Source organism: Arachis ipaensis, chromosome B9 (assembly GCF_059453495.1).
Source record: "Arachis ipaensis isolate K30076 ecotype BB chromosome B9, ASM5945349v1, whole genome shotgun sequence".
In the NCBI taxonomy this organism is placed as follows: Eukaryota; Viridiplantae; Streptophyta; class Magnoliopsida; order Fabales; family Fabaceae; genus Arachis; species Arachis ipaensis.
In genome coordinates this window covers 124,117,009-124,189,097 of record NC_142444.1, presented here as the reverse complement: position 1 = coordinate 124,189,097, position 72,089 = coordinate 124,117,009, and the positions used below count along the sequence as shown (strand labels likewise).

Below are 72,089 nucleotides of genomic sequence, written 5' to 3'. Positions count from 1 at the left end.
CAGGTTGGCTTATCCAAGCTTGATTTCTATGCTCTGCAAGGACGCTGGAGTAAGGATGGGAATAACTGAGTATATCTCAATTGAGCGACCAATCACCAAAGCATCAATGGAAAAACAACAAGCACAGGATGACCCCATCAAGAAGAAAACACAGGAATTTCTCCCAGAAATCCCTCAATCTGAATACTGGGAGTATCTTGAAACATCAGTTACCAAGATGCAAGAAGCTATGGAACAAATAATGAAAGAACAGAAGGAACAAAGTAGCATTCTTTGCTATTTGATTAAAGAACAGGAGGAGCAAGGGCGCGACTTAAGGGAATTGAAGCGCCAAAAATTATCTCTTGAAGGACCAAGCACCCCGCAGATTAGAGGAACATCCACTCCCCAGAACAAAGGTTGTTAAATTCCAATCTTAGCCTTAACTCTGTGATAACTGTTCTTATTCTAGTTTTACCTTAGGAGTCATATAGTAGTAATTAGTATCTATATTTTTGATTTTATCTCCAATTAAGCTATAATTTAATTTTCTCATCATCATCAAACATGAATAAAATAGAATAATTTCTTTAGAATAAGAGGCAATAATTTTCGAGTTTTTAATAAGAACATTCTAATTATTTACATGTGGTGGCAATGCTTTCTGTCTTCTGAATAAATGCTTCAACAGTGCATATGTCTTTTGAATTTGATGTTTAAGACTGTTAAATATGTTGGCTCTTGAAAGAATGATGAACATGAGACATGTTATTAATAATCTAAAAAATCATAAGAATGATTCTTGAAGCAAGAAAAAGCGGCAAAGAACAAAGCTTGCAAAAAAAATAAATAAATAGCGAAAAAAAAATAGAAAGAAAAAGAAAAAGCAAGAGCAAAAAGCCAATAACCCTTAAAACCAAAAGGCAAGGGTAAATAAAAAGGATCCCAAGGCTTTGAGCATCAGTGGATAGGAGGGCCTAAAGGAATAAAATTCCGGCCTAAGCGGCTAAACTAAGCTGTCCCTAACCATGTGCTTGTGGCGTGAAGGTGTCAAGTGAAAACTTGAGACTGAGCGGTTAAAGTCAAGGTCCAAAGCAAAAAGAAGAGTGTGCTTAAGAACCCTGGACACCTCTAATTGGGGACTTTAGCAAAGCTGAGTCACAATCTGAAAAGGTTCACCCAATTATGTGTCTGTGGCATTTATGTATCCGGTGGTAATACTGGAAAACAAAGTGCTTAGGGCCACGGCCAAGACTCATAAAGTAGCTGTGTTCAAGAATCAACATACTAAACTAGGAGAATCAATATCACTATCTGAATTTTGAGTTCCTATAGATGCCAATCACTCTGAGCTTCAATGGATAAAGTGAGATGCCAAAACTGTTCAGAAGCAAAAAGCTACTAGTCCCGCTCATCTAATTAGAATCTGAGCTTCACTCAAAAACTCTGAGATATTATTGCTTCTTAAATTATTTGTATTCTATTTTATTTATCTAGTTGCTTGAGGACAAGCAACAGTTTAAGTTTGGTGTTGTGATGAGCGGATATTTTATACGCTTTTTGGGGTTAATTTCATATAGTTTTTAGTGTGTTTTAGTTAGTTTTTAGTTTATTTTCAATAGCTTTTAGGCAAAATTCATACTTCTGGACTTTACTATGAGTTTGTGTGTTTTTTTGTGATTTCAGGTATTTTCTGGCTGAAATCGAGGGAGCTGAGCAAAAATCTGATTCAGGCTGAAAAAGGACTGCTGATGCTGTTGGATTCTGATCTCCCTGCACTCAAAGTAGATTTTCTGGAGCTACAGAACTCCAAATGGCGCGCTTCCAATTGAATTGGAAAGTAGACATCCAGGGCTTTCCAGAAATATATAATAGTCCATACTTTTCTCAAGGATAGATGACGTAAACTGGCGTTCAACGCCAGTTCCATGCTGCTGTCTGGCGTCCAGCGCCAGAAACAAGTTAGGAGTTGGAGTTCAACGCCAGAATTGGATCCAAAGCTGGCGTTGAACGCCCAAAACAGCCCTATGCACGTGATTAGCTTAAGTCTCAGCCCCAACACACACCAAGTGGGCCCCAGAAGTGGATTTCTGCACCATTTATCATAGTTTGTTCATTTTCTGTAAATCTAGGTTACTAGTTTAGTATTTAAACAACTTTTAGAGGTTTATTTTCGCATCTCATGACATTTTAGATCTGAACTTTGTACCTTTTGACGGCATGAGTCTCTAAAATCCATTGTTGGGGGGTGAGGAGCTCTGCTGTGTCTCAATGAACTAATGCAAGTAATTCTGTTTTCCATTCAAACATGCGTGTTCCTATCTAAGATATCCATTCGCACTTCAATGTGAATATGATGAACGTGACAATCATCATCATTCCCCCACGAACGTGTGCCTGACAACCACTTCCGTTCCACTATAGAATGAATGAATATCTCTTGGATCTCTTAATCAGAATCCTCGTGGTATAAGCTAGATTGATGGTAGCATTCAAGAGAATCTGGAAAGTCTAAACCTTGTCTGTGGTATTCCGAGTAGGATTCAGGGATTGAATGACTGTGATGAGCTTCAAACTTGAGAGTGCTGGGCGTAGTGACAGACGCAAAAGGATAGTAAATCCTATTCCGGTACGATTGAGAACCTGCAGATGATTAGCCATGCGGTGACAGCGCATTTGGACCCTTATCACTGGAAGGATGGATGGTAGCCATTGACAACGGTGATCCACCAACACACAATTTGCCATAGGAGGACGTGCGTGCGTGAATCAGAAAACAGAGGAAAGCAGAATTCCAGAAGACAAAGCATCTCCAAAACTCCAACATATTCTCCACCAGTGCATACAAGTATAATTTGTGTTCTGCCCCTTTTATTCCTTGCAATCAAAATTGATAAGTGAATTATTTTATTGTTTTCCTGACTAAGAGTTACAAGATAACCATAGATTGCTTCAAGCCAACAATCTCCGAGGGATCGACCCTTACTCACGTAAGGTATTACTTGGACGACCCAGTGCACTTGCTGGTTAGTGGTACGAGTCTTAAAAAGTGTGATTTACAATTCGTGCACCATCCATCCTGGATATCATGCACGATGACTCCTGGCGGGAGAAATACTTTACCCCGCAGGAGAAGGCTGACCAGCTACTCCCTGCTACTGATCCCATTAGATTTGCAAACTGATACTGCGAGCTGAAGTATCCAGTGTTTGCAACCTCCAGGAACCTGTACCTGGAGAGGACTTTGAAGATTCCAGAAGAACTCTAGCAATACACCTCTGATCAGATCAAACAAAGAGGCTGGTTCTTCCTGGAGAGAAACCTGACTGAGGTCAATGCATCTTGGGTAAGGGAATTTTACTGCAATTACTTCAAAACTTCCCTAGATGCAGTGAACCTAAGAGGGAAGCAGATACTGGTCACTGAAGAGGCCATAGAGGATGTTCTGAAGCTTCTTTCTAAATCCGATCAGCTGGATGGTTATCAAAAAGCTGAGGAAGATATGCGCTTCATGAAGTTTGATTGGGATGCAGTCAAGGCCAGGATAGCCCTTGACCCGACCGTTCCATGGATCATGGGTCAGAACACCACCATGCCAAAGGGAATCAAGCGAATTTACTTAAATGATGAGGCTTGGCTATGGCATCAGATACTTAGCAACTTTGTTATGCCGAGTACCCATGAGACTGAGATACCTGCCGCTATGATCACCCTCCTATGGTGTGTGTTGGAGGGTAAGGACCTGTACCTGCCACGCTTCATTCGGTACTACATGGCCAGAGTCCACGTCCAAGGCACTCTCCCCTTTCCTTATCTGATTACACAGCTAGGTCGTCGAGCTGACGTGCCTTGGGAGGATGCTGATGAGAAGCCACCTGCTGCAAAATGCAAGAAGATTATCCCTCACAGCAGGAACTTTCTGGCTTTGGACTACAGACCTCCATTCCTCACTGCTACTGCTGAGACAGCCACTTGATGCACGAAAACTTGTCTCTCAACAATTTTCCTTCGGCAAGTATACTGAATTGTCGTCAAGTAAAAACTCACAATAGAGTGAGGTCGAATCCCACAGGGATTGATTGGTCAAGCAACTTTAATTGGAAGAATGTTCTAGTTGAGCGAAGCAGAATTTGATTTGAGATTTACAGAAAATTAAATGGCGGGAAAGTAAATAGCAGAAAATGTAAATTGCTGGAAATAAAGAGCTGAATGTAAATGGCAGAAAGTAAATTGCAGAATCTTAAATGGGAATGGGGAAGATGCTCAAAAAAGTAAATTGCAGAAATTAAAGAGAATGGGTAAGATCAGAAATGGGGAATTCATTGGGCTTAGGAGATGTTGCATTCTCCGAATCAAGTTCATTTTCATCTCTTCCTCAATCAATGCGTTCATTGATCTCCTTGGCAATCTTAAGTGATCAAATTACAATTTCTTGTAATTAAATCTCTCAAATCTTGATCAATAGCCAATTCCTTGGTCAATTGCTCATGAGAAGAGATGAAGTATGGTCACTGATTATACCACATGCATTCCCAAATCAAGTGTTGGTAGAATTATAGTCACCATATCCTTCCAACCCCAATTTGGTCCAACATGAGAAAGCATTTCTAGCATGATCTCTTCATTCCTCTTCCAAGGTTCAGAAGAGATCCAAGTATGAATAGCTTCTTTTCCAAGATAACTATCCAATTGGATGAAGATTGAAAGCTTTCTAGTAAAATCAAGAGAAAAGATAGAAGAAGAATAATAAAAACTAATATTGATCCATCAAATTACAACAGAGCTCCCTAACCCAATGAAAGGGGTTTAGTTATTCATAGCTCTGGAAATGGAAAGCAAAGATGGAAGATACATCATGAAAGTAAAACTAGAAGTGCAGAGAAAGTAAATTATATAGGGAGTAGTTCTCCAATTTCCAACTCCCCCAAAAAGCTCCCCTCTAATTCAAAACTACCCCTATATATACTACTCTTCTGATCTTCTAGTTGGTTCTTCAAGTCTTGGATATGGGCCTTTGGATCTTGAGTTTGAAGCAGTTATCCTCTTCAGTGGGCTTAGCTTTACTTGCAAAGAGAAAGTGTGAAGTAGGTAGGGTATTTAGCTCAAGACGTTAGTGGCGTTAACGTTACGTGAGAGTGTGGATTCGAGAACGTTAGTGACAATCACCTTTTTCACTAACGTTCCTAACCCAGGGATGGTCCACGTTAACTTCAACGTTAGTGGCACCAACTTGACCACTAACGTTGCCTCTTGGTCCTTCACACACGTTACTGGGACTCACCTTTTCCAATAACGTTGAGAGTCCTTCCTTCCCCTACGTTAGAGTCCACGTTAACTTAGTTAACGTGGCTCTTAACGTAGGATTGCCAATCCTTCGAGAACGTTAGTGACACTTACCTTTGTCACTAACGTTCCAAGATGCCCCTACTTTCCACGTTAGAGTCCACGTTAACTAGGTTAACATGGCTTCTAACGTGGTGTTGATAGCCATCTCCAATGTTAGTGACAAAGGTGAGTGTCACTAACGTTGGCTCATAATCTCCTTTATCCACGTTAGCTTCCACGTTAACTAAGTTAACGTGGGAGCTAACGTTGCTCATAGTGGCTTGTGGTGGTACATCCCAACGTTAGTGACAAAGGTAAGTGTCACTAACGTTGGCGATCACTTGCTTTCTCCACGTTAGCTTCCACGTTAACTAAGTTAACGTGGCAACTAACGTGGCTCATTGTGGCTTGGCCAACGTTAGTGATAAAGGTGAGTGTCACTAACGTTGGCTTCTCTTTTGCTTCCCAACGTTAGAGTCCACGTTAACTGAGTTAACGTGGCTCTTAACGTGGCCACTTATGAGCTTGGTCCAACGTTAGTGACAAAGGTGAGTGTCACTAACGTTGGCCTTAATTCCTTCTTCCACGATAGAGTTCATGTTAACTTAGTTTACGTGACTCTTAACGTGGGCTATGATGGCTTTCGAGGACGTTATTGGTGATTATTTTTCTCATTAACGTTGCAAGCTAGCTCCCATTCCACGTTAGTGGTCACATTAGTTAGACTAACGTGGCTGCTAATGTGGTTCTTCCTTGCTTTCTTTGTCCTGAAATCAAACAATAAAGTGCATCAAAGTTCTAATCTAAGTCATGAGACATGCATCATCCAATTTGTCATATAATTCATGCAAAATTCTCATGAAATCATGTAAAGTGCACTATGTTTGCTTGAATCAAGATGTAAGTGAAATTTTATCCAAAACTTGCTTATTTCCTAAGAAAATGCATGAAACTACCGTAAAATAGTAAAAAAAAGGTCAGTGAAACTGGCCAAAATGCCCTAGCATCACAACACCAAACTTAAAGCTTGCTTGTCCCTAAGCAAGTACTGGAACAAGAGAATGATGAATGGAATGCCAAGAGGAATGAGTCATTATTGTGGAAGTCATGTCCTTGGTTTTATGGTGGTTTCATGCATAGCAACTTAGGTTCATTCCTTCACTGGCTTTCAGACCTTTATCATATCCTAGAATACTCACTTGATTTCATCCCATGAGACTTTTATTCATTGATCCTTTTTGTTATTTCAGGGCTTGTTTGTGTTTTTAGACTAGGTGCTCTGTGAGGGGGCAACTCTTTAAGATAAGCTTTCAGCCAGTACTCCCGAACCAGTTGGTTCAAGGTGCTAGGTGTTAAGACACCCCTAAGGACTTACTCCCTCAAGTCTCTTTCCCCCATACATACACACCACAGGCACATGGTTTGTTATTTTCCTTCTTGAGACCTTGGTGTCCAGCACCTCTTTGGGTTACTAAGCGTTCTGTAGCAAAGGTTACTCTTGATAGTGGACTTTCAGCTGATAATCCCGGGTTAGTTAACCCAAGTTACCAAGTGATAAGGCACCCCTAAGAGCTTATTCATCCAAGTAAATCCCTTACACAGGAACACCACAGACACTTCCCTTAAGATTCAAACCCTTGGTGCCTAGCCTTATTTCTTACTCTTTTTCTTTTATTCTTAACTTTCATTTTTCTTTCCCTTTTCTTTTATTGGGATCTTGTTACTTGGCTAGTCTCATGGGGTGTGTTTCAAGCATATGATTCAGGACAGATAGTTGCCTTCCCACCTTATTGGTGAACTAACTTAGCTAATCTATTATCACACCACAAAATTAGGAACTTACTTCCACAACTTGAATTTCCCTCTGGTCTTTGATAACACACATTCTCTTTTTATTTGATTAAAAAGGAGACAAGCAACACAATAAGCAAGATGGAGATGCAGCAAGTATCGTGGACAGCACACATATGACAAAAGCACAACAAATATTAAACTCTAATGATTTAAACTAATGAGTAACTATTAATCAAGGTCCTTCAGACTTCCAATTTTAAGCATTTCAAGTATCTGGAATTAAGTAACAACACAACCTTCTGGTGATGGTTTCTAGCTGTCCCCTTGTTGTCTTCATCCATAGTTTTTGCTCCTTCACTTCCTTGGATGATGGTGCACCATTTCCTCAGAAGGTTCCTGCAAAGTTATTGGAAGTTGCTTGTTCCCAAAGCACTTGAGAAATAGTTAGCTCGCTTGTATGCTTGTGAATTTCTGAACTTAACTTGGTGTGTGAACACCAAACTTAGTTCCTTGCCTAGTACAACAGATTGCATACTTGCAGAGAGCCTCATAGGTTGTTATTAACACAAACAACTATTAACTAAAGACTAAACTACTGCTAACTGGTTCCCTTGATTGGTTGGAGCTAGCAGTTGGCTATTGGAGTGTAGTGTGATTCTAACTAATATCTTTGGCAGAACACCAAACTTAGAATTACACTTTCACTCTTGTGTTTGTTTTGGTGTCGAACACCAAACTTAGCTCCTCGCAATACAGGGGAAACAACTTGTGATCTTTATTGAAATGACAATGAAAAAGAAACTACCTCAGGTTGGGTTGCCTCCCAACAAAGCACTCTTTTAGCGTCGCTAGCTCAACGATTCCTCCATTACTTGAGATGATACTTCACTTTGGGATTTTCCCCCATGTTGCCCATATAGTGTTTGAGCCTTTGTCTGTTCACAGTGAAAGTCCTCTCCGAACTCTCATCCATGATTTCTATGTGTCCATATGGCGAGACTTTTGTGACAAAAAAGGGTCCTGACCACCTTGATTTGAGTTTTCCTGGGAACAGTCTCAATTTGGAGTTATAGAGGAGTACTTGCTGCCCCTTTGCGAAACTCCTGGGTGCCAGATAGAAGTCATGTATTCTCTTCGCCTTTTCTTTATAAATCTTGGCATTTTCATAAGCTTCATATCTGAATTCCTCCATCTCTTGCAGCTGCAGAATCCTCTTTGCACCAGCAGCAATACTGTCAAAATTTAGTATCTTGAGAGCCCAGAGGGCTTTGTGTTCCAGCTCCAGTGGTAAATGACAAGCCTTTCCATACACCAGTTGGTATGGGGACATCCCGAGTGGTGTTTTGAATGCTGTTCTGTATGCCCAAAGAGCATCATCTAGCTTCTTCGACCAATCCTTTCTTAATGCTCCTACAGTCTTTTCCAAAATCCTTTTTAGCTCTCTGTTAGATATCTCAGTCTGCCCACTTGTTTGGGGATGGTAAGGCGTGGCAACCTTGTGTTTCACTCCGTATCGTAGGAGAAGAGCTTCTAGTGGTCTGTTACAAAAGTGGCTCCCTCCATCACTGATGAGTGCTCGTGGGACTCCAAACCGGCTAAAGATATTCTTCCTAAGGAAGTTCATGACCACCTTGTTATCATTTATTGGGGTTGCAATAGCCTCCACCCACTTGAAAATGTAGTCCACTGCCACTAAAATGTACTTGTTTGAATATGAGGTTGGGAATGGTCCCATGAAATCGATTCCCCATACATCAAACAGTTCCAGTTCTAAGATGAAATTTTGTGGCATCTCATTTCTTCTGGGCAAGTTTCCAGCTCTTTGGCATTCATTGCAGTTCTTTACTAGTTCCTTGGCATCCTTGAAAAGGGTGGGCCAAAAGAATCCGCTTTGTAACACCTTGGCTGCAGTTCTGTCCCCTCCAAAATGGCCTCCATAGCATGAGCCGTGGCAATTTCACAGGACCTCTCATCCTTCTTCTTCTGAAATACATCTTCTCAGGATTCTATCTGAACACTTCTTGAAGAGATATGGCTCATCCCAGACAAAATATTTTGCATCATTTATGAGCTTTCTTTTTTGATGTTTGTTGATCTCTGGAAGTAGAGCCCCAGTTGCCTTAAACTTGGCAATGTCTGCAAACCATGGTGCTTTGTGAACTGTCATCAACTGCTCATCAGGAAAGAGCTCATTTATACTTGTATCATGTGTTCCACCTTTATCATGAGGGATTCTAGATAGGTGATCTGCTACCTTGTTCTCCACTCCTTTCTTGTCTCTAATTTCAATGTTGAATTTTTGCAATAATAAGATCCACCTTATTAGTCTTGGTTTTGATTCTTGCTTGGCAAACAAATATTTAAGTGATGTGTGATCTGTGAAAACAATCACTTTAGCACCAATGAGGTATGATCTAAACTTGTCAAATGCAAAAACTGTTGCTAGCAACTCCTTTTCAGTAGTGGTATAATTTCTTTGAGTGTCATTGAGGACTTTGCTAGCATAGTAGATCACATGGACTAAGTTATCTTTCCACTGCCCTAACACGGCCCCAACTGCAAAATCAGATGCATCACACATCAATTCAAAAGGTAAGTTCCAATCAGGTAGGGAAATGATAGGGGCAGAGGACAGCCTCTGTTTCAAATTTTCGAATGCTAGCATGCATTTTTCATCGAAGACAAACAGTGTATCAGATACAAGGAGATTGCTTAAGGGCTTGGCTATCTTTGAAAAATCTTTAATAAACCTCCTGTAAAAGCCAGCATGCCCTAAAAAACTCCTAATTGCCTTGACATCACTGGGTGGGGGAAGTTTTTCAATAAGTTCCACCTTAGCTCTGTCAACCTCAATGCCTTGGTTAGAAACTTTATGGCCAAGGACTATTCCTTCAGTTACCATAAAGTGACATTTCTCCCAGTTCAGGACCAGATTGGTCTCTTGGCACCTTTTCAATACCAAGGCTAGGTGATTTAAGCAACTAGGAAAGGAATCTCCGAATACCGAAAAATCATCCATAATGACTTCAATGAATTTCTCTATCATATCCGAGAAGATAGATAGCATGCAGCGTTGGAAAGTTGCAGGCGCATTACATAGCCCAAATGGCATGCGCCTGTAAGCAAACACTCCATATGGGCAAGTAAATGAGGTTTTCTCTTGGTCTCTAGGATCAACCACTATTTGGTTATATCCTGAATAACCGTCGAGAAAACAATAGTGTGAGTGTCCTGCGAGTCTTTCCAACATCTGATCCATGAATGGAAGAGGAAAATGATCTTTTCGTGTAGTTTCATTTAGTTTTCTGTAGTCTATGCACATCCGCCATCCTGTGACGGTCCTGGTGGGGATTAGTTCGTTCCTCTCATTGGGAACTACAGTGATTCCTCCCTCTTTCGGAACAACATGCACGGGGCTGACCCAGGGGCTGTCTGAGATCGGGTAGATTACCCCTCCCTGCCACAACTTCATAACTTCCTTCTGTACCACTTCCTTCATGATTGGGTTCAGCCTCCTTTGGGATTGAATGGATGGTTTGGCATCATCTTCCAACAGTATTTTATGCATGCATATGGCCGAACTGATCCCTTTTAGGTCAGCGAGGGTCCATCCAATGGCATCTTTATGCCTTCGCAACACTTGGAGCAGTTCATTCTCTTGATCTTGGCTGAGGGATGAGTTTATGATCACTGGGTAGCTTTCATTCTCGCCTAAGTATGCATATTTGAGAGTGGGTGGCAGTGCTTTGAGTTCAAGTTTGGGTGCTTCTAACTTTTCATTCTCTTCCTTTGGTGCACCTTGTATATGAATCTCTGTTGTTGCAACCTCTTCACTAGACATTGACTCCTCCTCTGTTAACCTTTCAGGTTCTTCTTCTTCAAAGCTCTCCTGCACTACATCTTCCAGTGAGTCCAACCTCATACATTCTCCCAATTGTTCTGGTGGGTAACTCATGGCCTTGAACACATTGAATGTCATCTTTTCATTGTGTAATCTTAAGGTGAGGTCACCTTTTTGGATATCAATGACAGCTCCAGCAGTAGCTAAGAACGGTCTTCCCAGGATGATGGAGGCCTTGGCTTCCTCCTGCATGTCCAACACCACAAAGTCTGCTAGGAAAATGAAATCCCCCACCTTCACCAGCAAATCTTCCACTACACCATAAGGGAAATTGAACGATCGGTCTGTCAGTTGTAGGGCCATTTTTATTGGCTTAGTCTCCTCAATTTTTATTTTTCTCATCATAGCTACTGACATCAGATTTATGCTGGCTCCCAAGTCACATAGAGCCTTTTTCACTGTGATTTCTCCTATAATACAAGGGATCTGAAAACTCCCAGGATCCTTCAATTTCTGGGGTAGTTTATGCTGAATGATAGCACTACATTCTTCAGTTAGTATCACAGTTTCGTTGCTCTTCCAACTTCTCTTCTTAGTCATCAATTCCTTCAAGAACTTGGCATAGAGTGGCATTTGCTCTATTGCTTCAGCAAAGGGTATGTTAATCTGTAATTTTTTGAAGATTTCTAAAAATCTGGAGAACTGGCTGTCATCCCCCTTCTTCTTCAGTTGTTGAGGATATGGGACTTTGGGAACATATGGCTTCAGCTCTCCTTCCTTTTGATGTGAGTTGGAGGTGGGGACTTGAACTTCATCTTGTTCTTCCTTCTTTCCAACTGAATCTTTCTCTTGTGGTTGCTTGGGAGTCTCCTTCAATTCCTTTCCACTTCTGAGGGTGATAGCCTGACACTCCTCCCTTTGGTTTGAGTCTGCATCGCTGCGAGGGTTGTGGCTGGAAATTTGCTTGAATAGGTAGCCAATTTGTGTCTCAAGTTTCTTGATGGCAGCATCTTGATTCTGCATATTAGACTGCACTTCTTCTCGGAATGCCTTACTGTCTTGAATCTCTTTGCATATGCCCTCAAGTAGAGTCTCAATTCTGGAGAGTCTATCTTCATATGATGGTGAATTGAGAGTGGATGGGTGAGTTGGGTTATTTTGGTTTTGGTATGAATGTTGAGAGGTGTTATTAGGGTGGTGTTGATATGATCTCTGTGTGGAATGTTGGTGAGCTGCATTGTTGTTGGGGTTGTGACGTCTCTGATCTTGGCTTTGATCTTGTTGATTTCTCCACCCAAAGTTTGGGTGATTCCTCCAACCAGGGTTGTATGTTTTGGAGTAAGGATCATGGGTCTGCCTGGGTGAGTTTCCAATGTAGTTGGCTTGTTCTTGCTCATCCTCTGCCTCTGCATTCACTCCCTCTTGGGTTGCTGATGAGGTGGTGATTGCTGCTACTTGGTTCCTCTCCATCTTCTTGGTAAGGTCAGCCAGCTGCTTGGTAATAAGCTTGTTTTGGGCCAGCAGTGTATCCACATTGTTTAGCTCCATCACTCCTCTAGTGTTGCCTCTTTCAGAAGCATAGAAGTAGTCATTCTCTGCTACAGTCTCAATGACATCTATGGCTTCTTCAATGGTCTTCTTCTTGTTCAGAGATCCCCCGGATGAATGGTCTACTGCCTTCTTTGATTCATAAGAAAGGCCTTCATAGAAAATGTGTAGTTGCACCCATTCATTGAACATATCTGGTGGACACCTTCTTGTCAGGTCCTTAAACCTCTCCCATGCTTCATATAGAGTCTCACCATCTTGCTGCCTGAAGGTTTGCACCTCAGCTCTCAACCTGTTGATCCGTTGAGGAGGATAGAATCTTGCCAAGAATTTGTTCACCACATCTTCCCAGGTTGCTAAACACTCCTTTGGGAAGGATTTCAGCCATTTAGATGCCTTGTCCTTGAGTGAGAAAGGGAACAGAAGTAGTCTATAGGTGTCAGGATGAACACCATTAGACTTCACAGTATCACATATCCTCAGGAAGGTGGTTAGATGTTGATTGAGGTCTTCTTGGAGACTCCCTCCGAATGAACAATTGTTCTGAACAAGGGTGATGAGATGTGGCTTTAGTTCAAAGTTGTGGGCATGTATGGTTGGCCTTTGGATGCTACTTCTGCAATTTCCTGGGTTTGGATTGATGTATGATCCCAGAACCCTTCTCTCTTGCCCAGCCTGATGTGCTGGACCTTCTCGGCCATGGTTGTGAGCCTCTTCTTCATGATGGTTCTCCGTATTCTCATCCATATCTGGTTCAAAGTACTCCTCCTCTTCCTCAGCTCCAACTACTCTCTTTCCTCTTGCTTCCCTCCTTAATCTAAGGAAGGTCCTCTCAGATTCAGAATCAAAAGAAGTTGAAGCCCCGCTTCTTCTCCCTGTCATACAACCAACAAGGCACAAGCAAGGAAATAGATGCAGAAAGTAATTTCTACAGAAATGCTGTTAGTGTGAGTGATGTAATATATCAAACAGTTAGTGGGTTAGTGGACTGAATTGTAAACAACTAAGAAAATGGGTAGGGGAAAGGGAAGAAAATAACTGAACAGAAAGTAAATTACTCAAATGAACTTAAATCAAACAAAAGAAAAATTCTCAATCTAGTTATCCTCCAATTTAATCATTGTTGATACAAAATCAATCCCCGGCAACGGCGCCATAAACTTGATGCACGGAAACTTGTCTCTCAACAATTTTCCTTTGGCAAGTATACCGAATTGTCGTCAAGTAAAAACTCACAATAGAGTGAGGTCGAATCCCACAGGGATTGATTGGTCAAGCAACTTTAATTGGAAGAATGTTCTAGTTGAGCGAAGCAGAATTAGATTTGAGATTTACAGAAAATTAAATGGCGGGAAAGTAAATAGCAGAAAATGTAAATTGCTGGAAATAAAGAGCTGAATGTAAATGGCGGAAAGTAAATTGCAGAATCTTAAATGGGAATGGGGAAGATGCTCATAAAAGTAAATTGCAGAAATTAAAGAGAATGGGTAAGATCAGAAATGGGGAATTCATTGGGCTTAGGAGATGTTGCATTCTCCAGATCAAGTTCATTTTCATCTCTTCCTCAATCAATGCGTTCATTGATCTCCTTGGCAATCTTAAGTGATCAAATTACAATTCCTTGTAATTCGATCTCTCAAATCTTGATCAATAGCCAATTCCTTGGTCAATTTCTCATGAGAAGAGATGAAGTATGGTCACTGATTATACCACATGCATTCCCAAATCAAGTGTTGGTAGAATTATAGTCACCATATCCTTCCAACCCCAATTTGGTCCAACATGAGAAAGCATTTCTAGCATGATCTCTTCATTCCTCTTCCAAGGTTCAGAAGAGATCCAAGTATGAATAGCTTCTTTTCCAAGATAACTATCCAATTGGATGAAGATTGAAAGCTTTCTAGTAAAATTAAGAGAAAAGATAGAAGAAGAATAATGAAAACTAATATTGATCCATCAAATTACAACAGAGCTCCCTAACCCAATGAAAAGGGTTTAGTTGTTCATAGCTCTGGAAATGGAAAGCAAAGATGGAAGATACATCATGAAAGTAAAACTAGAAGTGCAGAGAAAGTAAATTATACAGGGAGTAGTTCTCCAATTTCCAACTCCCCCAAAAAGCTCCCCTCTAATTCAAAACTACCCCTATATATACTACTCTTCTGATCTTCTAGTTGGTTCTTCAAGTCTTGGATATGGGCCTTTGGATCTTGAGTTTGAAGCAGTTATCCTCTTCAGTGGGCTTAGCTTTACTTGCAGAGAGAAAGTGTAAAGTAAGCAGGGTATTTAGCTCAGGACGTTAGTGGCGTTAACGTTAGGTGAGAGTGTGGATTCGAGAACATTAGTGACAATCACCTTTTTCACTAACGTTCCTAACCCAGGGATGGTCCACGTTAACTTCAACGTTAGTGGCACCAACGTGACCACTAACGTTGCCTCTTGGTCCTTCGCACACGTTACTGGGACTCACATTTTCTAATAACGTTGAGAGTCCTTCCTTCCCCTACGTTAGAGTCCACGTTAACTTAGTTAACGTGGCTCTTAACGTAGGCTTGTCAATCCTTCGAGAACATTAGTGACACTTACCTTTGTCACTAACATTCCAAGATGCCCCTACTTTCCACGTTAACTAGGTTAACGTGGCTTCTAACGTGGTGTTGATAGCCATCTCCAACGTTAGTGACAAAGATGAGTGTCACTAACGTTGGCTCATCATCTCCTTTATCCATGTTAGCTTCCACGTTAACTAAGTTAACGTGGGAGCTAACGTTGCTCATAGTGGCTTGTGGTGGTACATCCCAACGTTAGTGACAAAGGTAAGTGTCACTAACGTTGGTGATCACTTGCTTTCTCCACGTTAGCTTCCACGTTAACTAAGTTAACGTGGCAACTAACGTGGCTCATTGTGGCTTGGCCAACGTTAGTGACAAAGGTGAGTGTCACTAACGTTGGCTTATCTTTTGCTTCCCAACGTTAGAGTCCACGTTAACTGAGTTAACGTGGCCACTTATGAGCTTGGTCCAACGTTAGTGACAAAGGTGAGTGTCACTAACGTTGGCCTTAATTCTTTCTTCCACGTTAGAGTTCATGTTAACTTAGTTAACGTGAATCTTAACGTGGGCTATGATGGCTTTCAAGGACGTTATTGGCGATTACTTTTCTCATTAACGTTGCAAGATAGCTCCCATTCCACGTTAGTGGTCACGTTAGTTAGACTAACGTGGCTGCTAACGTGGTTCTTCCTTGCTTTCTTTGTCCTGAAATCAAACAATAAAGTGCATCAAAGTTCTAATCCAAGTCATGAGACATGCATCATCAATTTGTCATATAATTCATGCAAAATTTCATGAAATCATGTAAAGTGCACCATGTTTGCTTGAATCAAGATGTAAGTGAAATTTTACCCAAAACTTGCTTATTTCCTAAGAAAATGCATGAAACTACCCTAAAACAGTAAAGAAAAGGTCAGTAAAACTGGCCAAAATGTCCTAGCATCACAACACCATCTACCGGCCCCTCTTCCTCTACAGCTACCCCAGCTACCCCTGCTACCACCACTGCACCTCCACCTGCCTCAGAGCCGGTTTATCACCTCGTGCACCACCTGTTTCAACAGCTAGACCAGATGGAGTGCCGCAACCGGCGCCGATAAGAGAGAGCTGAGAGTCGTAGCAAGCGACGCTATGAGCACCTGAAGCTGATGATACAATCTGCCGATATCCCCTCCGAGCCTGACACACCATCAGAGCCATCTGAGGAGGAGGCGGATGATCACGAGGCAGAGACACATCCACAGACAGAGGCTGCGCAGGCAGGCACAGAGCAGTCTGCACCCCAGCAGGAGGTCCCACATCAGATTCAGGCTGCAGACCCAGAGGTCCCTATCCAGTCAGCACCTCCTCTGCAGCAGGCAGATCCTCAGACTACCTCCACAGAGACTCCAGCTACCCATCCTTCCAGTGATGACACCCCTTCACACCCTGCTTGAGTTAGCATCAGGGACGATGCTTCATTTTAAGTGTGGGAAGGTCGCAATCTCTGGCGTGTTTTTTTTTTGTGAACTACTACAGACTCTTTTACTTTATTTTGCTATTTTTCTGTATTTTTCTCTTTATTTTTATTTTCTCAGTACTTATACATTGCTCTTTTCATGTATTTTTACTCTATTTTCTGCATTTTGCACTTTAGTTCATATTTTAGCCATTTAGTTTAGTTACAATTCTAACTTAGTAGTTATAGAATATGTGGATTAATTAGTATAATTTACCCTTTTTAGCAAAAGATAACTTAGTTTAAATTGAAAATATAAAAAGGAAGTAAACTAGAGACTTTAATATAAACAATCCACACACCTTGTATATATAGCATTACATGTTAGTTAGTTAACAACATTTCATCAAGGAGAAACACTAAAACTTTAAAGCCACCTTAAGATTTACATTGAGAATAATGGGAACTCTTAATTTTTACTTGCATGACATATATAACTGATATATGATTTTTGAGTTAGAGAACACACAGCCTGTGAGTTTTTGAGCTTAATTGTATGGTTACATTTAAACCATAATATTTTATTCCTGTGTGTTCCGCCCTTCTTATTTATTCTGGTGTTCTTTACTTTATTTTAATCTATATGTCCGATTATAGAATATAGATACATACCAAGAAAGTGATTGAGGCCATTGTTTGATTCTAGCTCACTATTCCCAAATTAGCCTACCTTTTACATCACCCTTGTTAGCCCCCTTGAGCCTTTAAATCCCCTCTTGTTTTATAACCACATTACTAGCCTTAAGCAGAAAAACAAAATAAAAATCCCAAGTTGAATCCTTGGTTAGCTTAAGATAGAATTGTGTAATTGTTTAAGTGTGGGAAACCTATTGGGAACATGAATAATAAAAACAAAGGTTAGAAAAAAAATTTTTTGGGAAGCATGCTCATGTGAAATCAAAATAATTGAATTACCATGTGCATTAAAAAAAAAAAAAATATATATATATATATATATATATATATATATATATATATATATATATATATATATTTCAATATTTGAATAAAGGAGATACAAAAGAATTCCCCAAATACAAAACAAAGCAATGCACATGGAACAAAATTAAAACTAATGCATGAGCATGTAACATCAAAAGTTGAAAAAATATGGAAAAATAGGTAAAGAAGCTTTGCTTTACAAAGTATGTATTTTAGGTGAGATCTTAGACTAATCAAGGATTCACTTAATTAGCTCACTTAGCCTTATACATATACCTTTACCTTTACCTTGGCCCTATTACAACCTTAGTTAAAGACCTCATGATTTTTTGTATGCCTATATTCTATAATTGTTGATTTGTTAGATGAAGAACAAAGTTATGGAAAGTAAGGATAAAAAGAAGAATAGAGTGATTAACCCAATAAACACTGAGTGACTAGAGAGTGAACACAAAATCCAGTGAGGGTTCAATAGCTCATCAACATATATCTGTGCTTAAATTATTAATTGTCTTGCAAGTTTGTAAAATATTTTTCTTTCCCATCTCAATTGTAAAAGTGCTTTATCATTATCTAAAGTTTGGCTATGCATATATGATTCCTTGAGAATGTGAATTAATTTGACTACATGTAAGTTTTATATACAAGTGAATAAAAATTAGAATTGCATGATTCATTTAGGTAGTTGCATTTAGAATAGATTGCATTGCATGAGATTCCACCACTTCAACCTTACCTTACTCTTTATCTTGGATTTAGCATGAGGACATGCTATTATTTAAGTGTGGGGAGGTTGATAAACCCATATTTTATGATATATTTTGTGCCTAATGTAAGTGATTTATTCAATCCTTCACTCACTTATTTATGTTAATTGCATGGTTTTACTTTCCCTTCCTTATTATGTGATGTATGTAAAAAACATGTTTCCTATGCTTTAAAAATAATAATTTTAATTTCCCTTTATTACCATTCGATGCCGTGATTCGTATGTTGAGTAGTTTCAGATCTTCTAAGGCAAGAATGACTTAAGGGATGGAAAGGAAACATACAAAATTGAAAGGAAAGCATAAAACAGAGTTTTTGAAGAAACTAGCAGTGACGCGATCGCATGGACGACGCGGCCGCATGCCAGCGCGAAATGGCAGTGACGCGGCCGCGTGAGTGACGCAACCGCGCGCCCTGAGCGAAACGTATATGACGCGGACGCATGAATGAAGTGACCGCGTGACAAGGAAAAATCTAAATGACGCGACCGCGTGATCCACGTGGACGCGTGACAGAGGCCACGCAACAGAAATTGTAGAAAATGCTCCCAGCGATTTCTGAAGCCCTTTTCGGCCCAAATCCAAGCCCAGAAGGCACAGATCAGAGGTTATGAAGTGGGGGAATGCATCCATTCAAGGAGAGTCTCCCATTAGTTAGTATTCATGAATTAGATGTAGTTTAGAAAGAGAGGTTCTCTCCTCTCTCTTTTAGGATTTAGAATTAGGATTTCTTTTGCTTTCAGGATTATCTATTTCTATCAGGTTCAATATTCCTTTTTATTTACCTTCCCAATTTAATTTATGAATTCTTCTATGTTATAGATTATTCTTTGAATTAATGTTATTTAAGGTATTTTAGTTTATTATTGCTTTCTTTTATTTACGTTACTGTTACTTCCAATCTGAAGACATTTTTATTCCAGTAGATTTACTTTTCCCTTTTTGGTCTTGGTTAAGAAATCAGTAACTCAGGAGTTATCAAACTCAATGTGATTGATAACCGTTATCTTTGCTAATTGAATTGAACTTCAATAATCCCAATCTTTCCTTAGGGATTAACTAGGATTTGAAGATCTAACTAATTAGTCACTTGACCTTCCTTTGCTCTAGCAAAGGTTAACTAAGTGGAATTAAGATTCAATTTTCATCATCATTGATAAGGATAACTAGGATAGGACTTCCAATTTCTCATACCTTGCCAAAAGTGCGTTTTACAGTCATTTATTTATTTTATAGTCTTTTACTTATCTTAATTGCAATTTAAATTACTTGTTCCTCATCTTCACAACCCCAATTTACAATCCTCATAACCAATAATAAGAACATACTTCCCTGCAGTTCCTTGAGAAGACGACCCGAGGTTTAAATACTTCGGTTATCAATTTATTTAGGGGTTTATTACTTGTGACAACCAAAACGTTTGTAAGAAAGGACTTTTGTTGGTTTAGAAGCTATACTTACAACGGGAGTTTATTCTGAATTATAGACCACGCAAAAGTTCTCTCTTTAGCATGCCTTATGCGTACGCATGAATCTCAAGTTGCGCGTACACATGCCTCATGCATGCACATCATTTTTTAAGATCGCCAATTTGCGAGTATGAATGCCTCATGCGTACGCATGACTGCCAGCACGTGATTTCACTTAAGTAAACACATGGGTCGCGATTTTAAGGCTTTCTTGGGCCCAATCCAACTCATTTCTGAAGCATTTCAAGCCAAAATCAAGAAGGATCAAGGGGGAGAGCAGTTAGGAGAGTTTAGGCCATGTTTTAGGTTAGATTTCTATAGAGAGAAGCTCTCTCTTCTCTCTAAAATTTTGGTTGTTAGGTTAGTTCTCTCCCTAGATTTAGGTTTTGATCTTGTTTTAATTTATTTTTTCTTACTTTTTATTGTTCCAGCATCTTAGTTTTCTTAGCTTTATTTGTTAATTTCTCTATTTTTGTTGCTTTTAGTTTTATGAACTCTCGTTAATTTTAATTTTCTTTAATGCAATTTATGTTTTCATGCTTATTGTTGCTTGTTTGAGTTATTGTTATTACTTTGTTACATTTGGTAGTTTTAGATTTCATTATTCTTGCAATTTTACTATGTCTTACTTTTATGCCTTCCAAATGTTTATGAAAATGCTTCTCTTAGTTTTAGGGTGGAATTTTTGCACTCTTAGCTTGGAATTGAATAATTAAGGTGACATTGAGTGACTAATGTCTGAATTGATTCATAATTTGGATATTTTAATTAATCTCGTTTCCATTAACGAGTACGACCTATGAATTGAGATTGATTAAGCTCGATTGACTTATCTCACCATTAGAGGTTGACTAATTAGGTTTGCTCTTGTAATTATCATGTCGTGGTTAGTAATGCAAGAGTCATTGATGTCTACTATTGATTGGTGATTAAGGGTTGTTAGTTGTTTTTGTTTCCATTAACGAGTAAGACCTATGGATTAAGACTGACTATGCCTATTTGACTTTCTCCCTATGTTGGGAATGGCGAAATGAGATTAACTCTAGGTAATTGCCATGTTTGTGGTTAATGACTTGATGAGAAATCCTTGATTCTCAATCCTTTCCAGGAGTGTCTTTTAGCATTTATCTTCTTTTAGTTGTTAGCTTTACTTTCTTGCAATTTAATTTCATGTCTGTTTCCCTGCAAACCCCCTTATTCTCATGACCAATAATACGCACACCTCACTGCAATTTCCTTGAGAGACGACCCGAGATCTAATACTCTCGATTTTTATTGGTTTGCATTTGTGACAAACAAAATTAAAATTTGATACGGGTCAATTATTGGTTCAGAACTATACTAGTGACGAAGCAATTCTTTATTGAGATAATTTTGAACCGACATCTGGCTTGCCATCAAATTTTTGGCACCGTTTCCGGGGATGGGTGTTCTTGGACCTGGACTTGGTAGGAGTGAACGTATCATGGGTCCACAAGTTTTACTGCAACTATTACCGGCCAATCCTTGACTCAGTTCTCCTCTGTGGCAAGTAGATCTTAGTTACGGAAGAGGCCATTGAAGAGGTCTTCCAGTTCCCACCTAAGCTTATAGAGAAAGATGACTTTTAGAAGGTGGAAGAGGTCATTCAGATGATGAAATTTGATTAGGATGTAGTGTTGCGCGCGATAGCCATCCACCCCGATAGCCCTTGGATCTATGGTATTAGATATTTTACTGACAAGATAAGATATTTTACTGTTGAGGCTAGGCTCTGGCATTAGATCCTGACAAATTATGTGATGCCTAGTACCACAAGACGGAGATCACTATGGACATGGCCGTGCTGATCTGGTGTGTCTTGGAAAGGAAGAAGTTGTACCTTCCAAGGCTCATCCGAAAATATATAGGTTGGACGCATTACATTGGCAACTTGGCATTCCCGTGCCTAATTACACAGCTGGGTTTGAGAGTTGAGGTAGTTTGGGTGGATGTAGATGAGAGGCCGACAGTTTCCAGTAGCAAGAGAATCATTCCATATGGCAACTGCTTCAAGCCTCAATCATCCATCAAATACCAAGGACGCAGGAGGATGACCACCACAGAGGCAGCTACTTTTTCAGTAGCAGCAGCTAGGTGATTCGAGCAGCTAACATAGCCACCAACACCATCATCATCATGACATCCATTCTACCGTCTGGTCCATCGGCTCATTGAGGACATAGCTCATTTGAAGCGCCACTCTAAGCGACGCTATCAGAACATTAAGAGACAACACTCGGCTTGGAATGTGATAATAGAGGAGTTGGATACCCCCTCAGAGCACAGCGAGGAGAAGGAGTAGGTTCCACCAGCTGAAGGTGGAGATGATGATGACTCCTCCACTCCGCATGATTTCATGAGCACCTAGGATGGTGCTAGATTTTGAGTGTGGGGAGGTTATCCGACCGATCTGCGAAGCATTTTGGGTGATAATTTTTCATTCTGAATACTTTTATTTTAATTTTTAGTGTGCTTTTTGGATATTTTTATATATTTTGTTATTTTGAACACCTTTTTAGTTTATTGCACTTCTATTTTTGTTTGTACATAATCTAGATTTCTATTTTAGTTTTGCATACATTTTTCCTTTCTTTTATTCTGGCTTGTATATATGCCTTTAGTATTTAGTTGTTGATTGTGATTAGATAGTGTGATAATTGCACCTAGTTTAAATTCCTACACACATGATGATTTCGTTTGATTGAAATTAGGAAATGAACTTAAAATTTTTTATTTTTCATCCAATCACATTACATATATATAAAGAATAAACTTAGTCAAATAATGAAATTTCGAAAAAATCTCTTTTCATATAGGGCATTGGCATATCAATTGATTTGAGTTGTTATTTTTCATTGAACTTGTTTGAATTATGATTGTGGAACATAGTTGAGAGTTAAGAACACATAATCTTGTGAGTTTTGAGCCTTAATGTGTGGTTACATCATATTAACCACTATTTTATTTTTGTGTGTTATTCTCTTTCTATGATTGTAATATTTGATTTGTTTGATTCTTTATGTCCATTATTCTATGTATATATGCATTTATATGATTGAGGCCTTCATTTCAATTAGTTCACTTACCCATATAGCCTTACCTTTTCATCTACCTTCGTTAGCCAACTTTGAGCCTTATTAATTCCCTTTTACTCTTTATTTTAGCACATTACTAACCTTAAGTGAAAAATAATAAATGCCCTTCATTTGGATCTTTGATTAGCTTAGACTAGTGAGAGTGTGTAATATCTAAGTGTGGAAAAATTTGGAGAACATTGGTTGATAAAAGTGTGTTTGGTATTTTTATTAAAAATCTTGGAAATTAAGTACATACTCATGTATTAATTATGTAAATCATATGCATCGATACTTGTGTATATGTTTTATTTTGAAAAAATATATATATAAAAAAAGAAAATAAAAAGGGGACAAAGGCCCCAATGAAAAGTAATAATAACAATGCATATGGGATGTAAATGAAAAAGAATGCATAAGTATGTGAAAAGTGAAATAATGGGTAGCTAGGTGGTATTAGAATTGCATAGGTTGTTATATATTAAATGAGAGTTTAAGTTGATCAAAGATTCAAATTCTAGCTCACTTGACCATATGTATCCTTACCCTTACCTTAGTCCCATTGAAATCTTGAAAAGTCCTCATGATATTTGTATGCATATTGGTGCACGAATAGTGAATCACACTTTTCACACTCGTACCACTAACCAGCAAGTGCACTGGGTCGTCCAAGTAATACCTTACGTGAGTAAGGGTCGAATCCCACGGAGATTGTTGGTTTGAAGCAATCTATGGTTATCTTGCAATCCTTAGTCAGGAAGTCAATTATATTTATCAGTTGAGTTGTGAATCAACAAGAGAGCATGGATTAAAGGTTACTTGTTATGCAGTAATGGATAATATGTTGGAGTTTTGGAGATGCTTTGTCTTCAGAATCTCTGCTTTCCTCTGTCCTCTAATTCATGCACGCACGTCCTCCTATGGCAAGCTGTGTGTAGGTGGATCACCATTGTCAATGGCTACCATCCATCCTTCCAGTGAAAAGGGTCCAGGTGCGCTGTCACCGCACGACTAATCATCTGCAGGTTCTCAGTCGTACCGGAATAGGATTTACTATCCTTTTGCGTCTGTCACTACGCCCAGCACTCGCGAGTTTGAAGTTCGTCACAGCCATCCAATCCCATAATCCTACTCGGAATACCACAGACAAGGTTTAGACTTTCTGGATTCTCATGAATGCCGCCATCAATCTAGCTCATACCACGGAGATTCTGATTAGGGAATCTAAGAGATATTCATTCAATCTGATGTAGAACGGAAGTGATTGTCAGACACACGTTCATGGATTGAGGAAGGTGATGAGTGTCACTGATCATCACCTTCTCCATAGTTAGGCGCGAATGGATATCTTAGATAGGAACACACATGTTTGAATGGAAAACAGAAATACTTGCATTAATTCATCGAAACATAGCAGAGCTCCTCACCCCCCAACAATGGAGTTTAGAGACTCATGCCGTCAAAGAGTACAAGGTTCAGATCTAAAATGTCATGAGATACAAAGTAAGTCCCTAAAAGTTGTTTAAATACTAAACTAGTAACCTAGGTTTACAGAAAATGAGTAAACTATAACAGATAGTGCAGAAATCCGCTTCTGGGGCCCACTTGGTGTGTGCTGGGGCTGAGACTAAAGCTTTCACGTGCCTGGGGCTGTTTTGGGCGTTCAACGCCAGCTTTGGATCCTTTTCTGGCGTTGAACTCCAACTTGCAACTTGTTTTTGGCGCTAGACGCCAGAATTGGGCAGAGAGCTGGCGTTGAACGCCAGTTTACATCGTCTATCCTTGAGCAAAGTATGGACTATTATATATTGCTGGAAATCCCTGGATGTCTACTTTCCAACGCAATTGGAAGCACGCCATTTGGAGTCCTGTAGCTCCAGAAAATCCATTTTGAGTGCAGGGAGGTCAAAATCCAACAACATCAGCAGTCCTTTTTTCAGCCTGAATCAGATTTTTGCTCAGCTCCCTCAATTTCAGCCAGAAAATACCTGAAATTACAGAAAAACATACAAACTCATAGTAAAGTCTAGAAATATGAATTTTTCCTAGAAACTAATGAAAATAAACTAAAAACCAACTAAAACATGCTAAAATCTATATGAAATTAACCCCAAAAAGCGTATAAAATATCCGCTCATCACATATATTGAATCATTGTTGATTGTTAGATAAAAAACAAGTCTTAGAAAGCAAGATTAGAAGAGAATTGAGTGAATCAACCCTATACACTTGAGTGATTAGATCGTATACACATGCGATGAGGAGTTCGATTGCTCAATTGTATGTTTTCACCTATGATTATCTTTTATCTTGCAAGTTTGTAAATTCTTTTAATTTTAAGGAATCAATTCAATTGTGGATTTGACTTAGTTGTGGTTGCTTTAGCCCTTATGTTTATATATATATTCTTGAAAATTGATTTATTTTGACCAAGTAGATACATGTAGATAATTAGATAGTATTAGATAGAGCAGTTGCATGCATTTAGATAGATTGCATTTAGATAGCTTGCATTGAATAAATGTTGATACCACTTTCTTGTCTTTCTTGATGTTTAGCATGAGGACATGCTATTTTTTAAGTGTGGAGAGTTTGATAAACTGCAATTTTGTGGTTTATTTTGGAATGAAATGAGTAGATTTTATCAACTTATCTTGCATTCATTTATTGAAGTAGCATAGTTTTGTGAATTTCTCCTAATTGTGCCTAATGATTAAAAACATGCTTTTTAGACCCCTAAATTGCTAAAATTCACTTTAATTTCATTTGATGCCTTGATGTGTTTGTTGAGTGATTTCAGGCTTAAAAGGCAAGGATGGCTTGAAGAAGTGAAGAAAAAGCATGCAAAAATGGATAATTCATGAAGAAATAAAGTTTGGAGAACCTCATGGTTGAGCGTATGCATGCCGTATGCGTATGCATGAAACTCAAGTTGCGCGTACGCATCATTTTTGAAGATCGCCAATTTGCGCGTAAGCACGCCTCATGCATACACATGACTGTCAGCACGTGATTTAACTTAAGTGAACACGTGGATTGCGATTTCAAGGCTTTCTTGGGCCCAATCTAACTCAATTCTGAAGTATTTCAAGCTAAACTTAAGAAGGATCAAGGAAGAGAGCAATTAGGAGAGTTTATGCCATGTTTTAGGTTAGATTTCTAGAGAGAAAAGCTCTCTCTTCTCTCTAAAATTTTGGGTTTTAAGTTTAGCTCTCTCCCTAGATTTAGATTTTGATCTGGTTTTAACTTAGTTTTTCTTACCTTTTATTGTTCCAGCATATTAGTTTTCTTAGTTTTATTTGTTAATTTCTCTATTTTATTGCTTTTAGTTTTATTAACTCTTGTTAATTTTAATTTTCTTTGCTGGACACTCTTTTGCAAGCGAAGAGCTATTTTTGGGCATATTTATGTTTTGTACTTAGTATATATATGTAGAGATACTCTCCACTGATGTATAAACTTGTATTTTGTCCCTTTTAGAGGTTGACTCGGAGAAACAAGAATTTATATTTATATTTTGGTTTATTGCAAGTTTGTATATATATATATATATATATATATATATATATATATATATATATATATATATATATATATATATATATATATATATATATATATATATATATTGACCGGCCTTTGCTTCGCAGGTCCAGTGATCGGATTTTAGAAAACCACAAATGATCGGCAAGTGCACCGAATCGTACCAAGTAATACCACAGGAGTGGGTTATCATTCCCAGAGGATTAACAGATTAAGCACGCAACAGTCAATTGATTATTCTAGTCAGACAATCAAAATTGAGGGTTTTAGAAAGCTTTAACATAAAACAATGTAATAAATAAAGGAAAACAGTGAGTATTGAGAAAATAATATGATTAAAAGAGTTAAGGTCTCAGAGATATTGAGACTTCCAAAAAAATACTTTTTACTTTTCACTTTGATCATGCAAATATGTATTTATGGAAAATCATTAGTAATCAAACCCCAATTCTTTGGTAATTTAATTTCTCTTAACCTAATTAATCACTAATTCCTTAGTCAATCACTTAAGAAAAGAGTTGAAGCACGTTCACTGATTTAGAAGCCACACAATTCACAAGAATTATTCCTAGTTGATTCGATGTCACATATCAAGTCAAGTTTTCAAACTTAAAAATTGTGAGAAGAAGTTTTCAAGTTTAATTCAATTAATCAACTTTTCCAAGAAATCAAAAGAATTCAAGTCAGAGAAGAATTATTTTCCAACACATTCAAATCTTTTAGATGAAGAACGAAAACTTTTCTTTAGAGAACATCAAATCATTAATCAAAGGTAGAAAAGCTAGAATATTAGTCCATAGGAATTAATAGAGCTCCTAATCTTAACCAGAGAGATTAGTTGCTCATGCTTTCAGAAAAAACATAAAATTATCAAGTGTAAAAGGTGCCGAAGAAGAGGAGCGATCCGCTCACGTATGTGACTTATCTCCTTATATATTAATCCTAAACAAATTCAAAATTCAAAACTTAAAATAGAATCAATTTAAAACAAAATCAAATCTAACTAATTAATGTTTTTCTTCCCAAGTCAGGCTTTAGATCTTTTCTCCTCCAGATCCTTAATCAATGCTAGAATTCATGGGCTTGAGTTGAGCCTTGAATAAATCAGTTAAGTGCTGAAGAATTGGATGACTTGGTAAATTAATTGAGGTTCTAAAAGGTGACTATTGTGTGTGGAACGTGTCCATGTAGCCATGCAACATATGACCTTCAATTTGGAGAGTTTGGCTTCTGTTTAGGTCCTCACGTGCCACGCCTAGCTTCCCACGTCCCACGGACATGCATTTTGGTCTCAAATTGTTCTCTGTTTACTCCCAGGCATTCACGGCTGAATTCCCACGTGAGACGTGAACTGAGTGTCATGCATACACATGCCAGATGCGTATGCATGATGCTCCTTATGGCATAGTCGTGTGTGCGCATACTAGATGCATATGCATGACTCCTTTCTATGGCTCTAATCGTGCGTACTCATGCTAGATGCATACACGTGATTTCCTTTGATTTCCCAATTTGTACGTACACGTGATAGATGCATATGCATGAATCCCTTAGATTCTCTCTTCACATTGCACGTTTGGAGACTCATGTTGCACTCTAAGGTTATCATGCATACGCATGCCAGATGCATACGCATGAGGTCACTTTTTGCATTGGTTATGCGAATGCGTATAATATGCCTACGCACAACACTCCTACGTCCAACGACTATATCTTCACGTCCCACAGCTACACTTTTTACCTCAAGTTTTGCTTTCTGTTTTGCTTAGTTGTGCCACGCCTAAATGCCCACATTGCACGGCTAGCTTTCCTAATCAGTTGGTGTCTACGGAGCTCTCTATTTGGTCCAGAGGGCATCTCTGAGTTGTTTTCCCTTCTTGTTTTTCTTGCTCATAGTGATTTCTGGCCACTTTTTCCTCTTTGATCTTTGTCGATTCTCTTCCTAATTCTCCTATAATCAATGAATTCAACTAACTCAAAGTAATGCTCATTTAACCATAAAATCATTGCTTATCTAACAAGAATTCTTAGCTAATAGAACGAAATTATGAAGGAAAAATAACTAAAGATGCGAATGCATCAATACACGGAACTTGAGGAGACCGTAGCCGAAGGTATGGACGAGATGGCTGTGAACTAAAGTCTCAATTTGGAGTCGTTGCTCTGGAGGCGAACCTCTCCTTCTTTAGTCCCGACAATATTGTAGTGGACGGCAAAATTATTCCTTCCCCGGATGATGAGGAAGACACTCATATGCCTGATCCAAAGACCTTGGGGGCGTAAATCAGGCAGGCTTCTCAAGTTCTCGCTCCTCAAGTGGATAATGATCCCCTTCCTTCTACAAATTTTTGGGCTTCTGCTGCATCGGTGTCTGATTGTATTCCGTTTTCCTCTACTCAGCCCGAGGATGCCACTATTGGAGAACAACTCCTCCTTCTATGATTTCTAGCTTTGAATGGCCCGACCTGTGGGTCTTTTTGAATAATTTTAATTTTGTGATGGTTGTAATTTGAACAACTTTTATTTTTTTTGTTAAAAAACCTTCTTCCACTATTCTAATAGTGGCTTTTTGGCATGAATGATTGTGTTGTTTAAACATCTTTCTTTAATCGGTACAGTTGTTAGTTGAATACAGATTTTTATTGTTTCGACAACTTTCGATGCTGTAAAAAAAGATGTCGGCGAAGTAGATCGGACTTTTTTGGACCTTTCATATATAAGTATTATTTTTTCTTAGATGTTTGAGTCTGACTTCAAGTAATTGGACTTTATCAAGTTACTCTTACATTTCGTTTTAGGTCTGACTTGTTTAAGGTCGGGTCACGACCTGTATATATAACTTCTTACACTAATTTGTACCTTATCGCTTCATCTTGCCGACCATTCAAGTCGGGCAATGGTTTTTACAGTTTTTCAAACTTAAATTAATGCGTTTGAATGGAAAAGTTTGTAGAAAATGAATTATTATTGATAAAGGAAAAAGATTTACATAGGTCGGCTTGCTACTAAGGATTTTCCTTTTACCCTTAGCCCTTACTATGGTACCTCTTTAATGTCCCCTTAAGGAAAACCCTTTTTTAGAAAAAACCACGAAGTCAGGAAAAAGAGTGCCACGGGGAGCAAGGTACGCTTTCTAACTATAATACCTTTTTAAGTTACAAGCATGCCACGACCTTGGGAGCTCGTTCCCCTTTAAGTCAGACACTTTATGGTAACATTTTCCTAAGACTTCGACAACCTTGTAAGATCCTTTCTAGTTTGCAGCCAGCTTTCCTTCGCCGGACTTCAGAACTCCAATGTCATTTCGGATTAGTATGAGGTCGTTTGAGGTGAAGCTTCTCTTGATGACTTTTTGGTTGTACCTTAAGGCTATCCTTTATTTAAATGTCTTCTCTTTTATCCGAGCTTGTTCTCGGACTTCTAGGAGGAGGTCAAGTTCTTCCTCTTGTGCTTGGACATTGATCATTTCATCATAGAATATATCTAACTCTTAGAGATTCTTCAGCAATTTCTACTGGAATCATGGTCTCTATTCCATAAGCAAGTCGGAATGGTGATTCCCCTGTTGTTGAGTGGGGAGTTGTCCGATAAGCCCACAAGACTTGAGGAAGCTCGTCTGCCCATGCTCCTTTTGCATCTTGTAGTCGGTATTTTAACCCGACCAATACGACTTTGTTTGCGACTTTGGCTTGTCCATTAGCTTGAGGGTATTCTACTGATGTGAACTGGTGCTTAATCTTTAGGCTGGCCACCAAGCTTCTAAAGGTTGAGTCGGTAAACTAAGTTCCATTATTCGTGGTGATGGAATGTGGAACTCTAAATCGGGTGACAATGTTCTTGTAGAGAACTTTCGTCTTTGTTGAGCTGTGATAGTTACTAAAGGTTTTGCCTCGATCTACTTAGTTAAGTAGTCAATACCCACTATGAGGTACTTTACTTGTTCAGGGGCTTGTGAAAATGGATCGAGAAGGTCAAGACCCCATTCTGTGAATGGCCAAGGTTAGGAAACGCTGATAAGCTCCTCTAGAGGTGTTACATGGAAGTTGACATGCCTTTGACAAAGTGGAAATTTTTAAACAAAATCAGATGCCTCCCTTTACAAGGTCGGCCAAAAGAAGCCGACTCGGATCACTTTCTTGGCTAGTGATCGTGCTCTTAAGTGATTTCCACATATGCCATTATGAACCTCTTTTAATACCTCCTTAGTCTTGGAGGTCAAGACACGCTTTAATAGAGGTGTGAATACTCCTCCTCTTTTGTAGAGAACATTATAGACCAGGGTATAGTTTTGTGCTTCCCTTATGAGCTTCCTTGCTTTCGTTTCATCTCCAAAAATGATATCGAATTTAAGATATTTGACTATGGGAATCATCCACCTTAGGATTTGGTTGGATATAGTCATTATGTCCAACTTGTCATCTTCCTTCAACACTGATGGTGTGTGAAGAGTTTCCTGGATCGGGCTTCTATTGTTGCCCCCTATCTTGGTACTGGCTAGTTTAGAGATGGCATCAGCTTGGGCATTGGATTTTCGAGCTATATGTTGGACCTCTCTTTCGAAAACTGTACTAATTATTCTCGTGCTTCTTTCAGGTATTTCTTCATTTTAGGATCTTTAGCTTGATAAATCCTGTTAACTTGTGAGGTTATCAATTGAGAGTCACTAAACACTATTAATCTTTCTGCCCTAACTTTTTTAGCCAGCTTCAAGCTAACAAGTAAGGCTTCATATTCTTCTTGATTGTTAGAAGCAGGTAACTCGAACTTTAATGATAGCTTAATCTGAGTTCCTTCTTCATTTTCAAAAATGACTCCTACTCCACTTCCAGCTTTATTGGATGATCCATCCACATATAGACTCCAAGTTGTAAGGTTCCCTTGGCCTTCAGTGTATTCGGCCACAAAGTTAGCCAAATATTGGGATTTGATTACTGTCCGAGTTTCATACCTTAAGTCGAATTCGGACAGTTCCACCGCCCATTGTAACATCCTTCCTGTAATGTTCATTTTTCGCAAAATATGCTTCACAGGTTAATTAGTTCGGACCTTTATAGTATGGTCTTAGAAATAAGATCAGAGCCTTCTGGAAGAGAGGATGAGGGCATATGCGAACTTCTCTATCTTTTAATAGTTTAGTTATACCCACTGTAAAGCTTTGCTCACAAAGTAAATAAGTTATTGTTTGTATTCATCTTCTCGGACCAAGGCTGAGACTATAGCCTGACTTGCTACTGCTAGGTAGAGAATAAGCTCCTCCTCTGGGAGAGGTCGGACAAGGATTGGGGGTTGGCTTCGGAATATTTTAAAGTTTTAGAAGGCTTGTTTGCATTCATGAGTTCATTTAAATTAGTTCCTTTTTTTAGTATTGAGAACATGGGTAGAGACTTCAGAGCTAATCCTGCTAAGAACCTAGACAACGCTGCCAACCTTCCATTTAGCTGTTGGACTTCCTTGAGAAAAGTCGGGCTTTTTTATCATATGGCTTTTCACTTTCTGGGTTGGCCTTAATACTTCTTTGAGTGAGCATGAAGCCTAAGAACTTCCCGAACTCCACTACAAAGGTGCATTTTGTAAGGGTTCAATCTCATCCCATGCTTCCCTATTGTAGAGAACACCTCGGATAAGTCGGTCAAAAGAGCAAGGTCGTCTCTAATCTTGACGAGCATATCATCTACATATACCTCTATTAGCTTTTCAAGGTGAGACGAAAACACTTTATTCATCAGCCGTTGGTAGGTGGCTCTAACATTCTTTAGTCCAAAAGGCATTACTATATAACAATAGTTAGTCCTTGGAGTAATGAAAGAAGTCTTTTCTTGATCCGACTTGTACATTATGATTTGGTTGTATCCCGACTATGCATCTATAAAGGACAGATATCTATACCCTGAAGTTGAGTCAACCAGGGCATCAATACTGGGGAGAGGGTATGGATCCTTGGGGCAAACTTTGTTAAAGTCTGTGTAATCCACACTGATGTAAGAAAAATTGTCGGTTAGGAATTTTCACAAAATAATTCCGTTGATAGTATAGTTCCGAACCAACAATTAACCCTCAGTCAAAGTTTAATTTGTTTGTCTCAAGTACAAACCCAATAAAAACTGAGAGTATTTAAACATTGGGTTGTCTCTCAAAGGAATCGCAGGGAAGTGTGCATATTATTGGTTATGGGTGTATATTTTTGGGGTTTTGGATTTGATAGACAAGAAAATAAAACCAACAACTAAGGAATATAAATGCTAAAAGCTACTCAAGGCACGGATTAAGAGTCAAGGAATCCTATCTTGGATCATTGACCACAACATGATGATTACAAAGAGTTAATTCCACTTAGTTGTCCTCTAACATCGGAGGGTTAAGTCAAGTGGACATAATTGGTCCTAGAACCAATTAACAACCCTAAATCACCAATGGAACTGGACATCAATAATCTCAAGAGACCGAAGTCCTCAATCACAAGCCAAGAGTACCAAAATCTAATCTAAAATTCAACCAAGCATTTTATCAAATACTTGGAAGGCATAAAAGAAAAGCATGGTAAAATTGCAAGAAATATTAAATCTACAACTACCCAATGCAAGAAAACAATAATAACAACTCAATTAAGCAATAAAAAAAATATAAAACATAAATTGCATTAATAGAACTCAAAATTAACAAAGAGTTCATAACCATAAAAATGACAAATAGAAGAAATAACAAATAACTAGGAAAGCAAAGATGTAAGAATAAGGAATTGAAAGGAAAACTAAATCAAGACAAGAAATTAAACATAAATTTAAGATGCAATTAACCTAATTCTACCTTAATTCTAGAGAGAAGAGAGAGCTTCTCTCTCTAGAATATAACCTAAAGCATGTTTCTATCTAAGCCTAATTGTTCTCCCCTTGTTCCATCTTGAATTCTGCCTTTAATAGCTTCAAAAATAAGTTGGACTTGGGCCTGATGCAGCTCATAAATCGCCAGTCAAATTTTCTTTAATGAAGTCACGTGACGAGTGTCACGCGTACGCATGGCCTTGCAAGTCTCCTTCCTCACGCGTACGCGTGGCCATGATTTCCACCAATTCCTCATTTCTTCATGAATTCTCCATTTTGCATGCTTTTTCTTCACTTCTTGAATCCAATATTTTCCTTCTAAACCTGAAATCACTAAACAAACACATCAAGGCATCGAATGGAATTAAAGAGAATTAAATTTAGCAAATTAAGGGCCTAAAAAGCATGTTTTCACTTTTAATCACAATTTAGGAGACATTCACAAAATCATGTTATTTCATTGAATAAATGTGAGAAAAGTTGATAAAATTTACTAAATTCAACACAAGATAAACCCTAAAAATGGAGTTTATCAACCTCCGCACACTCAAACCATGCATGTCCTCATGCTAAACCAAGAAAGATACAATAAGGGGTATCAACATTTATTCAATGCAAACTATCTAAATGCAACCTATCTACATGCATGCAACTACTTGGTCAAAATAAGTCAATTCCCAAGAATACATATATGAACATAAAGGCTAAAACAATCACAATCAAATCAAATCCACGATGGAATTGAGTTCTAGAAAAGAATTTAACAACTTGCAAGAAAAGAAATGATCATAGGTGAAAACATGTAGTTGAGCAATTAAACCCCTCACCAGATGTGTATCCGCTCTAGTCGCTCAAGTGTATACGGTTGATTCACTCAATTCTCCTCTAATCATGCTTTCTAAGATTTGTTTTTGATCTAACAATCAACAATTATTCAATGTATGCATACAAATATCGTGAGAGCTTTCTACGAGGTTGTAATGGGGCTAGGGTCAAGATAAGGATGTATATGGTTAAGTAAGCTTGAAATTTGAATCTTTCACTAACTTAAGCTCTCACCTAATATATATAATAACCTATACAATTCAAATACAAACCTAACTACCCATTCTTCACTTTTTCACACACTCGTGCATTCTTTTCAATTCACATCCCATATGCATTGTTATTATTACTTTACTTTCGGGGCATTTTTGTCCCCTTTATTGCTTTTCTTTTTCTCTTTTTCTCTTTTTCTTTTGTTTTTCTCTATTTTTTTTCTTCTTCAAAATAAATTATTTACAAAAGTATCAATGCATACGTTTAAACATTCAATGCATGAGTATGTACCAAATTCCCAAGATCTTCAACAAAAGTACAAAAATACACTTTTATGTCTACCAATATTTCCAAACTTTCCCACACTTAAATGATACACACTCTCACTACACTACAAGAAAATACATCTATTGCCACGCTTTTAAAGTGTGGCGTGCGAAAAGATGAAAAAAGCGTGGCGATAGCTTTTTGCCACGCTTTTTGAGCTACCGCCATCCTTTTGAAAGGGTCACATATGCTAGCGTGGCGGTTGCTCTAACGACACGCTTTTTTTTGCCACATTTTTTATAGTGTCACGCTTTGTGAGAGATATGGCCACGCTTTTAAAGCGTGACAATAGTGAGAGATACGGCCACGCTTTAAAAGCGTGGCAATAGCCTTGTCAAATTAAAAAAAAATATTTTTTCTGACCTTACCTTCATCGCTGCACAATATAAATTTTTAATCCTTTTTTGTTACCAAACCTATAAATATAGTATGCAATTTTTATTACAAGACAAATCAAACAGTAATTAGTGAAATATAATTTTTGCTATAATTATTTTATACCTTAAAAAACTAATATTCAAATACAAAATAAATCTCGAGTTCAAATAACAGTGCAAATGATTACAAGCTCTATTCTAACCAAACACAACCGTGCAAAAAAAGAAAAAACAAAAAATATAACCATGTCTTCTTATAGTAGGACCTATGTACTGCCCTTTCTTAACCATCAAGTTCTCCGGCGGTTGAGTCTCCTCTAATCATGTCACTTCAGATGCTTTATCTACCTCAACACCTTTTATTTAAAAATTAACACATGTTAGGATTTGGCCTTTTCTATTAGGCTTATTATTATTAGGACAAGAAGGAGCAAGAGAAGTACTTGAAAGATCTTTGATAGAAGGAGACCTTCAGAAATAGGAGCAGTGTCTTCTATTTTCTGTTGAGTATGGTGGAGAAAGTTCACGGTGCCGATGGTAAGTTTCCGGTCAACTGATTTGATGACAGTATCCTTCAATGATAATATTCAGAATCAGATTTTAAGAAATAATTAAAATAAAGAAAAAATCATATCATTAAAAAGTATAAATGGAACAAAGGTCTTACAAGGTCTGCAAGTTGATCAGCTTCCCAAATTAAATTCTAGCAAGCTTAAAAAGAATCCTAAATTAAATTTTACAATTAATTTATACAATAGAATGATTATTTTCTTCATTGATTCATTCTCACAGTGCCAAAAATGTCTCCCCGGGTTGACAACCCTTGTCATTCATATCAATTGCAAATGTTTTTCCCCAATTCAAATTCAGAATAATGAACATTTGGTTCTTGGTTTTGACTCACAATTATTTTAGCACTGAACTTTATGCACTGATATTATTTTCATATTCTTATAGAGATAGGATTGCAATCGTTAAAAAAAATAAAGAAACATGTAATTTTTTGGGATAATCAAAACTAAGTAGAAGATTGCAGAAGATCAAGTTTGATAGTAAATCAAAATTTCAAGACAAAGTTTATATTAGACATAGCTTAAGCACCAATAAAACAAGTTTACACACATTCAGAAGACTGCAAATGTGAGAAAGATTCATTCCAAAGAAACTGATGCAACGAGGTCATACCTCATTATTCCAGCATCAGCCAGGGCAAGACTAGCACATGATATGACAACTGGGAGATCACCTTCATAATAGTAATAATAATAATAACAAAATCACAATAGAAGTTGGTTGATTTTGTAATTACGTAGCACTAACATCATGACTTGCAGGCTAAGATATATAAGAAAGTAAAAGGGGCTTACACGTATATGGTAAAGAAAGCTCAAATTAAAGTCAACTAAATTAACTAAGGCATACATAATTATATCATCCTTCATGATTCAACAAACGGAGATCCCTTTAAACTTTCATTACAGCATCATGCCATCATTCAAACAGACAAAAATTCTGACCGTACAAATCACTTGAGATCAAGAATTTACCAATTGATGCATAGTCCACCTTGATACGAAAAAATAGCTTTTAAAGCCATCAACAAACTCTAGTCTAGTTAATAAAGTATCATTGATGCATCCAGGGGCTTCTGTTCACGAGGAACATAAAATCCAAAAGTTTACGGAATCAAGAAAGGAGGAAAATAAGAGTATATAGGGAAAAGAATGCTAAGCCCATGACGTATGGGAATTTTTGCAACCAACTGCATTCTTTTGTAACTTTCATCATCACATACTATATTTATACTCTGGACCATAAATAAAAAAAGTCATCAAAGAAAAGTGACATGTTATTCATAGAAAGCAAACAAAAATGGAAGATAAACATGCTCTGGTACTTATTTTTATGCAATCTGGAAAAAATGTCAATAAAAGATCAAGGTCATACCAAAGAACATAATGAACTAAAGAAAAAATGAAGCTTTGAAGGGAAAAGGCAAGATAATTTAGCCTTAGCATTATCACTTCATAAATTTGAAGAAATGCATTATTGTCAAGAAATTATGCAGCATGGACTACCATATGTACGACTTTCAAGATGGGCGAGTTTCTACCTAAATGAGTGTTTATAGAGTAATCAAAATATTTGATAGCACAACAAAAATATATGAAATATTAGAAGATGAGTTTAGTTCCACACATCCAAATACCCAATTAAAATTCTGATTTATTGTGTAGTATTAAGCAAAAAGTACGACCTACTTGCAGGATAAGAACAACATAAAAAAAAGACATAGGAATTACCTTGAAAAGGACACGTCAAGCAAGTCCACTTATTCACATATTTGACAAAATCCTGCCAACACAATGTACAAACTCACTGGTAAGTATTTTCAAACTACATGGGATAACTTTCTTCTCTAACTCTATGCAATATATCGTAGAAATAGCATGAGTTTTGTAAGCGCACATCACGGTGAAGAGACAAGAAACACAGGATCATGATTCCTCCCATAGAATGGGAAATCAAGTTAACTTTCCTTCCACCAGAGGCTTTGTAAGCAGTTTCCAACTTGGCTTTAAGGCCATCCATCAGCTTGTCAATTCTGCCAACACTAACAAAAATAAGGCACATAGTTATGCTGAAGGGGATTAGTTTCCTTCCTTGATAATTGAAAGGTGGAATACCCTTGGGAAACAACTAAACAAATAAATAAACCACTGATTAAACTTGATATTATGCTGAAGGGGCCGAGCAATTTACCTATTATTTTGCCTGAAGTCATAACCATAACCAAGAAATGTGGTTCCTTTCTTGTAGCCACACCCAACAAGCATGTCAATCATATCATGGAAATGATACAACTCAGTCAAATGTATACATTTCATAAACTACAACAACATTTCACATAACAGCAGAAAATCAAATCAAATCAGTTAAATAAAATTCCCAAAAATAACAAAAAATAAAACAGGCTATGTTGAACTGTTGTGTATTGGTTTAATCAATTAACAATTGAATAAATTACCAAAGATGGATCTAGAATATCAATTGTATAGAGGCCATGATCATCTTCAGGGACCACAATATTAGATTTCTGGTCAAGTGTTTCAGTGTAACCTGAAAAGTTGAACACAATCTGACTCGGAATCAGAACTAATGAAGTTTATCAGAACATAACATGTATTGTTTTTAGTACAAATTTGAAAATTTTACTCCAAAAGCAAGCTGATAGAATCACGAAGCTCCATTTCCATTTTCAATTAACCCTAGATTTTAAGAAATGTTTTTATTAGAGGGAAATAGGTGAAACTCACGGAAAGTGAAGGATTGAGAGAAAGGGCAGAAGAGAGCTTTGGACGAGTAAGGATTCGATTGCAGACACAGCTCCATGATTTGCTGATGCAAGCAGCAGAAGCAAACCAACGAGCCGGGAGCCTCGCCAGAATGTTCTGGAGAAGGTCCTTGTTCACCGAACCGAAACTTCCACCGTTCCCGTTGGCTGAGAAGGCAGTAGAGCAGATGAAAAGAGATGATAGAGGAAGGAGTGCAGAGACTGGTGGCGCGGAGGAAGGAAAGGCGACCTCCGTTGGCTGACCGACGCAGTGAGTAATGAGCGCCAAGGGAATGCGAACACCAACAAAGACGGGTTAGGGGAGACGACGGAGGGAGCGCCGGCAGATGAGAGAGTGCAAGCGACGCTGATGAGCTCTGTCTGAGTGTTAGGATTTTTAGAGCGTTGGCGTAATGGTGTTACAGCCTTACAGGGGAGAACAGTAGAAGCTAAGTCTGATGAGTGATGAGTTAGTAGCGCGTTTGGGACTTAGTAGTTTCTTTTTTTTTTAAGCGAACCTTTTCGCCACGCTTTTTTGGGGTGCTAATAGAGTTATTGGAAATGGAGATGCTTAAAAAACGTGCCAAGATCAAAAATTTTTTGCCACGCTTTAAAAGTGTCTCTGTTTTTTTCTATGGCCACGCTTTTGAAGCGTGGCAAAAAAAACGTGGCCAAATCTCAAATCAATTGCCACTCTCATAAAAGCGTAGCCATAGACCCCTTTCTCATGCTTTTTAATCGTAGCAAGAAAAATGTTGTCAAATTTCTAATTAATCGCCACCCTCATAAAAGCATGGCCATTGACCATTTTTGGCCACGCATTTAAAGCGTGGCAAGAAAAAAGCGTGACCATAGGCCTTTTTCCTTGTAGTGCTAGTCTAAGCTAATCATTCCAAATAAGGGAAATTTATTATTTTTTTACTTAGAGGTAGTGATATGCTAAAATTAAGAACAAAAGGGGATTAAAATAGGCTCAAAATTGGTTAACAAAGGTGGATAAAAGGTTAAGGCCATTTGGGTAAGTGAGCTCAAATGAAATAAAGGCCTCAATCATATAAATGCATTCATACACAAAATAATAGACAAAAAGAATCAGACAAATAAAAGATTACAATCATAGAAAGAGAATAATACACACAAGAATGAAAATAGTGGTTATATGATGTAACCACACAATTTGGCTCAAAACTCACATGGTTGTATGTTCTTAGCTCAAAAATCATGTTCCACAATATAGTTCAAGCAAGTTACAATGAAAGATCTCAACTCAAATCAATTAGGATATCAATGCCCTATAGTTAAATTCCTTGGAAAATTTTATTATTTTGACTAAGCTTATTATATATATGAAAAGAAATGCAATAAACTAAGACAATGCAACTAAGAATTCTAAATGACATAGTAATAATAGAAAAAAAATGAAATGTGAAAGTGTTGGGATTAGAAATTTGTCACCCAAAAATCGGCCGATTGGTCGGACAACCTCCCCACACTTAAAAGTTTGCATTATCCTCGGTGCATTCAAAGATGAACAAGGGGGTACGCCGGCTCCACGGATTGCCACCTTCAGTTGGTGGATCAACCGGCTGCTGTGTGTTCTTTCTTCTGCTTTCATTTTTGCTTATGGTGAATTATCCTGAAAGAAAGAAAGCAGGATAGTAAGATGAATAAATGCAAAAGAATGGAAGCATGGATTGTTGGAATGAGGTATGAATCACCAGAATGTGAGTGAATAAGGTTGTGACATTAGTGAAAACAAGTGTATGAATTCTATGTCACAATTATAAAAGAAATATGCACTTCACTCATTCCAATGTGCTTGAAATACTTTAAAGAAAACTTATTGTTTAAAACAAACAAACAAGTAATAAAGAATCATAGAAAACATTCAAGCAAGAATCAAGCAATTGTGAAATGGATGATGAATAGATATTGATTGCTGTGCGAGAGAGTTTAATGAAAAAAAGAAGCTATGAAAATCACACACCAAATAATGACACACATTGAAGTTTGTTTGCATCACCCAATTGACATAGAAGTGGGTGACATGGCTGCTATGCATCTTAGGAAAATAGAGATGGATATAAGGTGAGATCAATCACATAACAAGCATGGTCCACAAAGCTTAAAAAGCTCAAAAATATGTCACTAGGTAAGCTTACAATCCAATTTCACAATTCTGAAATCTCAATGCATGAAATAGGTGACGTAAATAAAGACAATCATAAACAAGCATCACCTAACAAAAAATGCATCGAATAGAAGTAATTGCCTAATGATGGATAGTGAAATGATTTAAATCACATGGTGGCCAAAACATGTAATTCAAAAGATTTAAAATGCTTGAAGGCAATTTACAAGTACTTGGTATGCATAATTAGTAAGCATGAACAATTTAGTACCAAGCCACAAAGTATAACCTCAATAAGAAAATCCAACAATGAATATTAACAACAATGATGTTAAAATAACATCTTATCAGTAATCAGCAGCCATAAACAGCAACAAGATTAATAATCCAACACTTTGCACCAAAACAGAAAATTTAAATAGAAAATTAAACTAACTAACTAACTAACTAAAGAAAATAATGGTGGATGGTAAATGGTGGTGATGGATGATGGTTGGATGAGGGAAAGAAAAGAAGAGAAGATAAAAAAAGAAAAGAAATCGAGAGAAGAGAAGAAAAGAGGAGTGTGTGAGACAGGGGTGCCCACGCGTACGCATGGGTCACGCGTAAGCGTGGGTTGGCAGAATGGGGTGCCACGCGTGCACATCTGGCAGGCGTACACACGGGTGAAGAAGACAGAAGGTGACACGTATGCGTGGATGACGCGTACACGTGAGGAGGGTTGTGCGCCTCGCACCCCACCAGCACGGTCCTGGCACAACTTACTATCCAGACCGTGCTGTTGCACAGTTTCAGCATCCTTAACGCATGGTTGATTTTTTATGGTCACGCGTACGCATGGGTCAGGCATACAGGTGACAAGCTCTCTTTTTTTTTTACATAAAGAAAAGAAACAAGGCACTCCTAACCACTATATACATTTCTAAAAACCAACCAAAATTTAAATCTACTAAAATCCTTAACCTCTAAAAACTATTCAAACATGCAATTAGGCAATTTAAAACAAAGATGTAATTCAAAACAAGTAAACTATAACTCAAGGCATAAATCTAACCAAACAAACTAACATCTAATGGCAATATATACAAGAATAATATCAAAGGCAAAAAATTACCTAACAATGGTAACTCAATTCATTCATCAACCATATCTACAAGAGAATGGAAAGAGGTTACCATGGTGGGGTGTCTCCAACCTAACACTTTTATTTTAAGTCCTCAATCACAAGCCAAGAGTACCAAAATCTACTCTAAAATTCAACCAAGCATTTTATCAAACACTTGAAAGGCATAAAAAGAAAGCATGGTAAAATTGCAAGAAATATTAAATCTACCACTAACCAATGCAAGAAAAAAATAATAACAACTCAATTAAGTAATAAAGAAACAAAAAATATAAATTACATTAATAGAAATCAAAATTAACAAAGAGTTCATAACCATAAAAAGGACAAAACAGAAGAAATAACAAATAACTAAAAAAGCAAAGATGTAAGAACAAGGAATTGAAAGGAAAACTAAATCAAGACAAGAAATTAAACTTAAATCTAAGATGCAATTAACCTAATTCTACCGTAATTCTAGAGAGAAGAGAGAGCTTCTCTCTCTAGAATATAACCTAAAGCATGTTCTTATCTAAGCCTAATTGCTCTCCCCTTGTTCCATCTTGAATTTTGCCTCTAATAGCTTCAGAAATAAGTTGGATTTAGGCCTGATGCAGCTCAGAAATCGCCAGTCACATTTTCTTTAATGAAGTCACGTGACGAGTGTCACGCGTACGCGTGGCCTGGCAAGATTCCTTCCTCACGTGTACGGGTGAGGCATGACTACGCGTGGCCATGATTTCCACCAATTCCTCATTTCTTCATGAATTCTCTATTTTGCATGTTTTTTCTTCACTTATTCAATCCAATCTTTGCCTTCTAAGTCTGAAATCACTAAACAAACACATCAAGGCATCGAATGAAAATAAAGAGAATTAAATTTAGCAAATTAAGGGCCTAAAAAGTATATTTTCACTCTTAAGCACAATTTAGGAGAAATTCATAAAGCCATGCTATTTTATTGAATAAATGTGAGAAAAGTTGATAAAATCTACTAAATTCAACACAAGATAAACCCTAAAAATGGAGTTTATCACACATACATCCTCCATTTCCTGTTTTGCTTTTTTACAAGGACCACATCAGCCAGCCACAAAGAATACTTTACCTCCCCTATGAACCCAGCTTTTAGTAAGGCTTGCACCTGTTCTTCCACAACCTACATTCTTTCAGGACCGAGCTTCCGTCACTTTTGCTAAATCGGTCAGAAACCTAGATAAACGACAAACTTATGAGACATCAGGTAGGAGTCTATACTAGGCATATCAAAGGCTTTTCAGGTGAAAAGTTCAGAATTCCTTTGTAGGAGATCAACGAGCTGTGCCTTTAGGTTTTTTTCCAAGTTGGCCCCTATGCTCGTTGTCTTTTCTGCTTGATCCTTGATTTGCACTTTTTCTATCTCTCCTTCAGGTTGGGGACGTAGCTCTTCCCGAACTTGGACACTGCTAAGCTCAATAGTATTAACTTCTTTACCAATTGTACTGCCTCTTAAGTTGAGACTTTCATTGTAACACTTTCTTGCTAAGTTCTGGTCTCCTTTTATAGTGGCAATTCCTCTGAAGTTGGAAACTTCATGCATAGGTGAGGTGTAGAAACGACTGCAGCTAATCGGTTCAAGGTTGTCCAACCTATCAAAGCGTTGCAGGCTGATGCCACGTCTACTACAATGTAGTCGAAGCTTAAGGTCCTTGATTTCATGCCTTTACCAAAAGTGGTATATAATATAATGAAACCAAGTGGTTGGATCAGCGTATCTCTTAACCTAAAAAGATTGTCTAGATAAGCCTTTAGATCATTTTCTTCTAACCCGAGTTTGTCAAAAGTGGGCTTAAATAGTACGTCGGTTGAACTCCTTTGGTCCACCAAAGTTCTATGGAGATTTCTGTTAGCAAGGATCATTGTAATTATTACAGGGTCGTCGTGACTAGGTGTCACCCTTTGTGTGTCCTCTTTGGTGAATGAGATTGTGGGCAGATCGGGGGCTCTGCTATCTTTTTCAACTTGATATACCTCCTTAAGATATCTTTTATGTGAGGACTTAGTAACTCCTCATGTTGCATATCCTTCATTTATCATGTGTATGTGCCTATCAGAAGTTTGGGAGGTCGATCTCGCTATCCTTCAGGTTCATCACCTCTTTTCCTTTTCCCTTGGTCGTCTAATCTCTCGGCGAGGTATCTTCTAGCCGACATTCTCTAGCCAGCTTTCCTATGACATTTTTCAGATTATAACAGTCATTGGTAGAATGCTCATATAGCTTATGATACTCGCAGTATTCTGTCCGACTTTTGGCCTTTTTGTGTTCAATAGGGTGAGGGGGTGGAAGCTTTTCAGTGTGATAGATCTTCTTGTAGAAATCAATAAGAAAAACTCAGAGTGGGGTGTAGTTGTGGTATCTTTGAGGCTTCTCTGAGCTGTACTCCTCTTTTTTCTTTGTCTCCTTCTCCTTATCCCAAGCTTGGTAGGGAAGGTTTAACTTTGGGATGGGATCTCTAAGTTGAGAGTTCTCCTCCATGTTGATATATATAAAAATCGGTAATTTAATAAATAATTAACTAATAAATTAATTATAAGCTAAAAAAATTAGAAAATTAAATTTTATAATTTGAAGAAGTAAAAATAATTCAAATACGAATTGGAACACTAATTTTAAAGATTTTGGCCCAAAGTTGGGGTAACGGGCCGAACCGATTAAATTGGCCCCAAATTGGGCCCAAGGTCCAACATATATAAACCAAACACAACCATTCTTTTCTTTTTGTCACAATGAAACATGCTAAAAGGGAGAGGTTGGTGAAGAACCCTAATTTCTATTTTCCAATTCAATTTTCAATTGCCCATAAATTTTAATCCGGAGCTCCGATCGCCGCACCGTTTGCAGCCACGCGTTCACCTCGCCGATCTCCTCAATTCTATATGAACAAAGGGGTAACAAACTTTTAATTTCTTGCCTAGTTCCCTCTTCCATTCTATTTTCATGTTTTGGTTATGGGTGTTAAAAGATTTTCATTATTTTGATGGTTTAGGTGTAATCTAACATTAGGAAATTGTTAGATTTCACCCCAATCATATATGGGTAAGGTACAAAACCCTTGTGAATTGATGAATTAGGAAACCCTAGTATTTGATTTTGGTACATTATAAGAAACTAGATTGGATTTATGATGAATTGGAGTTGAATCGATGAATTGGAATGCTTGGAATAAAGCTTCGGTGGTTGGAACTTGTTGGTTTGATTTGGAGACTTGGAGACTTGTGAAGAAAAGATTTTGGTGGTGTTTCGAGCTTAGGAAAAAATCAGCCAATGTATGATTTCAGTTTCTTGTAGTTAACATATAATGTTGCATGAAACTTAGGCTAGTGGCCCCTAAGATAGGTTTGAATTATATGCATTGATTGATTGAATGTATGTGGTGAATTGTATGAGAAGATGATTGAGCATTTTGAATGAAATTGATGTGTAACTAATAATGGTGATTATAAATTATGGTGAAATTTAGGCGAGAGGCCGTATCCGGTAAGTCGGGGTAAGTTGATGAAATTAAATGATTGAATGTGGTATGAGTGTGATTTTGATGATGGCATTGAAATTAGTGGTTAATATATGAATTCTGATTGGAATTTTGAATGGTGAATTGAATTGGTGGTTTGAATAAAGGTTTAATTTAGTATATGGATAAAATGTGATTGATGATGATTTTTGATGTGGTGGAATATATGTTAATTGTTGTTGTCGATAATGATTGATGATAATAGTGAGATTTGGTGGATTTATGAGTGAAAATCGTTGAATAAATTGAAGGATTTAGTTGTTGGACTGAATGTGAAGTGATCAAGAGTATGTGACAATGTCTAGGAGTAATAGATATTGCATTGGGTGTGGATTATTTAGTTTGAATTAAGTATTTTGGAAAACTAGAAGATTTGTAAGTTTTGGTAAAGACTAATTTTTGACTAACTTCGGTGGCCCATAACTTAGCTTCCAGACTTCCAAATCTTGTGAAACTTCTCTTGAATAAAAATTGGGTCCGTGAAGTTTATAATGTTTGAGAAATGGACTAAAAATTAATTTTAACGAAAAAGTTATGCGCATTTGAAGTTTGGTATGAAAAACTGATTTTTTGAACTTATCAAGTTTTTTAGAGTTCTGATATGCATGCTTATGCGGAAGGCACCACGCAACACGAGTATTGGGCTCTGCCCAACAGTCTCGCATACGCGGTAAGTGCATGCGTACGCAGACAGTGCATGCGTATGCAGAACCGTTATTTTTCCAAATCTCGCGTACGCGGGTGGCATGCGTATGCATGACCACCCTTTTGCCAAAGTTATATTTTTGGATTTTCAACTATTTTTCTGGTGTTTCAAACCTCTGTAAACTCTGTTAGAGGTCCGATAGATAGTTTTTAAACTTAAAAATAAGAGCAAACATATTGAGGGAGTTGGATTGATATTGAGGAGAGATGTATTAAAGGTAATGAGAGGAATGATGATGATTGAAGATGATGAGGTTGGCTATGAGAATGAAGAATGACGAGGGTTGATTTTAGTTATGAATTTTGAATGAAGTGGAATGATATTGAGAATAGATTTGAAATGAGATTGAATTTGATTGAGAAATACCACCAGGTAAGATGCAATGGCGTTGTCCACTTGCTCCGGGTAGAAGTTGAGATAGAGGGTAAGATGCAGTGGCGTTGTCCACTTGCTCTGGGTAAATGTTTGAGATACCAGGTAAGATGCGGTGGCCTTGTCCACTTACTCCGGGTAAAGATTCGAGACACCGGGTAAGATGCAATGGTTGAGTTTTGTCACACTTGATCCGAGTTGAGAATTGTAACACCGCCTAGGTAAAAGGAAAGGGTCGAGGTTATCCCCCTTTCTCCTGGTTACGCAGGTAAAATGCAAGGGTTGCGATTTAGTCCCACTTGCTCTGTGTTATGGTGTTCCTATTAAGGGTTCGCTACTGGACATGTCGGGTTTGGCTGTATAATCGACAGATGATATCATTAGCCATATGGCAGACATGCATCATATGACTTGTATGTTTTGTTTGAGTATGCATTTGTTTTGGGCTTTCCTATTTGCTTAATTATAATTAACTTCTACCTGATCTATTTGATGTATCTGCTATCCATATCTGTGTTTTTCTTGTTTGTCTTGTATGTATTTGTTTCTGAGAGATCACTTATGCTGGCGGAGGTGACGCTGAGGGTTGTTCCACTTAGTGATTCAGAGGTTTGCAGAAAATGGAAGACGAAGAGTTAGATTAGAATCCTTAGATATAGTCACCCTATTTTTTTTGGTTTAGTGAGAACTCTAGGATTTGATATAGGTTGTTGGAGATTTTGGAATGCCTTTGGCTTCCCGAGACCTTATATATTATCTATATGGGCACATTTACTGAGAACTCCCGGTTCTCATTCCATACATATTCTATTATTTTTCAGATGTAGGACGCGGAGCACCGCGCTGAGCGTGCTGGAGACTCTGTGGAAGCGAAGATCTACATTTTATGGACTTTTTATTGTGTACGTAGTTTATATATATGTATATATGTTCTCCACTTTGTATAAATTTATATTTTGTCGCTCCTAAAGGTTGACTTGGAGAATCAGGATTTATATTTTTTCTTTTGGTAAACCTTTGGGTTGAATATATGTATATATATACTCTGGCTGGCCTTTACTTCGCAGGTCAAGTCTGGAGCTTGTTAATGTGTATTTCTTTTGAAACTCTTATCCCATATGATATATGTTTCTTCTATTTCACTATTATCTACGGGTTTTATTCTTATCTGTTCGAGTGTAATGCGACTTTCGAGTTCGTTTTTGTCCAAATTTTCTTCAAGGCTCTTAGTTAAGCTTCCTTTCATATTTATATATGTACATATTTTACTTTTAGAGGCCATAATACCTCACCACCTCTGATTTACAAACTTAAGCATAAAACTCTGTGTGGTAGGGTGTTACAATATACTTCTCTGCCGCCTCTTGTACTTCATACAAGGAAGTCGGGTGTCGCTTGGATATACATTAGGAAAATGGCCATTCTCTAAGGTTGTTAACCAACCCAATTATTACTGCTTCAGGAGGTAAGTTTTGTATTTTCAAGCAAGCTTTATTGAATCTTTCCATATAATCTCGAAGTGTTTCACCGACTTCTTGTTTTACCCCTAAGAGACTTGGAGCATATTTGACTTTATCCTTCTGAATTGAAAATTGGGTGTGAAACTTTCTTGCCAGGTCATCAAAGCAAGTCACCGACCTGGGTGGTAAGTTATCAAACCACTTTATCGCTGCTTTAGTCAACGTTGTCGGGAAGGACTTGCAGCAAGTTGTATCGGACGCATCAACTAGGTACATCCAACTTTTGAAATCGCTAAGGTGATGTCTTGGGTCGGTCGTACCGTCATAGAGATCCATGTCGGAACTTTTAAAGTTCTTGGGAACCTTAACTCGCATGATTTCTTCAATGAATGGGTCCTCCCCTCTAAGAGGACTTTCCTCCCGATTGGCCCAATTTCTCCAACTTTGAAGATTGGCCTCTAATTTCGAGAACTTTTCCTCTAGCTCTCTTCGCCGTCGTACTTCTTTTCGCAAGTCTCTTTTTGCTTTCTGCTGTCGCTCAATATCCTGTTCGAATTGTTCTAACCGACCGCGGTGACCATGTACGAGCCCCAATCTCTGTAGGATAGAGAGCCCCCTCATCCTTGGGGGGATGAATTTCTGAATGGATCCACCATGGTAGCGGGTTTTTCGATGTACCTTTCCCATGTGGGTAGTTGTTCTTTCCTATGGTCGAGGTAATACGAGTGCTCTGTCGTCGTGATTAAGTTCTGGCTCAGACTCAGATGCAATACATCCGTCTTCAAATTGTTCGTCTGCCATAGTAGGGTGTAGACTTCCAAGTCTCCGGCAATGGCGCCAATGTTCCAAGGGTTACCTAAAACTGGGTTACTTTTGGGCCTAGACGTAAGGTCCAGACTCCTTTTGAGACAGCATCTGACTTGTATTGGTGCTGAGGTTCTACCGTCCGAGTTCCTCGTGAGGAGGTGAGGGGTGGTACCTGCAAGAAACTCCAATGCCTAAGTTAGTAAGGGTTCTAAGCATGTTTTTAGTAGATTGGGTTATAAATATACCTGAGGGTCTCAATGTATTTATAGTAGAATTGATAACCGCCCTTTAGAGTAATTTCACTCTTATTGGTGGATAACTGTTCCCTTTTTTTTAGGGAGGTTGTTGAGATCTCCTTTTTAGATAAGTGGAAGATATTTTAAGAGGTAGTTACTTATTCGGATAAGTAAGACTGAACTACCTACGTTGCGCTCGACCTCTATAAGATCAGGTAGGAGTAGTAGAGGCTACCTTTACGAGGTGGACTTTTATTTTTTTTTTTTAGGCCTAACTTCATTTTGGATTAGGGTATATATATATATATATATATATATATATATATATATATATATATATATATATTCTTTATTACAATTTTAACAAAAATCGCCACTATTTACTCTCAACAATATTCTTTTCCAAAAAAATTCTCAAATAAAAATACTAAAAGAAAAAATTAGTCTAAAATTATCGGTGTCTTCAGTCACATAATCACCACTTTGCTAGGAGTATTTTTTTTTAAATGAATTGGTTGGTAATAAAAAAATAAAAAATTTATTTTTTTATTAAAGTTATAACTATTATTGTCTATGAGTTTCACTTATTTTAATTAAAAAATGATAAGAGTAGTCTAAGAACAATGCAACAAAATCAGTCTCTCGAAAAGAAATCAGCATATATTTTTTAAAATTTAGCTACTAGTGACTTGATATGCTTAAATGGAATCAGTATCAATAATAATAGATCTAACTCCTATCTCCTAGCACAACCGTAAGCTAGTGATTCTGTATCTATGTATATGCTAGAAAATAAAATAAAAAAATATTTAGAAAAAAAATTGTCAACTTGTATGTTGACTTAGAACGTAAATTTATCGGCGTCTACGTCCTAGTCATCACACTATTACTTCATTAGACTTTTCCTTCTTCGGTCTCTAAGTTGAGTATTATCATCTATCTACTGTATTTACAATCTATTATATATTAATAATTAAATAATAAATAAAAAGCAGCTTGGTAGGAAACTTCCTTATTAGTATATATAGTCTTCATATATGGCTGACATGCATGCATTATTGAGCTTCTGCAATAGAAAGGAGTAGCAAGCTACGCAAGTTCAGACAAGATGAGCTATAATCATTCCCTCTCCTTTTTCATCCCTGATGAGTCATGACTTATGAGTTATGATATCCCCAATTAAGTACCTTAGTTACGCATGCATATGTGTGGTCGTATTAGGGGAAGAGTTTAATTTTAATACATTAATAATATAAATAATTTTATATAATTATATAATTACATCTGTTTTTTAGATGATTTTTTGTGTAATTGATATAAAAAATAATTATTTTTATTGATGTGATGTTATGTAATTAAATGTAAGTATAAAATTATTTTATACTAACAATACATTAAAATTAAATTATTATTAGAGAAATAAAAAATTCTCAACTACACTATATATTTAAATTTAAAAAATGATCACCTATAGAATTTATGTAGGGTTTATTTTATTATTTCTCCATATTTATTCATATATTAATACGTATAATTATTTGTACTATAACTACTCCTCCTCCTGTACAGTTGTAAGAGCTAAATGGCACTACTTGAAATTCTCGTTATTGTAAAGCTTTATTAATTTGCATATGATGAGTCAATCATAACCCAAATATACTTAGCAACTACTTTAATTTCTAGTTTCCCGTACATCTAAGATCGATCTGATACTTTAATTTAGCTGATTGAGTTGGTTTTTAAAATATAGAACCTCTGGTTCAGTGCTTTTTTTTTTTTTTTTTTCCTTTTCACCTTTTTTGTTATATTAAATTTTTTATTACAACACATAGTTATAGTAGCTAGATTGCAACATCTTCTTATAACGTTCTTTAGCCAGTCTAATAATCACCATGATCTTAAGTGAAAGTTTAAGAAATCAATTTTCAGTTAACTAATATTAACTAATTTTATTATTTAAGGTTATAATTAAAAAATTATTATGTACAATTTAAATTTAAACTAATTAACTGATATTTGACTAAAAAGAATTAGTTCCATAACTAGTATTTTTACTCACAATAATATTATGGAAATATAAATTTTTTAAAATTACGGTCCACTTCGTTCTGATAGTATAAATTATGCATGTCACAAAAAAATTATAAAATCAAACTACTTTTACAACAAAAGTCGTAAGTTGACAAAAGTCTCTGACTAAGAAAACCAAAGTATCTGTAGATAAAAAATCAAATAATAAGATTTTTAGTTAATATTTTTATATGAAAAAGTCTAATTTTTTATTAATAATTAATTTTAACATTCGTTATCTAAAATGTAAAACAATTTAACGTGTATAATTTTACATTTAATTAGGTGTTAAGTCTGTTGCACAAATAAAAATAATTTATTTTTATACTTGCTATTTAAAAATAATATTTTTTCTCTCTATGTATATAAAAATATAATTAGATATTAGCATAAAAAAATTATACTAATAGTTATAAAATTAACTCAAAATTATTTTTCTTTTAAAACAATTGAATCTTGATTCTAAGTTTTAATTATAACATTAGTATTCTCTCCAAATTATATGTAATAAATATTTGAAAGAAGAAAAACGAAAATATAAATTAGAAAGATAAGTGGTGAAAATTTAAAACTAAATAAAAAACTAAAAATTATGTACATAATAATAATAATAATAATAATAATAATAATAATAATATTTTATTTGAATTATATTATTTTGTTAATTTTGTTTTCTGAAGAACAGAAAGATAGAAAAAATAGAGAATGAGAGAAAAGAAAGAGAAAGATAAAGATGAAGAATGAAAGTGAGAGTGAAAATTTGTTAATTTTGGAAGAAAAAATTTTATTTTAATTGTAAAAAAAATATCATAAGACATATTTTGATTTGTCAAATTACTAATATAAAATATGAATTATATAGAGTAAAAATAGTTGAAAGAAATAGAAAAATGGAAAGAGGTAGATGAGAGAATTTAGGAAGGGAGTCTATTAATTTAAAAAAATATAGGAAAAAGGACAAATTAGTCCCTGAGCTTTTAAATCGTGGACAAATAGATCCCTTAAGATATAAAAAATACTAAAACGCCCCTTACCATTCAAAACGGTTGACGGTTGGATCCTTCCGTGCAAAATGATGTGCCAGACGCAACGGAGAGGGGTGACTTGTCGCTTAGTTGGCGTGTGTTGGGCCTAGGTGGCAAGACGGGACCGTTGAGGGAGCTTGGTGTGCCCGTTGGGAAAAAGTCTTGGACAAATACGTCCTTATGATTGAAAACGACGTCGCTTTGGGAACGTTGGTTGTAGTCAGAATTCCAAAGAAGCCCATATCAATCACACACAATTCCAAAGAAGCCCTAGCACACATATGTATGATCTTTTCCCTCCAAAAAAACGATTGATCTTCTTCCTGTCGTCGTCTTCGTGTAAGGTTGCGCTGGTGAAGCTTCATTGGTGGAGTTGCGGGTATTATCGGTAGTGGTAAGTACCCTTACTGCGAAACTGAATGTGATATTTACTTTCGAACGTTATCTGCTTTGCATGTCGTGGGTTGGGGTTTAGGTGTAATGTAGTGTTGGGAGGGGCATGGAAGATGAGTTGTGTGTGGTTTATGGCTTAGGTAGTTGTTTATTCGCTAATGCTTGGTGGTAATCGTTGAGTGAAACAATGATGCAGATGGTAGATATTTTCGTGATTCCTGTTTTCCATCACGGGGGCTACTTTCAACGGGCTCCGAATGGTGAGTTAGTCTATCTCGATGGTAAGGTTGAGAGGTTTCCCCCCATGGACCTGGATTTTGTCAATTTCGGTGATTTGATAACACTGTTCAAGGGATTGGGATATCAATCATACAAGGAGGCGTACTGGTATGATCCAAAGAGCAAGGATATGGAGTCAGGGCTGCATGTTCTGAGGGGAGATGCAGGCATCAACCAGATGCGTCAAGCAAAGATGACAAACAAAGATACTGATGAGTTCTATATATTCTTTGATCATCCTATTGATGACCCAGAACCTGTAGACTGTGGTGGAAAGGAAAACGTTGAGGCAGAGGAAGATGATGTTGGTGTCGAGGTGGATGAATTGGGTGAGTCATCGACGGAGCACGATAGTTACGAGAGCGCAGAGGATGAGCCGTATGCACCTCTGCCTCCCGGTGATGAAAGTAACAGTGATACTGGGGAAGATGTTGTCAGTGGGTCTGTGTCTGGCAGAGGGAAGAGGAAACAAGTGCCTCATTCCTCTAAGAGAACCCCTCAGTCAAGTAAACAACCCAGGAAGCAAGCGCGACGTGTGTCCCAAAGAACAAGGTCTGCTGCAAGAAAGAAAGGGCCTGTCCATGAGCCCGAGGCAGGTGGGCCTGGTGGACAACCCAGTGGATGTAGGCCTGCAGGAGAGCCCAATATACCTAGGCCTGCAGGGGAGCCCAATATACCTAGGCCTGCAACGGAGCCCAATAGGGCCAGAGGACCAAGGCCAGCACTAGTAGACTACGTGAGTGATGTAGAAACTGATGGTGATGATATTGTATGGGAGTATGAATCTGAGGAGCTGCATACACCTGTCTCTTCTGATGATGAGGGAAACAAACATCATTGGCCTGAGTTCAATGACCAATATAGTTTCGGAGAGGGAAGATTTGAGCTTGGAACAAGGTTTGCAACAATTGAGAGGTTCAAAGAGGTGGTAAAGGACACCTTCATTGCTGAAGGCCGGGAGTTGGTGTGGATAAAGAATGATAGGGAAAGAGTTAGGGTTGGATGCAAGGATGAAGAGTGTGGTTGGATTGCCCACTTGTCTTACAATCGGCAACTACAATGCTTCCAAGTCAAGACGTATAGAAACGAGCACACTTGTGCAAGAGACCTTGGAAGCAACGCCGCTGATCAACACTGGATCAGTAAAAAGGTAGAGAAGAGGATGGCAACGCACCCGCATATGACAACCCATGAAGCCATTGATTTTCTAAGAGAGGACTTTGACCTTACTGCACACCCAAAGATGGTGTATAGAGCTGTGAAGGAGGCAAGGGAGAGGATGATGGGTAACGAAAGGCAACAGTATGGCAAATTGAGGGATTACTTATTAGAGATACATAGAAGTAACCCTGGATCTTCTGCATTGCTAGACCTGATCCCTCAGCCTCAAGCAGCCCCTATGTTTGACAAGTTATATGTTTGTTTTGAGGCCTGCAAACAGGGATTCAAGAGTGGCTGCAGACCATTGATCCACCTAGATGGAGCATTTCTTAAAACATACCATGGGGGACAACTACTTTCTGCCATTGCACAGGATGCCAACAACCAGTTTTATGTGGTTGCATACGCAGTTGCAAGATCCGAGAACAAAGAATCTTGGAAGTGGTTCCTAACATGCTTACAGGAGGATATTGGTGATGTAGGAAACCACGGTTGGAATTTTATGTCGGATCAACAGAAGGTTAGTTCCTTTTTTGTCATTTCGTGTTTGTTGTCTTAGTCATTCACTGTATTATGTATTGTTGTAAATGGTTGCTTCATGCCTTCATTGTTGTTAGGGACTGCTACCTGCACTGAAGGAGGTAATGCCTGGTGCACATGTTAGAAACTGCGTCATGCATATGTGGAAAAATTTTATAAATCGATTCAAGGATCTACATATAAGAGAAATTGTGTGGGAATGTGCTAGATGCACAACCATCTCAGAGTTCAAGGCAACCATGGAAAGACTCAAAGTTGTGAACAAGGATGCTTGGGCCTATCTCATGAAATTTGAACCTGCTACCTGGGTTAGAGCATACTTTAGCCATGGTCCCAAGGTCGACAACCTAACAAACAACATGTGTGAGTCGTTTAACGCAAAGGTGGTGAAGTACAGAAGCAAGCCTATACTTATAATGTGCGAGGAGTTACGGTGCTACGTGATGCAGCGAATGGTTCAACACAAGAAACTTCTGGGGACTCATGAGGGAAAACTGGCACCAGTGCAGGAGAAAAGGCTACAAAGGCTTATCAAACCAAGCAACAAATGGACAGCGAATTGGATTGGTGATAATGAGCGCAAACGGTTTGAAGTCACTCACAAGGGATCCAAAGTTGATGTGGATCTGATCAAACACAGCTGCTCGTGTAACAAATGGCAACTCACAGGTTAGTCAGGGTTCCTGAATTTCAACATAACCATGGTGTGTATTCTTTTAGTTTAAGCCTGCTGTGAATTCATAGTTGATGTGATTTTTAATTTTACTCATACATGATGTTAACTATGCTGTGAATTTGGACATGCTTGGAGTGAATCTAATTAACATGCCGTGATTGTGTTGATATTAACTATGCTGTGATTGTGTTGATATTAACTATGCTATTACCCTGTTAGCCATGCTGTAAATTTATATTAGTTCATTCAACTCTTAGTCATGTTTATGCCATTTTGTTGTTGTGAAACCGCTGCCCTGCTGTGAAGGGATGTCGTGCATTCATGCTATAGCAGCAATCAGAAAACGGCATGATAATCCCGATGATTATGTTCATCCATGGCTATGTATGGAATCCATTAGAAAGACATACGAGCACTTCATCCAGCCGGTAACGAGTGAGGAATACTGGACAAGATCTGAGTATACTAAGCCTGATTCGCCTGTTTTAAAAAGGCCAATTGAACATCCCAAGGTGCATAATAGATAGAAAGACCCGGCTGAGGCTGTTATTGATGGGTACAAATTGAAGAGGAGTTTCTATGTCACATGTAGCAAGTGTGGCAAGAGGGGACACAACTACAAGACATGCAAAGGGGCCCCATCCAACCCAAACTGGAAGCCAAAGACGAAAAAACCAAGAACAAAGGCCACAGACTCTCAATCACTTGTGGTTCTACCTTTGTCACAGTTAGCCCCTGAGGAAGAGGTAATACTTAGAGTCTCAGGGACTAATTTGTCCCCCCGACAATAGACTCCGGGATTTAAGTGTCTATTTTATTATTAGTTAGGGAGCTATTTGTCTATATTTTCATACTTCAAGGTTTTAAATGTCTTATGATATATTGTGCTTTACTGGGACTGTTTAAATAACGGGATACATTTTACACAATGCCTCATCTCAGATTGTCGAAGACAGTCCCCCTGCTGCTACGAATCCTCCTCATGTTGAACAAAATTCTGCTAATGAGTCTGTTGCTAATGAGGTAACAATCTTGGTGACATTTCATTGTTGTTACTTGTTGGTTTCATTGCATTTCACACTTGTTTCCACCTTCATGCAGGGTAATTCCAATGCAAACACTGCATCGATGAATGAGCAAGTATCTGGCCCCTCAGTAGCAGCGGTTCAGACACATTCAATGCCTCCCAAAGCACCATTCAAGCCCCCAGCCCAGTCTACATCACGCCCGGCATGAGGTACATTCAGGCCTAAGCAACTAGTTAGGAGGAAGACTGTGACAAATAAACCCTCGCAGCCTGTACCACCTGTCCAGAGTGAGCAGCATCTCCCCTCTCCACAACAACCAACTGCATCAGGAGCATCTCCACAAACTTTGGCAGCAGCAGGCAAAGCAACCCAACGGCTGTTTAAGTTCATCCCCACTCCAGGACTAGACAAGCCAAGTAGTTAATGCTACATGTTTAGACTTTAGTCATGACCTCATCCCCTTTTTGATAAACACTTTTATTTTAGTAAGCAACTCTTTTTGGTAAACAATGTGATTAGCTATAGCTGTCAGGCTTAAGTTATGCCTTACTATGGCAGTTGACATGTACTTGACTTCTTTTGTCAATATTAACAACTCTTTCATGAGATTAAATTATGCTTTACATATATAATGATGTCTCTAAATAATTATGTCACTCACTTGCTTAGGGCAATGACTTTGCTGCACATATCATAATTTACCTTACAACATTGTTTGTTCGAATAGCATACAACAAAATGGAAACTCATCCCATACTACATTACAAGGTTTTTTTTTACCTACTTCTCAGCCAAGATTGACTATGACAGAAGCAAAAATTACACAAACCACTGCTACAATAACCAAATACAGATTAACATTCTTCTTCCTCTCTAGATACAACACCTTCTTCTCCAAATCAATCACCTTCTGTTCCACTACCTTCTTCCCAAGATACACTTTCAGATCATCAACCTCGTTATCCGTAGTAAATTTTTCAAGAACTCTTATTGTTGAAAGATGGTCATCCAGCCATAAGAAGAACTTGCAGTGACTGGGATTTTTCAGCTGCATGTTCAAGGTTCCAAAACAAACAGAACTTAATCAACTCCCCTATAATCAAACTGACCAAATAAAATCACCAACATACCTTAAAGAATGGACACCCAAAGAACAATCTATTAGGGTTCGTCGTCGTCCTCAATTTGTACAGTATGGCGTACACACGGCATTTACACATCGGAGCAATATCGTCCTTCTCCTCTGAAGCTTCCACGCATTTCACGGTTGGCGGCAGTCGAACTCGTCATGAGCTGGAGGAGGCTCCGTCACTGGCCATTTCAGCTTGCACAATATCCCCACACTCAACCAGTCACAGAAATGAACAACGGTAATGGCGAACGAGTTCCATTTGAACAAATAGGGCAAACACCAAAGCGACGTTGTTTTCAATCATAAGGACGTATTTGTCCAAGACTTTTTCCCAACGGGCACACCAAGCTCCCTCAACGGTCCCGTCTTGCCACCTAGGCCCAACACACGCCAACTAAGCGACAAGTCACCCCTCTCCGTTGCGTTTGGCACATCATTTTGCACGGAAGGATCCATCCGTCAACCGTTTTGAATGGTAAGGGGCGTTTTAGTATTTTTTGATCTTAAGGGATCGATTTGTCCACGATTTAAAAGCTCAGGGACTAATTTGTCCTTTTTCCAAAAATATATTTTCTCTCAATTTTAATAAGAAGTGTCATGTGACACATTTAATTATTAAATTAGATAGTAATATATGATACATAATATAGGTATATTTTAATTTCAATTTTAATATTTTAATTTTAATTTTAATTTTAATGCAATTAAAGAATGTCATGTTGTACTTTTTTTATTATCAAATTAATAATTAGTCATTAATATTGATAATGATATATAAAATAGATAGAGTGGTTGAATGAATGAGAAAAATAGAGAAAGGAAGAAGAAGGAGCGCAGAACTCTTTAATTTTGGAGGAAAATATTTGATTTCAATTGCAATGAGGGAGTGACATGTGACACATTTTGGTTGTAAAATTAGTAAGGAGAAAGAAAGAATTCTTTAATTTTGGAGGGAAAGATTTAATTTCAATTAGAATGAGAGAATGACATGTGGCACATTTTGGTTGTAAAATTAATAAGGAAGAGAAGAGAATTCCTTAATTTTAGAGAGAAAAATTTGATTCTAATTACAATAAAAAAGTGACACATGACACATTTTAGTTGTAAAATTAAAAATATATAATAGAATAATAGATATTACCGAGTTATCAATTTAGCCTGATATATCATCATTACTTACTTTTTGTTGTTGATTGTTGAATCATGGAAGGAAGGAAATAAAAAAGGATAAAAGAATAATCAAATGGCAAGACGTTGCAGAATTATTCTAAAAGATATAATAAAAGGATTCAAGAAGCTGACAGACGAAGGGGAGAACAAGCAATGGATGGAGGACATAAGAGGGAACCTGGCTATGGTGGCCACCGTGATCGCAACCGTAACCTTTCAAATGGGACTGAATCCACCGAGCGGCATTGTCCAGAACGGTGAGGACGGGAATGTAAGTTGTTCAAAGATGGTTAAATTAGGAGGAAGCAATTATGAATGCCCCGGAATATCCGTTATTGCAGGAGGTGAAAGAGGATTTCAATTCAGCGTATTTGTGACCTTCAACAACCTGTCTTTCGCTTCGTCTCTGTTGGCATGTTTCTTTCTCGTGAGCAGGGTTCCTCTGCATAAGCCACTCGCCATCTTGCTCATGGCAGTCGACATGTGCTTCTCTCTTGGTGCCCTTGGAATAGCCTATTGCGTCGGTGTTTTCATGACCGAACCGCAGAATATCAGCTTCGTCAGGCATTTGTCCATCATGATATCCGTCATTATCTTCTTTGCAATTGTGGTTTTCTATCTTCTTTTTTGCCTTTTAATTATCTTCAAAGAGTTCTTGAAAGGAAATGAGACCATTAATGCTGCACCTTCATCATCAACTATTGCTCCAACTCTAGAACTAATCTAAAATCCGTAGTATTACTAGTAACATAAAAATTCAATTTTTAGTTATTTTGGGGTTTGGTTCCTGTTCTTTTGTGTCCTAATTTAATTTGTATTTATTCATTTTTGTATTTTATTATGTGGAATTATATAATGGTTTAACTTTAACATTAGTGCAAGAAAATATGGTAAAACAATAACTTGAATGAACAATGTGAACAATATTTTAAAATTGGAAGGTCAATTATAATTAAAATTTAGATTTTTAAAATAAATAATCTAATTATAAAATTTTAAAATTTTAAAATTAATATTTGCAGTTTAAGCTATTTCCATATAGACAGTTACTCCTAATATTTTCGTTTCCTCCCAATCTCCGGTGTTCTTTCTAACCGTCGCAGTCTCACCTGTGTCATTGCAACCACCGCCTCCCCCCACCCCCCTTGGCAGAAAGTTCTGATGTCCGCATTATCTCCCACCGACGCCGCCACGGTCCCCGCACACACTACCGCTACTTCAAATGGTGCCCCTGCCTTGTTTCTCTGTATCCCGGTGATCTCCAATCCCCCTCTTTTCGGCACGTCCCTTCCAGCGCCCTGGCAACATCCCGACCGACAAGAATCCCAACCACCACCACAATAGATTCTGTTGATGCACCAGGCGGTGGTTTCCTCGGAAGCGCCGACACCGCCGCAGCAGACTGTCACATGTTTAAAAATCTAAGCAAACGATTTCAGTAAGAAATTTTTTCTTGGCTTATGGGTCTGGTGATGTGATTTATTTCATTTCATTTCATTTCTGCTACTACTAATATGACCCAACCACATATTCCCAACACTAGCCACCAGCCACCGCTTCATTCGTCGCCTTCTTCTCCTACTTCAATGGCCGGTTTAAGATAGTCATTTTTAGTAGGTATGCAGATTATTATTTTAATTCTTATGTGAATGATTATTTTGATTGGATTGGGTTTAGTTATATATAATTAAAATATGTTGGATGTTCAATTCATTAGGTATACAAATGACTATTTTTATCCTTAAATGGATGGTTATTTTTAGGGTTAAGTATGATTTTGGTCCCAATGTAGAGGCCGGAAATCGATTTCGTCCCCGGCCTTTTTTTCGCTACAAAATGGTCCCTAAGGTTTAACGTAATTTCAAAATCATCCTTCGGACATTTATACCCTTACCCTCTATCACAATTTTGACATCTCCTTTCTTGTTATGCTTCTTCATCTTCTTTAGATTATGCTCTGCTTCTTCATCTTCTTCAGATTCTTCAGATTATGAAAAATAGACCAAAATATTTAAAGAAATTCAAGCAACATGCACTTTGAACAATAATCAACAAATTCAACAGCAACAATATTCTAAATTTAAGCCAAATCAAAAGTAGAGATTCATTAACAGAGCATGACATTCAGATATTCCATAGCAAATTCATAACAAATTCAGATATTTCACAACAAATTCAGAATCACCCAGCAAAAAATTCAGATATTCTGCAACAAATTTCACAAAAAATTCAGAAGTTCCACAAGAAATTCAGTTCACAGAAGAAGAAGCGGCGGGCGGTGAGGGTCGTGGAGCAGCGGTAAGGACGCGGGTAGCAGTGCGAGCGGCGAGGAGCAGGAGCGGCGGCAGCGGCGAGGAGCAGGAGCGGCGGCAGCGGCGACAGCGAGGAACAGCAGCGGTGGCCCTTAGTTTTCTCCCTTCCGATCTCTCTCTTCTCCCTTAGCTTTCTACCAAGTCATGGAATTATATACTGAGGTCATTGATATTGATAGCAGTTGTCCGTGAAGCTGGCCCGTCTAGATCCACATCCATGGGGGCCACTTATTGCTGCATCTCCATTGCATTACGCTACACCGGTTCAGGAGTAAAAAAGTTATCCATATATGGTTGAAGAATTATAGTGGTCAACAAATTATAGAATACATAGTGGTAGAGTCTGATTATCTAAAGTATACCACTTTGATACAAGCAAAGTTGAGCTGAGTGTCTCTAAAACATACTACGTTGTATTAAGATATTTTTTAAACAATTTACTTCGAGTTTGGTTTATCAAATTCAACAACACACACAAAATATAAACAAAATCTCAAACTATACATTAATGATCAAGTTCAGATACATATAACCATAATAAGCAAAGCAACTTTTATTTTTGAAAATAAATAAAATAAATATGAAATAAAATGTTATAAAAATATCTTAACTAACGATTTCGATTTCTTTAAAAAAAATAAAAATATATAAAAATATATTAAAAAATTCTAACTTACAATTTCGATTTTTCCAAAATAAATTAACTAAACTTTTTCTAATGATATTTTCTCATGGCACAAAAAGTCTAACTAATTCAAACCAATTAGAATAAAATTACTAAGTAAGATAGAACTAACTACCTAACAAATAATCCAAACAAACTACTTCTAACAGTCATATTTTGTAATATCATTCTTATCTAACCTAAACTAACAAAATCACTCTAATAACAATAATATAAATATCTAACCTAAACTACAATCATTGTTATCTAACTTAAACTAACAAAACCAATCTAATAACAATAATATTGAAGTAATCAACTATTTTAGTTACCAACTTCACAGTCGAGCGCTCCAGCAATATGTCTAGTCATATTCAACCAGTTGATGTCGACGGCACATGCTTGCGTCATCGTCAATGGTTTGAAGTCGGTCAAGAAGAGCAGAGAAAATGGAATTTCTCCAGAGAAAAAGTTGAGAGAATTTGGAAAAGTAAACAAATCATGAATAAATATAGACTGGTTTTTGTATGTATCTAATCTTCGGACGGGCTGGTTATATACGTATCTTGTCCTCACCATGGACGAGATACATTCAAAATAACCTATGTGTCTTATCTTGTCTGCAGATTAGATACGCTATTATTATTTTTTACTTATCTCGTCTTCTCCTAGGATGAGATATATGTATAACGTATTTGTCTTATTTGAGGATAGAATAAATAATAAAGTATAAAAAAATAAATATCATAGTGCGTGTCTATATCTATAATTTTTATATATTTTTATTTATTTAAAAAATCCAATAAAAAAGACACAAAAGTAAAATGCATTCATATGTGAAAAATATATTATATTTCATTACACTATTTAATTAATTAACACATAACACATAAGCTTGTAAACAACCACATCTATAGAATAATAACTCAAAACAAAAATCCTTGTTCGAATAAATCTGAAGCAAGGCAAATTAATAAACTAAGAGACACTACAAAATATTTTAATCATAGCCTTGGAAAACCACTATTTATTCGTAACAATATTAAAACCACTATTTGTATGTAACAATATTATTATTGAACAAGAAACAATCATGCTACGTTACCAACACTATATCTGCTAACTTTTGCCAATTTTCGATGGGCTGGACTAAAAAACCTAATAACCTCAAAAAGCCACATCCCCATTTACCCAAGGTAAATCCTAATTGATCCAATTTAGCTAATTTACACAGGATTATCGTGCAACCTCTTTGCCCCAACCTCTTCCCCTTCGGCACCGTTCATTCCCTCCTGCACATGGTCAGCGCCGCCGTCAACCAAGGTCAACGCCATTGGAACGCCGGTTGTCAACCCAAACAGGGAGCTTCAAGGTCACAACTGCGCCACGAAGACCCACGAAGACGCATTGACTCAGCAAGCCATGCCACTATTGGAGACCCACCCCTGCGCCGCCGGTTGTGCTGCATGTCACCGTCAGTCTTGCATCCACACCTCATCTTTCTCCGCCACAGTGCACGGAAGAGTTGAAGACCCATCCCAGCGCAGAGAAATAAGTAGCAAGCGCGCCCCAGTTCTGCTCGTGGAGCCCAAGCCATCGTCACTTACAACCTCGCCACCTAGTCGCCATGCCATACAGGGTTAGTGGTTATAAACATTTCCTATGAATATGGATTCTTACTAGTATGAGATAGATAAATACACGATGATTCTTCTATTTGTGTTTTTTTAGGAAAAGAAATTGAGTATATCCTTTGTGTCTTTTTATTATTAGTCAACGTATAATTTGTCCTGTTGTAAATGGTTTCCAAATGAGTCAACGTATAATTTATTCGGATATGTCCGGTGCTGATTCCTGTAGAGTAGGAGCCATATCTTGTGATGATGGGTAAAAAATTAAAAGTACTCACAGTAACTAAATGTTACCTTGGATATGTCTTAAAAAAATTTTGGTTTGTTTCTTGATCTTTAAATTGAATATGCATAGTTGATTGTTGTTGAGTAGACAAAAAATAATTAGTTGGATTGTTTTAATTTGTTTGTAATGGGTTGTGTTTTGGTTTATGAAAAGTATAGGTTTAAGACAAGTACATTCAGTTACTACTTAGAGTACTTGCTAACAAAGCCTAATGAAAAAAATGAATGGTTACAACATGGATAATTGAATCATGTGAAGTAATTTATGTGCTTAATTCTTTTTTTTTAATTTACACTTAGGTTTATATCGAATTGTAGAAAGTTTCAAAATGAGTCAATGTATTATTTGTTTTTGGATATGTCAGGTGCTAATTCCTGTAGAGTAGGAGCCATGTCTTGTGATGATGAGTAAAAAATTAGAAGTACTCACAGTAACTGAATGTTACCTTAGATGTGTCTTTAAAAAATTTGGTTTGTTGCTTGATCTTTAAATTGAATATGCATAGTTGATTGTTGTTGAGTAAACAAAAAATAATTAGTTGGATTGTTTTAATTTGTTTGTAATGAGTTGTGTTTTGGTTTATGAAAAGTATAGGTTTAAGACAAGTATATTCAGTTACTACTCAGAGTACTTGCTAATGAAGCTTAATTGAAAAAATAAATTGTTACAACATGGATGATTGAATCCTGTGAAGTAATTTTTGTGCTTAATTTTTTTTTAAATTTACACTTATGTTTATATCGAGATTTTTAAATAATTGATTACTTTACGGGCCAATGAGCGACCATTGTGAAGGAGTAAAATCAATTTAGAATTGTTGTGTCTTGTGATCAAATTTAGTTTATATGGAATGTTTCGAAAAAGTTTTTCCGTACTCAGATTGATTATATTACTATAGATATAGGTTAATTAAGTGGCTTAGGAAAAAAATTGGTTTATGACCTATGTGTTCGATTACTGCTTAGAGTACCGTTTTAGGAAACCTAAAAAATAAATATTAACAACATGGATCGTAAATCTTGTTAATCAATTGATGCGGTCAAAATCGGAGTCATAAATACATTGAGTTTTATAATGAGTTTTTTATATAATTGTTTGGTTTATGATCCAAGGAGCGACAAGTGCAACGGTGCATTTTCAATTTTAAATTGGTGTGTCTTGTGATCAAATTTAGCTTTTAAGGAATGTTCCTAAAGGGTTTTACCTACTCAGAATTGATTATATATATATAGAGAGAGAGAGCTGGTTTCTAGTTGTCCTCATTTAGCTGGTTTTGAATAATTTGATTGTCATGGAAGTAAACTTTCATATAATTAGAAAAGTGTGCACGCATATATGATAGTTGTGTCTTCAATATTTTTTTATTTTTGATTAACAGAATTTGATAGTTAAATTATTCCTTTGCTTGTTATGGTTGAATGTGTGTCTATGTAGGTATAGAAAATATAAAACATGAAGCTTGGTCCTTGTTCTAATTGTTTGAACGTGTGTCTATTTGAATTCACCTACAAAATTTCAAGGTTGTAACAGATGTGACACCCTCACGTGGTGTTTTGTGATTAATCTATTTACTGGTGTTCCTTTATATAATATACAAATGAATTGGCATTCTTTGTAGCACATTAATCCATTTACCAGTGACTTTCACATGCAAGATACCATCAAGTTAAATAGGTTGGAAATAACGCTTGACATCATCCTATGTCACAAAAATTCAGCCATTGGAGATGCTTTGAATGCCCTTGACAGCCGTGCTCGACCTCCTGTGCGCCGTAACTAACCCAGGAAAAAACGTAAGGAGGTTAATACACCATTCACAGCACCTGACACCAAGAGCATGCTTCGGCGAGCTGCAGGAAAGCCGAAGAAAAAGACCATCAAAAGGAGCTAAACATGGGAAGATAAGTCTAAAGGCTTCATGTTACTTCCTTGTTTACCTAGGGTGGGGATATCCACACATTATGTGTTATATACTATTGAGACTTTATTTTCCTTGTTGTACACAAAGTGATTGTGTCTTTTGATGAACTTTATTGGTTAATTCAACGATAATGCATGTAATGTGGATGTAAATCTTGTCTTTTGCACCTTCATTTGTGGTAATTTTGTGCACAGGCCCAACACCTTATGCATTTTGAAGTATTTTTATTGCTAGTGACTAATCTTGTTGAGGTTCCAATATGTTGACCCTGGATGTCTTTACATATGTTATTCATGTATTGTTAGTCTTGTATTGTTCGAAGGTGACTGAAAACGGAACTATTTTCTTATTGAAATGTCTTCATATGGATGTGTCTTCTGCATTATGTGTATATGTTAGTCGTGTAATGTTGGCAGGTGTATCTTCTCACGGATGTGTCTTCCTCCCGTGACTTCTTTGGAGGCATCCTCATATGGATGTGTCTTCTGCATTATGTGTCTATGTTAGTCGTGTAATGTTGGCAGGTATGTCTTTTCACATATGTGTCTTATGATGGAAGTGACTTTTGCCAATGTTTCTTCTGGATTTTGTTAACCTAAGGATGTGTCTTCCGAGGAAAGTGTCTTCTTCTAGTGACTTCTTTGGAGGCATCCTATGTTGGATGCGTCTTTAACTGAAGGTGTCTTATGCGAATGTGTCTTTCGTGTTTTCATGTAATCGCAGATGTATCTTCCGAAGGTTGTGTCTAATTTCATGAAATCGCTAACCGAGGACATATCACCAACAAAGATAACCATCAATCCTTCGACACTCATAAAAACTCTTCCAACAACCACTTATCCATTGATAACACCAAGTAATAAACAACTAAAACTAAACTCATAATACAACACTATCCATTTTCATATCTATGAAACAAAATTCATCAAATTTGCTAACATCAATTCAAACTGGTGAACAAAAAGAAAAATAAACCACATCAAATGTAGAAAAAAAATCATTCTAGCATAATTGAAAGAAAAAATATCCACCAATTGTAATTAAACAAATGAAATCACAATCCTTCCAATAAAGCCTATCACTGTTAATAACTCAAAGATTAAAAAAAATTGCAAATAGACATAATCAAATGTACTACTATCACACAAATTATCGTGTCCACACGTTGTGTGTCATCTTCACTCAGGGATGGGACATTAACGTCGGTGGAATTAGGATGATCACTCACATCATATGCAGTGTCGTACGATGCTTCTTCACAAATTAATTGATCCATCGATGTAATGTGGTCGACTAGCCTCCAACAGAGACACGTACACCTTACTCCGACGAATTTTAGAAACTATTTGTCAATGAGAGTGGTTGTTCACATTACCGGTGACCTTTGAGAGCTGTTCACCTTGATCCTATGGTGTTGGAAGGCTATGGCTATGGCTATGGCTCAATGTGCATCCACGACAACGGCAACACCTATGGTGGGGTGCAATATGGTTGCGTATGATGGCTTTATCTCTCACGGGAAACGTGAGGTCAAAAAATCGGTTCGCGTGGAAGAGGAAATGTCACAAATCGAGCAGTGATTACAGATTCCTGGAGAAGTGAACAACTTCAGGACGGAGAGATTACCGGAGATGGTTGAGGAGAAGAGGGTTGCATGACTCCTTCATACAGTCACGTCGCAGTTCTCTTCCACAGGACTGGTGGTGCTACAAAGTAGGATCCGGGGGAAGGCGCAGTCACCGTCGGTTGGTAATGGCGGTGTCTCGGTGACTAGAAAATTTGCACGAATGAGTCACGGTCGGCGTTTGTGAAAGAGGAATAGGGTTGAGTGATGGGTTGCACCGCAATGACGTGAAACCTCATGTTACGTTATCAATCCTTATTCTTTGAAAATGCAATAATAATGGACCCCACTAAATTCCTAATTAATATAATAAATTATATTTAATTAATTTTAAAAATTGTTGGTAATAGTTGGCAGATACAACTCCCGGCACCCTATACTTTTTCAACAAGAAAATGCAAAGTAAGTTCTAATAATTACTCGAGATTTGGAATATTCACTTTGGTCCAAACTGAAAACATAAGATAACAAATCGCAGTATAAGGAGTAACCCCGTAGTGCCAACAAAGTAAGACCAAAATTTGAATGTCTTATTGGCAAAAAGTTTAGATCTGAAGCCATCGGGAGTAATCATGTATGCACCAAAGCAGTAAGTAAGTGCAAGAGTAGTAAGAAAAATGCACATTCCTATCGCTAAGAGACACGTAGGGACACGATGATTGAGAGGGAGTCCACTTATGAGGGATAGGAACATAATCAATGAAGCAAAGGAAGAGATGTTGTTGAACACCATGAACAACAAATACTCCTCTTTCCATACAATGCAACTGCATATACTGATTCTCCGTTTTGTGGACACAGGACGTATCAATTGGCCAGAACTGGGGTAATGTCGCCAGGTGGGTTGAGACCGACAAGAAAGGTGACGGTTGTGATGAAAGTGGCAACCATTGGGAGGTTGCCCCTCATGTTCTTCAACCATTCGCCTTTCTCCTGGGTATCCACCCATGTCAAAGCACTGATTATAACATCTTTAAATCTCTTGGTTTTGGGAGTTTGAATGGTTGTGGATGATGGTGATGATAGATGCTCCATTTCAAATGTTGAGTTTGGTTCATTGTACTCTCTACCTTCTGAGAGACGATATTTAAAGCCACCGCTGCTGGTTAAAAAAAGAAAAAGAATGTAGCTCGAAAGAAAAAGGAAGAGCAACGAATTAATTTATCAACAGAAAATAATTACAAAAAGCTTTTAAGTATACCGGTATAATAGTATTTCAGTAAATTTTAATTATTAAATCGTTGGTCTTAAATTTTAATTATATATATTATATATATTTTTATAATTAAAATCAACGATTAAAAATCACTGAAATATCAGTATACTAATATACTTAAAAAATTTTCCCTATCATATACTTCGTTTATCTTCTAGTAGTGTTATTTCCGCTTAAATACAAGGTTAATAGGTTCCTATATTGCAAGGTAGGAGGTAATAAAAATAGAATTTTTACACAACTTTTCAGCTTACAGTTCGAAGCACTCGATGGTGGAATTTTTTGTGCCTATATTTTTTTTTGGGCAATTTCTATTAAGTCTTACATTATCTAAAATTAAAAATCGGATAGTCTTTATAAGTGTGAGAAAACTTTTATTTCTCGAACTGGATTTGGGATAAGTTAGATCTACTTAATTTCATATATAGTATCAGAACAAAAATAAAAATTAAGAATTGTTATTGAACTACTCTCACACCACAACAAATTTAAGCTAATTTTTAAGATAAGTTAAACTGACTTAATTTTTTACGATTTCTTTGTCTTCTCCATTGAATTGATGAGTCTTGGGCTTCTCATTTTTTACAGAGGTCAATTAGGTCTGGTGTTCCAGTCTTTTTAGAATCACTTATGTCCTTCAGTAATTATTGAAAAATTTTTACATATATCATTGTACTTTAGGCTTTGTTTGGTTATTGTCTTCAGAACATATGGACACAAACACAACTATACCAAAAGACATAGACACAGATAGACATAAATTTTTTAACGTGTTTGGCAACAGTATACAAGACATAACAATTTAATTCAAATGTCCATTTTATCTTTATTAGTTCTCTACCATCATCTACCATCAACACTGCCGCCACCATAGCTTTCTACCACGCCACCGTCACCTGCAATTTTTTAACTTTATTGCAAAATACTATCTTCAGCTTTCATTTATTCATCAGCTCAACAATTCAATTTTTTCATTACAAAAATCTGAAACAGGTTTAAATAAATAAAAAGAGAACGAAGGTGAGTCAGACAAATCTCAAAAATGGTCGACCACTATCTTGTTGATTTTTTTCGCCTTTCTTAATGAAATTAATTTAAGTAAAAGTGGAGATGAACAGATCTGAGCAACATCTAATGAGTGTAGACGAATAAATTTGACCGAAGATGATGACCAATGGTGGTGATGGGCGCGACTATGTGAAGAGAGAAAGAGAGAAGAGGAGGAAGAAGAAGAAGAAGAAGAAGGGGCGTCAGTGGTGGCGGCCCATGGCAGTGATGTGGAGGGACACAACAATGGAGGGAGAAGCAGAGTGATAGGTGTGGCGATACGATAAGAGAAAGAGAGAAGGAGATGAGAAAGAGAGGAGAAGCAATGGCTATGGCGGTGGTGTGGAGGAGGGACATGGCCATAGAAGAAGGAGGATGGAGGAAGGAACGTGAAGGTTAGAAGGATTTTAGAATTAGAAACACAGAATAGAAAAGATAATAAGAGAGAAAAAGGGGGATTAGGGTTAGATTAATTAGGGACATAGTTAGAATTTTAAAAAATAAAAGGGATAAAAATGTAAAATTTTGTGTTTTATAAGTTGTGTCTCAATGTCTTAACTCAAAGGAGAGACACTAAAAATATGTATTTTGTATATATTTGTGTACCATCATATTCACAAAAAATTTATATCTCAACAAACAAAAAGTGAATATGTGCTACCGTGTCCATGTCTTTAGTATTTAGAGACACCAACCAAAAGTACGTTTATTGCCTTATTGCTATGTGAGTGTGCAGAGTCGTTGAGATTTATAATATAATATTCAAATGGTGCATATGTGTGATTAAGTAATGTTGTAGACTATTGAGAGAGAGTGCAGACAGATCCTAGCACGGGTTATTTTCTTAACCCGTTTTATGCTTACAAAAATGATGTTATGGACAATTGCATTGGTTTTTGTCCTTTTCCTTAGCCAAGCTTGAGAGGAAATTTAGCGACTGCGACATGCAGCCGATGGAAATAGTGGGCCCATATTTTTGTTGGGTTGTGTGGGCTAAAGCTAATGTAAAGGTAAAAAATGTGGACCAAGAAAAAATAGAGTAATATACGATGACAAAATAAAAGGCTAACACAATGGTTGTAGGTTATGATTAAAAAGTAATTTTTTTAAGTTATTGTTAAGCCCTTTTATTAATGATGGCTAAACACGAATGGTTTGCGTAGTGGTAATTGTAGTGGCATGCATAATAATTAAGCTTTATTGGAATTGCTATGTTATTGTATGTTGAATGTTGAAGAAAACTGAATGTTAGCTCCAATGAGAATGAAAGCAAAAATGGCAGTGAACTTAAAAAAATTAATGTGAGTTTAAAAAATTAATGATCTTGGTAGTAATAGTTTTGTTGCATATGAAAATACAAGTGAAATATTTAATTAGCATCATATTAAATGAGACTAAATTTGAGTGTTGAATGGTAAATGTTTTCATAACCAAATTGAAAATTTTTTTTCTTTAAAAGCATTTTAATTCAAAAGCAACAAATTATAATTTTTGCGTTTCCGTTTAATTGTTAGATTGGAAACTAATTGAAGAAATTTATTTTATTCTGCTAATTTATCATTCAATTTTATTTATAATAAAAGATGCCAGAAACAATAATCATAATTCTTGTATTTTTTCTATGGCTGTGCTTTACAAAGAAAATATTTTTTTACTATCATTTTTAGTATTATTTTGAGTTTTGATTTTTTTTTATCAATTTTTTATTTATTTTTCTTGTTTACACTATAGATGTTTTTGCTTAGAGTTCTTTAATGCATATTATTGTATTTTTGTAATGAAATTTTAAGTACTCATTGCTCAAATAATTTTTTTAATCATTTTATTAATACATATTTTTTATGAAACTTTATTATTTTTGTTTGGCTTTATATAATTTTCACTATTATTTTTGAATTAATATCTACTTTATTTACTATTGTTATTTGTTTATAATATAAATTATTAATTCCATTAGAAATGCCAAATTCAATACATAAAGTGACTAAGTGAGGATTCATTCATTGTGACCAAAATAAATTCAGCCACACCCAATGGAACTTTATTATTTTGCAAGGCCGATTTATGATTAGTATTTAGTCCAACTGTTTTAAGCCGTATGTGGCCTACTTTGCGAAACTCAGCCTACTTTGCGAAACTCGACTTTAGTGACTTCTCCATGCATTCATGCAAGCTCAACGTGGCTGTCTTGGCAACTGCCCTTTCTATCTTTTTGGACAAATTCCAAGGATGTATCTGGTATTTCATTTCAGACCACACGACAAACCTGTTACATCCAACCAAACCATACTTGCTATACCAGTACTGTTTCATTAAAGCAAATGGAACATGTGAATTTTTCTATACCACATCCACATGCTCTTATAGGCACTAGGCAGTAATCATTTTTATCATTGCTGTTAAAACTTAAACAAATGACTTGGCATAATTTACACTGTTAAAGACAGCAAGCGTTTGCAGTGCATCTACAGTTTGGAAGCTATAGGCAGAAGCAATTTAACCTTTTGTGTTAAAATTTGAGTATACTTTTGGTGTTCTACTGTTCTATGTTACTATTATTAATTGCAGTGATAGATTCTCACCAGAGAATATTATATTGTAATTAATAATCCTTAAAATAGAGTGGCTATTTTTGAATAGATATATTTAAAATAATAAAAAAAAAGAGGGAAAATGAGAAACATAAGTCTTTAAGTAACGGACGCTATGACATTTTTCTCCTCACTATGTAAATCAGAAAAAAGAAGACAAAATAAGAGAGTCGTAAGTTTGAAGCAATGTAAGTAACAAAATTGAAGAACAAAATAGACATTAAAACAATGAAAAATCCTAAGACGAAGGGATTTAAAAAAAATAGAGACCGAGGGACTCCATATTTTTGTTTCTTTACAGAAATTTAATGATACGGATAATTCTAAGAAATATGTATATGAACAAGAATAAATGTGCACATGCTACTCTAAGTTTCTTACAAAACAGACTTGAGGTAACCTCTAATTGAGGGACATGTACCACTAATAAGGCCTCTTCAAATCTTTGTTGCTTGCATACTGTGAGGGTGTTAAGAGTTACCAAATACTTAGAAGTACAACAATCCATATACCTTGCCCTTGATTCACCTGTAAGTCAAGCTATCCCAATTAGTTCTAAAACCAATTGCAAAAGATTGTCAAGTATATTCCTAATTTCCAACACCCTAAAATATAGCCTCGTAAACTCCACTAATTCTCCAGTAGTAGTAAATAAGATTTATGATATGTTTCATAAACTCGTCATATGAAAATTTTCATCTCATTTTTACC

General features: G+C 37.1%; 2 protein-coding genes and 1 non-coding gene across 12 annotated transcripts in view; 1 reads left to right on the top strand and 2 right to left on the bottom strand.

Moving 5' to 3' along the window:
* The first annotated feature begins 12,674 nt into the window (after positions 1-12,674).
* On the top strand, positions 12,675-12,781 carry LOC148546195 (small nucleolar RNA R71). The gene has a single exon (XR_015901574.1). It is a non-coding gene; the product is annotated as a small nucleolar RNA R71 (small nucleolar RNA).
* A 22,226-nt stretch (positions 12,782-35,007) lies between these two features.
* LOC107619349 (phospholipase A(1) LCAT3-like) lies at positions 35,008-38,736 on the bottom strand. Of its 9 annotated transcripts, none has more exons than XM_016321609.3 (8): positions 38,231-38,736; positions 37,942-38,033; positions 37,677-37,804; positions 37,383-37,527; positions 37,217-37,268; positions 36,099-36,159; positions 35,357-35,485; positions 35,008-35,269 (listed from the first exon to the last, which is right to left on the bottom strand). In XM_016321609.3, the coding sequence occupies exons 1-7, from the start codon at positions 38,304-38,306 to the stop codon at positions 35,437-35,439; spliced, it is 603 nt and encodes a 200-aa protein (XP_016177095.1). In that variant the 5' UTR covers positions 38,307-38,736; the 3' UTR covers positions 35,008-35,269; positions 35,357-35,436. The 9 variants fall into 9 exon arrangements, with proteins under 9 accessions (XP_016177095.1, XP_016177096.1, XP_020967959.1 ...); XM_016321610.3 differs by having other exon boundaries at positions 35,383-35,485; XM_021112300.2 differs by having other exon boundaries at positions 37,383-37,518.
* A 32,819-nt stretch (positions 38,737-71,555) lies between these two features.
* Positions 71,556-72,089, bottom strand: part of LOC107617366 (serine/threonine protein phosphatase 2A regulatory subunit B''beta) — a 7,865-nt gene continuing 7,331 nt past the window's right edge. For both annotated transcript variants that reach the window (XM_016319122.3, XM_016319121.3), the window contains exon 13: positions 71,556-71,906. The gene's annotated coding sequence lies outside the window, so the exon portion shown is untranslated. The remainder of the gene's footprint in view (positions 71,907-72,089) is intronic.

What these genes read in the sequence shown, in the direction of transcription:
- LOC107619349 (XM_016321609.3), bottom strand. Translation starts at nt 38,306, where the DNA reads ATGGAGCTGTGTCTGCAATCGAATCCTTACTCGTCCAAAGCTCTCTTC. An exon ending in ATATTCTAGATCCATCTTTG is followed by an intron (nt 37,805 to 37,941) that starts GTAATTTATTCA and finishes ATGTTGTTGTAG; the next exon opens with TTTATGAAATGTATACATTT. An exon ending in TCTTGTCTCTTCACCGTGAT is followed by an intron (nt 37,269 to 37,382) that starts GTGCGCTTACAA and finishes TTGTGTTGGCAG; the next exon opens with GATTTTGTCAAATATGTGAA.